The 72,089-nt window shown below is 33.8% G+C and overlaps 2 protein-coding genes and 1 non-coding gene across 3 annotated transcripts; all 3 read right to left on the bottom strand.

Annotated features, from left to right (window-relative positions):
- Positions 1-36,529: 36,529 nt before the first annotated feature.
- LOC127138795 (importin beta-like SAD2 homolog) lies at positions 36,530-45,594 on the bottom strand. Its single transcript, XM_051065327.1, has 21 exons — positions 45,337-45,594; positions 45,081-45,256; positions 44,795-44,962; positions 44,357-44,467; positions 44,194-44,271; positions 43,265-43,461; positions 43,105-43,165; positions 42,745-42,819; positions 42,529-42,606; positions 42,376-42,438; positions 42,221-42,304; positions 41,966-42,138; positions 41,351-41,390; positions 41,119-41,262; positions 40,852-40,971; positions 40,549-40,764; positions 39,182-39,364; positions 38,145-38,829; positions 37,573-37,781; positions 37,282-37,417; positions 36,530-36,978 (listed from the first exon to the last, which is right to left on the bottom strand). Exons 1-21 carry the CDS (start codon positions 45,476-45,478, stop codon positions 36,824-36,826), a joined length of 3,294 nt encoding a protein of 1,097 aa, XP_050921284.1. The 5' UTR covers positions 45,479-45,594; the 3' UTR covers positions 36,530-36,823.
- Positions 45,595-45,810: 216 nt separating this feature from the next.
- Positions 45,811-45,883, bottom strand: TRNAA-UGC (transfer RNA alanine (anticodon UGC)). The gene has a single exon. It is a non-coding gene; the product is annotated as a tRNA-Ala (tRNA).
- Positions 45,884-68,399: 22,516 nt separating this feature from the next.
- Positions 68,400-69,997, bottom strand: LOC127138794 (uncharacterized). The gene is made up of 2 exons (XM_051065325.1): positions 68,931-69,997; positions 68,400-68,790 (listed from the first exon to the last, which is right to left on the bottom strand). Exons 1-2 carry the CDS (start codon positions 69,712-69,714, stop codon positions 68,684-68,686), a joined length of 891 nt encoding a protein of 296 aa, XP_050921282.1. The 5' UTR covers positions 69,715-69,997; the 3' UTR covers positions 68,400-68,683.
- Between the last annotated feature and the right edge of the window lie 2,092 nt (positions 69,998-72,089).

Genomic DNA, 72,089 nt, shown 5'->3' with positions numbered 1-72,089 from the left:
TGTTCTCCACAAAAGTAGGTGTCTGAGGCAAGTGCAAAATAAACCACTTGTACAGAAGAGGAATGCAACAGACAATCGTTCCACCACCCTTAGAATTTCTTAGATTTAAAGAGAAGTACATGTCACCCAACAAAGTAGGCACAAGATTCCCAATCAAGAATATTCTAATGACGTTAACATCAACAAAATCGTCAATGTTAGGGAACAAAGCTAATCCATAGATGAGCAACACAAAGATAGCTTCAAACGCATTCATACTACCGGCTTGAGCAAAGGGAGTAGCTTCCTTGATGAGGAAATCAGATGGCAACCCAAACAATCCTTCTTTCTTCGCCCAATGAGCCTTTATCTCAGACTTCTTCAGGTGAAGAGCTTCAGCGATAAGATGAGATCTGGGAATATCTTCCAATCCACTAAATGGTACTCTACTATAAATAGGTATCCCCAAGAGATGAGCATACTCCTACAACATAGGCACAAGCTGATAATCAGGAAAATTGAAGCAACAGTAGAGAGGATCATATAACTGCACTAACACACTCAAAAGTCCTTCAACCACATCAGCAGACAAGATAGACAGAAGCTTCCCATGACGTTGTTTGAAGTCCCAGGGATCTAATACAAAAGATGCTAGCTTCCTTAACTCTTTCAAGTCGGGACATCTGAAATTGTACTTCTTAGTGTTCCTTCATCCACAATTCATGGTATGAAAATATTTGCAAATAACATCTCAGTTCCTTGAAATTTTCGTGTGATGAATGTTATGATGCGCATGAATGCATGAATGCAACAATCTCAAAGAAGGGATCGCACACAAGGCAAACAAAGGTCAAGGGATGAATTAAGTCATTGTCAAGATCAATCATCCATTTTGGTGGATTATGGCTTACACCTTGTCAACACCCAAATTCCATTGATATTGACAAGAATTGATTGGATCAACCAAGAATCAAGAGTTTGTTGTGAATCACGGGCATAGAGTCTGGGTAAGAACTATCCCAAAGGAGTGAACTAAGGATAAAAACCTGTAGATCATGTTCTAAAAAGTTCCCAAAGTCTTAATTCCATCTATCAAATATTACAGGTTAAGATGACTGACTCATCGACCCATAATATTCTCAAGAGAAACTCGTCTGAATGTAGTATCGTGTAACAACTGTTATCAAGTCCACACTTGAACAGTCTCCACACTACGTCCTAAATAGGCCAAGAGGGGGTAAATGTTCTACGGTCCTCAGCTTCTCGGACCCCAAATCAGAAATAGTAATGCCTAACCATAAATACTTGTGTGACATTTCCAAATCCAAAAGGGTCTCCACTGAGCATATGGATCTCAAGCCAACTTGTTAAGGACTACTTCACACAAGTCGGACATGACTATACCATCCTCCAATCTTAATTGCACTCAAGTTCGGGTTAGAACTTATCTCACCACTCAGAGATCACCAAGCACAACAAGCAGATTATATCATATAAACAAATATACATATATCAAATACACAATTATATACACACAAAAAAGTAGGCTAAACCCACTAGAGACTACTCCCCAACAGAGTCGCCACTTAATTTCTGTAGCAGTAAATTCATGACCATCAAGCTATTGATAAGCTAGACGTCAATAAAACCAGAGTCGCCACTGCTCTTTTATTGTTTCCAAGGGAAAAGGGAAAAGTACGAATAAAACCCCAAAATAAGAAGTTTTCAAATCAAAACTAATAAAATGCCAAAGATTACAAGTAAGGGGGTTGGTTACACAGAGGGAAGGTGTTAGCATCCAAAGTGTCATAGGTACTCCTAGGGAGCCCTTTTTTATGTGCATATGTATTTTGTACAAAGTGATGTTTACAAACAAATAGAATGGGGGATAAGAAAAGAATTCATTAATTATATTTTTGTGTTTGACAAGACCTTCGGACATGTGCCTACGTACAAACATAAAATGAGGGATCAAAACCACGTAGTTTGTGGTATAAATTTCAAAGTGGATGCATTAATTTTAACAAAAATTAAATTTAAAAGGCACCAAGGCCTAAAAATGATTTGAATGAGTTAGTTCATTTTGGCTTTTAAAAAGTTTTAAGTTAAGTATAATTAAGCTTATTTACCAATTTGATCAAGAAAAGAGTTTCAAAATGCAATGGCATAAGGCCAAAGTCTCTAGTTTGGGAAATGGTCTAAGTTTAGAAAACAAGCACAAACAAAGAAGTTTTTTTTAAAAGGAGGGAGGGATTTGAAATTAAAGAAGTGGGGAGGAGATGAAGAGACTAATCCTAAACATAAATTTAAAAGTTAAGAGTTGAAACGATCTGACCAATCAGCTGCAAGTCAATAGACAAGAATGTCATATAGAAACCCAAATTCCCTTGGACATTAGAATCAAGCCACAAACAATGCACAATATATCAAGTTGAAGAGCAAGGCATCAAATAAAGATAGCCACATCCAAGCTTAGCAACTCCATGTTCTTCTTCAAATTTGCCTATGTAACAGATGAATTCCACAAGTCACATGTTCAAAATAACAACTTCACAATGATCATGTTGCAGATGAACTCAAAGGGATCTTCAATGATGTATCAGATGAAGTTTCAAATTGCAAGCACGTGGTTTCAAAAAAGTTGGCATTGGCCAAGTCCTTTGCATAGGGAATGTTGCCTAAATTCTAAGTCCAATTGTCTCATATCAAACCAACAGTCCACACAAGATATTTTTTAGGGTTTTTGTTCTTATTATGTACATTAATGGTCAAAGACCACACAAGCAAACAAAATATACACAAACAAGATATATCACACAATATGGTCCAAGTGGACAAAGTGAAAATGGCATTAACATAAACAATTAGAATGGAATAATGGCAAATGAATAAAGCTTGAAATTAAATTGCCTTAAGGTAAATGACTTGAAATTAAATGTTAGTTGTTAATGAGTTAGAAGTTAGTATTGCTTTTGCTTTTTATTTTTAAGTCATTCTTTGGAGAACACTCAACCTACTTATCACAAGCATGGATCCTTGAACCAAGACATCTTCCAAAGGAAGGAAAAAGGTCAAGTTTCCACACAATACCATGAAAGAGGTGAGACTTACAATCTCACTAACTAGAATGCTATGCCTTTTGTGTCAAAAATTTAGCGCTATGTTAAGCAATCGTAATTGGACTTATGTAGAAGTCACAACTATTTGAGGTCGGGCAATATAATTTTGGTGTTAATGCATGTTAGAGACATAGTATAATGGACTGTGCTCATGAAACATACCACACACAAAAATAATATGCAAAAAGAGGTGGCCTAATCTCATTCATACTTATGTTGATTTTGCAATCAACTAGCCTTAGGATATAGAGATATCATAGGTCAAATGAAATGGATGCATAAAGAAAGGGAATTAGATGAAGAGGGAGGGGAATAGATCAAAACTCAAATTGGACAAGGGAGGACTTTTACCAAATTAAGATCATTCATTCATTTTGGGAGATGGAATGTACATTCCATCAATCCCTTAAATCCAATGATCTTAACTTAACAAAGTCAAATCAACCTTGACAAAGGCCCAACAACACAAGTCAAACTTATACAAGTAACCAAAATGGCTCAACACAATTATTTGGCATTTATTCAATTTAAAAATACTAAAAATAATGCATTAAATTAAATATGGTTTGTCAAATTCCTAAAACCTCATCAAAACACCAATGAAATGGACATGAGATTTATCATAGGTCAAACAAGGTCAAAGGACCTTGGAGAAAAAATTTCAGAATTTTTGGAAACTTAAAAGTATTTTTAAACAATTAAAAATATTCACAAAATCAATTAAATCATGAAAAATATTAATAATGATCCAAAAAATAATTTTAATTCAAAATATGAAAGAGGATTTTATTTAATTTTTTTTGGTGAAACTCTCATATTTTTTGGATCAATATTAAAATTAATATGAATTAATAAAAATCAAAGAAATAAAAATAAATTCAGAAAATACAAAAAAAACGTGGACCACTTGATCTCCCTCATTAATTGAGGTGGCAGATCAAGTGGTCATCAGTGCGCTTTCCACCATAGTCACGAGTCAACTTGCAACATAAATGGTAATTACAAGCAACACGTGAGATTAAAATATTTTGAACAAGATCAATGACTCTAAACCTATCCAGCACAACATCGGCGCTGAAACTCCGGTCACCTTCTCAGGCGAGCCTCACCAGACTGGTTCAGTCATCACCATCACATAAATGAAAAAGGAGGATATGATCTGAAAGAAAAAATAGCGTAGAGCACGAATCTGACCTCAATTTTAACTAACTCCAAATATATAGAAAGATATGAGGAGTTGAATTTTGAGGTGTGTCAACTGAGTTGCTTCGATTTGACCTCAAAGCAACTCAATCTTCTTGCCTACATTGGTAGGAATTCAGACAACTAAAGATCTAAGAGAATTAATGAGAATTAAGTGAGAATCGAAGAGAAGAAAATTTATGGAAAATACCTTCAATGTTGTGCAGAACTTGATCTTGCTTGCTTTAATCCTTGCTTGATCACACTCAGGAAGCTTGCAAAAATGGATTGGGAATGGAAAAAAGCTTTGGATCATGCAGTTTTTGAATCTCCAAACAGTGAGATTCAAACTCAATTTTCAATTGAAAATTCTCAGGTTTTCCTTTGAATTATGAGGGTTTGAAGAGAGGGGGCAAAGTTGGCGCACAAATGTCCTTTCAAATGAGCTCAGAGAGCTTGTATTTATAACAATTGGGAGTGATATTTGCACACTTGAATTTGCTTCCAAATTTGGCAATGTCATGCACAAGCTTGCATAGGCGTGTACATGCCCATGAAGCAATCCATTTAGGTCCAAATGCATCTGAAATAAGTTTGAAATGAAGCTTGAATGGCAAGGCAATGCAATGTGATGTTTTAAACATTTGATCTTTCCACTTGATGCATACCTGTTAAGACCATGTGCAACCCTAGCAAACCTTGTCCAAATGGATGAAATATGACTATTTGGAAATCTTAGATCAATGGGAACAACTCTTATGTTGGACACTTTTCCATTTGGAACTTTGATCATGGTGAATTTTGAGGTGGAAGTTTGGAAATTTCAACATGTTGAAAATTTTTCTAAGTGTTAAATCTCATACCTCAACATTCCACCTTACTTAACTTTTCATGTGAGCTCCAAATGAGAAAAGTGTATTCATCAAAGTTGTAGCTCTTTCAAGGACCTTCAAAATGGTCACCAATTTAATGTCATTTGGATTTAGAATGATAGAGGTATGCATTTTTGAAGTTGAGGAAAATCACTTGTTCGATGGTATAGGTCAAAAATAACCTATAATGTATCCTCATATCACATGCTCATAAAAGTTGATTTATCTTTCACTCCAAACATCAAAGTTGAAGTAGAAATCTTGAATTTGATTGTGCAACTTGGAAATATTTCATATCATAAAAATTGAGCAAGTTATGGCCTTGGGAAGTTGACTTTCAAATTAGGATTTAGACAAAATGACCTATAATGTTTCAACATAGAAAATGACTTTCCAAGCAAAATTATCTATAGAATTAAACATGAAAGTTGTTTGTAGTATGATTTAGAGTAACTGTTCTCTTGGAATCATTTTCATATGGTGAAAATTGTAGGAGATAAGGTCTAGGGAGACCCAGTTTTGATAAGATGAATTCGTCTGGCCAACCACCATCAATCAACTTGCTAACTTCCAATTCTCTTGACTTTTTAGGCTCATGGCATATCATACAAGCATGAGATGATGAATTTTGAAGTGTCCCTTGAGATATTTGATCAATTGGTGAAGTAGCTTATTGAAGAAGTTACTCAAGATACCCAGACAAACTAGGGTTTCCAAGGCAAACCAACTCCAAACTCTTGAAGAAATATTGATCAAAATAATATGAAAAGATCATTGGGACTCATATATGATGCTTAGAGACATTGTGGATCATTCCTTGGTTGTGCTCTTAGCCATGAGGGTCTTAAACCCTAGATGTGAACTTGATAGATCAGTGGGGATCATGCCCTACCTACAAAAGAGTTAGGCAAATACAAAGACATATTTTTGGTATTTGGTTAGTAAAATGATAATATTCAAGTATGATACAGTTACATGGTGCTTGGTGATCTCTCCCAAAACAAACCCAATGAAAAAAGGGTAAGGAGGATGCCAAAGTGTGATCCCAATGCTAATGCATATGATGAAATTGCATGAGGGATCTTAGGGTCAAAATTGGGGTCTTACAGTATTTCAACACTGCATGATATATTAAAACAACCAATTTTGAACCAATTAGATATGCTCAAAAATTTTCTAGAGTCAATACTAGTGTTGTTAATTTTTTTAGGTGGTGGTATAATTCACCTAATTTTCATTCAAAAATTTACTAGCATAGTAAATTACATGGAAAGGAATAACGTAGCATTGACCAAGAACTGCACATATCGTGTAATCGCTTGCATCACACATCATTTCAATGGGCATTCCCCAATTTGGTGCAACAATTACGGGTGCAGTTACAAGCTTTTCTTTAATAACAGAGAAGGATTTCAGAGACACATCATCAAAAATAAAATCATTTTCCTTGACTAGCAAATTGCAAAGAGGTTTTGCAAAATCTTGGAGAAGTCCTTTATAAATCTTCGGTAAAAATTGGCATGTCCAATGAAACCTCTCACTCCTTTTACATATATAGGAAGGGTAATTTTTCAACCACCTCAATTTTTGCTTGATCCACCTCTATTCTTTTCACTGATATTTTATACCCTGGAACGATACATTCATTTACCACATAATGGCATTTTTTCCAATTTAAACAAGGTTCCTTTTGGTGCCTCTCAATAACAACATTGAGGTGGACAAGACAATTATCAAAATTATTATCAAAAACAAAAATAAAATCCATAAATACCTCAATAGATGATTCGTTCATATCTAAAAATATAAAAAAAACATGACCTTTAAAAGGTAGTGGGAGTGTTGCATAATCCAAATGGCATCTTACGGTAAGCAAATAACCAAAAGGGCATGTGAAAGTGGGTTTTTCCTGATCTGTGGGATCTACAACAATTTGATTGTATCCCAAGTATTTATCTAAGAAAAAACAATAAGCATGACCTACTAATCTATCTAACATTTGATCCATAAAAGGTAATGGAAAATTATCTTTTCTTGTTGCTTGGTTCAACCTCATATAATCAATACACATTTGCCATCCGATAATAGTTTGAATGGGAATTAACTCATTCTTTTCATTTTTAATGACAGTCATACCTCCCTTCTTAGGGATTACATGCGTAAGACTCACACAAGAACTATAAAAAAACAGATAAATCATACATGCTTCAAGAAATTTTAAGACTTCTTTTCGAACCACTTCTTTGATGATAGGATTCAATCTCCTATGTGGTTGAACTACATGAATGAATTATTCTTCCAATTTAATCTTATGCATGCAATAAACTAGGATGGCTCCTTTCAGATCACTCACACTCCAACTGAATGCTTTTTTGTTATCTTTTAGCACTCTCAACAACTTTTCTTCTTCTAATTCTGATAAAAAGTTGTTGTTGATCGCAGGTTGTAATGGATTCTCTCCTAAAAATACATATTTCAAGTTATTTGGGAGTTCCTTCAATTTGGGATCCTTTTGGACTACTAATTGAATCTTTTTTCCATACCCACCTAATTTCCCAATCTCTCTTGTTACATCTTCAACCTATGTTGTTTGGAGTTAAAGTAAGCATTCAACCACTTCCATATCAGATTCATCTTCAACCTGTTCAACTGAATTAAGAATGACTCGACCCATTGGTGATGCCATTTCATCTGCCGAATTTACCTCCTTAACAACCTCATCCATCAAGTCTACATGATAACATTGCTGGATTTCCTTCTGATGCTTCATTGCCTCAAACATGTTAAAGACAACTTTTTCGTTGTTAAACCTCAAAGTTAACCCACCAAATCAACATTAATGAGAGCTTTATCGGATGCCAAAATGGTCTTTTTAGAAGTAGAGGTGTCTCGAAATATTTTGGCATGTCTAAAATCATGAAGTCCACAGGTAACATTAAGCCATCGACTCTGATAAGAGTATCTTTGAGAACTCCATATGGGTATGTGATTTATCGATCTGCAAGTGTGAGAGTCATTTTTGTTGGTTTTGGCTCACCATAATTCAACTTTAGCATCATGGATAGAAACATCAAATTGATGTTAGCCCCTAAATCACATAAACATGACCAATTGTTAGTGAACCAATGGAGTAGGGAATAGTAAATCTACCTAGATCAGTGAGTTTGGATGGAAGCTTCTTCTAGATGATTGCATTGCACTCTTCTTCCAAAGTGATGTTTTCATCATGTTTCAACTTACGCTTTCCCGATAAGATCTCTTTCATGATTTTATGATAAGCATGCATATATTCAAGAGTTTCACAAAATGGAATGTTGATTTGTATTTTGTTCAACATTTCCATGAACTTTTTAAACTGACCTACTTCCTTTTCCTTCTTAAGTTCTTCTTCATAATCGGGTAAGGTAGTTTGATGTAATTGGGTAGCTCGGGATTAGGTCCGGTTAAGATTTTTTTCTTGGTTCTCCTGAAGGGGGAATTCTTATCAATGAATTTGTCAATGGTGTAGCCTCTCATTTCTCCATCATTATTGTTCTCACTTTTTTTCCTCAGAATTTGTCTCAACTTCCATTTCGACTACCACTTCTTTTTCACTATTTTTCTCAGTTTCGCTTGACTATTTATTTTCTTAACTCATTTTTTGTCCAGAAGGAACCACTATATTTCTTAACTCAATGGCCTTACATATTTCATTTTTCAGGCTATCCACGGCGTTACCTATAAATCCCTTACCTTAACTAGCTTGAGCTGCCATTTGTCGAGATAATTGATCGATTTTCATCTCTAAGTTCTTTATTGACGCTTCAATGTTCTTGTTCATGGTGATCTAATTTTGTACAATTTCCTTCTAAGTCTTATACATGTCTTCTTGAGTTGTATTAACCTGCTCAAAACTAGATTGAGTTTATTTCATGAAGTTAGCTAAAGCTTCGTCTAAAGGTGATGGTTTGCGTTGAGGCTCTTGCAGAACATGTTGAACTCCTTGATTTGCACTCAAAGTTTTATTGTTTCTCCATTTGAAGTTTGGATGATCTTTCCAACCCGGATTGTAGGTGTTGGAATATGGATTACTCTTCTGAAAGTTAGCATATTAAACTTCGACACTCTCAACCTCTAGTGTATAATTACTGTTTGATTGACCCTCTCCATAAAAATCACAACGAAGCATCTGAACTTGGCTAACATTTGCTTGGGCTAGTTATGCTGTAACTAACTATTTAGAAAGTGCTTCTATTTGAGCTGCAAGCGATATGTTCTAATCAACTGCATGAATACCCTTTTGTTTCATCGCTTACTCACTTGAGCGATAACCACTCTGAGACATATTCTCAATTAGCATCTTCAATTCTTCATTCGTCTTTACTCTCAATGTACCTCCTCTAGCTGAGGCATCAAGATGCATTCTTGTTTGTGTTCTCAACCCATCAATGAAATGTGTCATCTATTCTAAATCCCTCATATTATGATTATGACACTTATGGAGTAACAACTTGAATCTTTATATAAAAAATGCATGCAATTACGAGAACATTGTTTCAAGATGAAATTCCAAATTTGATTTCTCGTTCCTAGTAAAATTTTGTATCTTCAGCCAGTGGTTCATAAATACCATGTGGTTCATTAACATCATGTGGTTCATCAACATCATATGGTTCTTCTTCTGCATGTAGATCATCAACACCATGTGGTTCTTCATCTACATCAACACCATGTGGTTGGTCTTCTGCATGTGGCTCATTAGCATCCAAATCAACCACAAGTGAATCACTCGTTTGATGGATCAATTTAGCCTTTACTTCATGTTTGAAAGAAGAACTGCAAAAACAAAAATAGTAACATGCAAAATCGAAAAATGGTTTACTTTAACTTCTGAAAATCTTACACGCAACATCAACATGCGTGTCATGAAGCTATTTACAACCATAATAAGAAATATAAATGACAAACCTGCTGTCAGACTTGAGCGGAATATGGAACCGTTTTGACCGCATATTATTGAGTGAAATTATGGAAGATAATCAGTTGGAACAAATGAGAAACCCTAAACCTATATCCACTTTATATAGAAGACAAAACGTGAGTCAGACGGGCCTAGTTTGCAATTCCAACACCCCGACCCACTTCAATTACAAAAAGAATAAATTAACTTAATTTTTTCCAATTCCCAAGGGAATACTTAACAAAAATTCTATATTTTTTTAAATATCAAAATGTTAAAAAGTTACTAAAATAAATTAAAGGAAAATATGAAATAAAAAAAATAATTTAATTAATTTATGATAAAAAATTGTTTTAAATTTTTCATATTTTTACTATAACGATTTTGAAAACTAATTACTAATTATTAAAAATTGTCTTATAACACTCATAAGAAAACCTCATCTCCTATTAGAATATTCATCTTAGATCATAATCTTATACTCCCATCTTATAATAGTTATCTAAGATCCTCATCTCATACTCTCATCTTAGAATACTCATCTACAAGCCTCATCTCATGTTAAAATACTCATATGATATCCTCATCTCATAATCGCATCTTATAATCCTCATCTAAGATCCTCATCTCATATTAGAATACTAATATGTGATCCAAATCTCATACTCTCGTCATAGAATACTCATTTGAGATCCTCATCTCATACTATCATCGTATAATACTCATTTGAGATCCTCATCTCATGTTAGAATATTCATATGAGATCATCATTTCATACTCTTGTCTTAAAATGATCATATGAGATCCCCATCTCATGTTACAATACTAATATGAGATTATCATCTCATACTCTCATCTTAAAATACACATCTAAGATCCTTATCTCATGTTAGAATACTCATCTTATATCCTAATCTCATGTTAGAATACTAATCTGAGATCCTCATCTCATACTCTAATCTTTGAATACTCATCTGAGATCCTCATCTCATACTCTCAATGTATAATACTCGTCTGAGATCCTATTCTCATGTTACATACTCATCTAAGATCCTTATCGCATACTCGTATGTTTGAATACTCATTTGAGATCCTCATCTCATGTTACAATACTCATCTGAGATCATAATCTCATACTCTCATCTTAGAATACACATCTGAGATCCTCATCTCATATTAGAATACTCATCTTAGATCCTAATCGCATGTTATAATACTCATATGAGACCCTCATCTCATACTCTCATCTCTAAATACTCATCTGGTATCCTCGTCTCATACTCTCATCGTATAATACTCGTCTGATGTCCTCATCTCATGTTAGACGCTCATTTGAGATCCTTATCTCATGCTCTTGTGTTTGAATACTCATCTGAGATCCTCAACTCATACTCTCATCTTATAATACTCATCTGAGATCCTCATCTCATGTCAGAATACTCATCTGATATTCTTATCTCATAATCTCATCTTATGATACTCATTTGAGATCCCCGTCTCATGTTAGAATACTTATTTGCGATTCTCATCACATACTCCCATCTTAGAATACTCATCTAAGATCCTATTCTCATACTCTCATAATATAATACCTACCTTAGATCCCCATCTCATGTTAAAATACTCATCTGGGATCCTCATCTCGTACTTTAATCTTAGAATACTCATCTAATATCCTCATCTCATACTCTCATCTTATAATACTCATCTGAGATCCTCATCCCATACTATCATCGTATAATACTCATATCAGATCCTCGTCTCATGTTAGAATGCTCATCTGAGACTCTTATCTCTCTCATGTTAGAATACTCATCTGAGAACCTCATCTCATACTCTCATCTTATAATACTCATATGAGATCCTCATCTCAAGTTAGAATACTCATATAAGATCCTCATCTCATACTATAATCTTAGAATACTCATATGAGATCCTTATCTCATCTTAGAATACTCATCTGAGATCCTCATCTCATGTTAGAATACTCATCGAAGATCCTCGTCTCATACTCGCATCTTAGAATACTAATCTGAGATCCTCATCTCATGATAGAATACTTATTTGAGATCCATACTCTCATGTTAGAATACTCATATGAGATCCTCAACTCATACTCCCATCCTATAATTCTCATCTAAGATCCTCATCTCATGTAGGAATATTCATCTGAGATCCTCGTCTCATACTCTCATCTTAGAATTCTCGTCTGAAATCCCCATCTCATACTTTCATCTTATAATACTCATCTAAGATCATGATCTCGTGTTAGAATACTCATCTGAGATCATCATCTCATACTCTCATCTTAGAATACTCATCTTAGATCCCCGTCTTTTGTTAGAATACTCACCTGAAATCCCTATCACATGTTAGAATACTCATATCATACAATGTTAAAATACTCATCTGTGATCCTCATCTAATGTTAGAATATTCATTTGATATCCTCATCTCATACTCTAATCTTAGAATACTAATCTGAGATCCTGATCTAATACTTTCATCATTAAATATTCATCTAAGATACTCATCTCATGATAGAATACTCATTTGAGATCCTCATATCATACTCTCATCTTATAAAATTTATATGAGATTCTCATCTCATGTGAGAATACTCATCTGAGATCCTTATCTCATACTCTCATCTAATAATACTCATTTGAGATCTTCATCTCATGGTAGAATACTCACTTGATATCCTCATCTCAGGTTAGAATACTCACCTGAGATCCTCATCTCACACTCTCATCTAAGAATACTAATCTGAGATCCTAATCTAATACTTTTATCATAAAAGTTTCACCTGATATACTTATCTCATACTAGAATACTCATCTGAGATCCTCATCTCATATTCTAAAGTTAGAATACTCATTTGAGATCTTCATATCATACTATCATCTTATAATACTCATCTGAGATCCTCATCTCATGTTAGAATACTCATCTGACATCCTTATCTCATACTCTCTTCGTAGAATACTCATCTGAGATCCGCATCTCATACTCTCGTGTAAGAATGCTCATCTGAGATCTTTAACTCATGTTAGAATACTCATCTGAGATCCTATTCTCATACTATCATGTTAGAATATCCATCTGATATCCTTATCTCATACTCTCATCTTATAATACTCATCTTAGATCCTCATCAAATGTTAGAATACTCATATGAGATCCTAATCCCATACTCTCATCTTATAATACTTATATGAGATCCAAATATAAAGTTAGACTACTCACATGAGATCCTCATCTCATACTCTCATGTTAGAATACTCATTTGAGATCTTCATCTTATAATACTTATCTCAGATCCTTATTTCATGTTATAATACTCATCTAAGATCCTTATCTCATACTTTCATATTATTTTACTCATTTAAGATCCTTATATCATACTCTCATCTTATAATATTAATCTGAGATTCTCATCTCATGTTACAATACTCATCTAAGATCCTCATCTCATACACTCATCTTATAATATTCATTAGGGATCCTCGTCTCATGTTAAAATACTCACCTGAGATCTTCATCTCATGTTAGAATACTTATACAATATCCTCATCTCATTCTCTCATCTTAAAATACTCATTTGAGATCCTCATCTCATACTCTCATCTTATAATAATCATTTGAGATCCTTATCGCATACTCTCATCTTAGAATACTATTGTAAGATCCTGATCTAATACTTTCATTATAAAATTCTCATATGAGATACTCATCTCATGTTACAATACTCATTTGAGATCCTCATCTCATATTCTCAAGTTAGAATACTAATATGAAATCTTCATATCATACTATCATCTTATAATACTTATACTATCATCTTATAATCCTTATCTAAGATCCTTATCTCATGGTAGAATACTCACCTGAGATCCCCATCTCATGTTAGAATACTTATATGAGATCCTCATCTTATACTCTCATCTTAGAATACTCATTTGAGATCCTCATCTCATACTCTCATCTTATAATACTCATCTGATATCCTCATCTCATACTCTCATCTTAGAATACTAATTTGGGATCCTGATCTAATACTTTCATCATAAAATTCTCATATGAGATACTCATCTCATAGTAGAATACTCATCATAGATCATGATCTCAAATTCTCAAGTTAGAGTACTCATCTAAGATCTTCATATCATACTATCATCTTATAATACTCGTCTGAGATCCTCATCTCATGTTAGAATACTCATCTGAAATCCTCATCTAATACTCTCATCTTAAAATACTCATATGAGATCCTTATCTCATACACTCATATAAGAATACTCATCTGAGATTTTTAACTTTTGTTATAATAATCATCTGAGATCCTAATATCATGCTCTCATGTTAGAATTCTCATATGATATCCTCATCTCATGCTCTTATATTATAATACTCATCTGAGATCCTCATATCATGTTAGAATACTCATCTGAGTTCCTCATCTCATACTCTAATCTTATAATAATTAGCTGAGATCATAATCTAATGTTATAATACTCATTTGAGATCCTCATCTCATACTCTCATGTTATAAGACTCATTTGAGATCCTCATATTATAATACTTATCTGAGATCCTTATGTCATGTTAGAATATTTATCTGAGATCCTCATCTCATTGTTTCATCTTATAATTCTCATCTGAGATCCTCATATCATACTCTCATATTATAATATTTATTTGAGATTCTCATTTAATGTTAGAATACTCATCTGAGATCCTCATCTCATACTCTCATCTTATAATACTCATTTGATATCCTTACCTCATGGTAGAATAATCATCTGAGATCCTCATCTCATGTTGGAATACTAATATGAGACCTTGATCTAATACTTTCATCATAAAATTCTCATCTGAGATCCTCATCTCATGATAGAATACTCATTTGAGATCATCATCTTACATTCTCAAGTTAGAATAATCATTTGAGATCACCATATCATAATATCATATTATAATACCCATACTCTCATCTTATAGTACTCATCTGAGATCCTCATCTCATGGTAGAATACTCACCTGAGATCCTCATCTCATGTTAGAATACTCATATGAGATCATCATTTCATACTCTCATCCTAGAATACTCATTTGAGATCCTCATCTCATGCTCTCATCTTATAATACTCATCTAATATCCTCATCTCATACTCTTATCTTAGAATACTAAACCGAGATCCTGATATAATACTTTCATCATAAAATCCTCATCTGATATACTCATCTCATTTTAGAATACTCATTTGAGATCCACATCTCATATTCTCAAGTTAAAATACTCATCTAAGATCTTTATATCATACTATTATCTTATAATACTCATCTGAGATCCTCATCTCGTGTTAGAATACTCATCTGACATCGTCATCTCATACTCTCATCTTAGAATACTCAACTTAGATCCACATCTCATACTCTCATATAAGAACACTCATATGGGATCTTTAACTCATGTTATAATACTCATCTGAGATCCTAATCTCATACTCTCATGTTAGAATACTCATCTGATATCCTCATCTCATACTCTCGTCTTAAAATACTCATCTGAGATCCTCATCTAATGTTAGAATACTCATCTAAGATCTTCTTCTCATACTCTTATCTTATAATACTTATTTAAGATCCTAATCTAATGTTAGAATACTCATCCGGATATCCTCATCTCATACTCTCATTTTATAATACTCAAGGATCAAACCAACAACCCTTGAAAGAACGTTCTATTTTTCAAATAGATTTGATTTCTGAAATTGTTGATGATACTTGTAGTGATTTGTTTGCATCTGATTTCCCATCATTGTCTGGTTTTGATGATGTTTATTCTTGTGAAGAAAATGTAGAATATATCTCTTTGGGAAAGGCTGCTTACGTGATCACCTATCCTCCTTGACTACTCGGGTGTGTTCTTTCCTCTCTCTTCTCCCTCTTATTTTATGTTTGTTTCTTTCATTGAGGACAATGCATATTTTAAGTGTGCGGGAGGGAATACTTTATTTTCTTTGTTTTTGTTCTTTGTTTTGTTTTGTTTTTGTTTTCTTTCTAAAAAAAAATTGCATTTAGTTGAAAGTTTTAGGCTATAGAATAATTTGAGATTAGTTTACGGAGACTTGGGAAAATTTCACAAGATCGGTATCGTCTTAACACCGTAAGTCTCCTGCATATGGAAATTGATTCGAATTCTTATTATGTTTTAGCCTTAAATTCTCATTCTCTGACAGCTCTTGAGTAATTTATTTCAGCAGTCAGCACCATCTCACACACACTCTACGCAGGGAAGCCGATGAATATAAGTGAGTGTTCCGAAAAAGAAAAAAAGGAGAAAGAAAAGGGAATGCACCTTCTAAGTTTGGTGACCCTCACCCGGTCACTTAACCCAACGAATGTAGAACCTTCAAAAAAAGTTGGAAATAAGACTCCTTTGTAGTTGGTTCAGCGGTTTCTGGTGCTGAACTTGGTAGGGCGGATTATGGTCCGATCCCCCGCAACTACAATTGAGTAAGCAAAGGGTTATGCCACTTAAGTACCAGAACCCCGTGCAGAAAAGGATCAGAGTCACTAACCGGTCACCTTGCTATAAAGTGTGGAGATAACGGGCTTAATGTGATTGCGCCTGAATGAAAAAGAGCCAAAGAAGGATGAGTAAGTTAGGCTTTAACATAATAACATGATTCGAGTTGATTTGTGTATTCAGGAGGTTTATGACTGCACAATTGTGGATTAGTGTTCCTACGATATTCTTAGTGTGCAAGATTAGTACCTATCGATGCAAACTTAACCGAAGAATACTTGTAGCCTAGAATGAGTAACCGTTGATGTGTCTGTGTTTTGTTTTGTTTTTCATTTTGCTCGGAGTGCAGAAGTTCAAGTGTGGGGGAATTTGATCAGTGCATTTTGATGCACGTTCTTCCATGTTTGTACTTAAGCATTTCTTCGATTTCCTTTGATTATTTTTATATTTTAATGTGTTTTCATAATTTATGTTATTTTTGCACTTATTTAATTTTCGTATTTAATTTTCAGCATTAGCAGCTTTCGTGATAAAAATCATATCTTGAGCTAGGAGTATCAGATTGAGACGTGCTACAAGTCGATGAAAAGCTAAGAAAAAGATCTACAACTTTTGTTCAGAAGTCGAGAGCTGAATAAGATTGTAGCAGGGCCAGAAAAGTCGTTGAAGTTGCAGCATTAGTTTTATTTAAGTTTTGGGTCATTAGTTTTGGGTTTGGGTTATGTTTTCGATCCAGTTGGGTTGTAAACCAAACTCCTTGTTTTCCATATACCTAGAAGCCGCATAATATAAGGATTATCACTATTCATGAAATACTTGAAAGCTTTGGAAGAATTCTCATGAAGAACTAATCGATCCAAATAATTTGCTGTATTCGGGTTCCGATACCTTGAGATTTTAGTAATTTTTATTCAGGTTTTTTATTCCTTTCAATATTAACATATGTATTTTTTTGCTTTATCCGATTTACATATGCTATATTGATTTAATTCGATTGATTGTGTGATCCTAACTATAGTCACGATTTTGTTTGCTTAATTCGTTATCGAGTCCGTTTAATTCATGTTTGCTTAATTCATGAAACTTAATCCCATTTGCTTAATTCGGATAATAGGAATATACAACTTATACTATCAATTGCGCTTGTCAGTTGATATTATAATCGAATAGGAATAGTTAATTTGCGGTTGGAATTAGGATAGTCGATGATAGGCAAAGACCGAATCAGTAAATTGTTGCTACAACTTATTTCAATAATCACTTATTTTAATCTATTTTTTTAATTAAATCCTAAACCAACCAAAACCCCATTAATCGTTACTATCATTGGTTAATTCATTCAAGAATCCTTGTGAGAACGATAATCCGAGTCAATTTGTCGCTAAACTACATTTTTGAAAAACTACTCGTTTTGTTCCGCGCGCGACAGCGGATCAAATTGGCGCCGTTGCCGGAGATTCTTGATTATATTAATCGTCTTTATAGTCATAGGTGTTGGTTTTTTTTTAGCATTTTTTGCCTTAACTTCCTTGCATTCGGGTCTTTTTGCGGTTTAGGGAAAAAAATCTGTTTTTAAACAAATTGTCTCAGATTATTCCGATTTTTTGTCGATTCATTAGGAAAAAATCAGTAATCAAAAGCCTCTATTTATGGAATAAATAGTGGATGTCACCCTAAAAAACCGAAATTCCTTCATTGTGTTTGTTTTTTACTATGGCTGACCAAAGAACTTTAAGGCAGTTAGCTGTCCCTGATGTGAATTATAATGGCATGTGTATTGTATATCATGAAGCCGACACTCCTTTTGAATTGAAATCTGGTTTAATACACTTGTTTCTAAGATTTAGTGGTCTTGCAGGTGAGGATCCGCATGAGCATCTGAAGGAATTTGAGGTTGTGTGCTCTGCACCTTCTAGACCTTCACTAGAAGATATTGTCAAACAAATGACTGCAAATAATCTCCAGTTTCAACAACAAGTAGATTCTACTTTAAAGACTTTGCAAACACAGATTGGGCAGCTTGCCACTTTGGTGAATGTCGTGCAGCAAGCTCAAGGATCAAACCAACAACCCTTGAAAGAACATTCTGTTTTTCAAATAGATTTGATTTCTGAAATTGTTGATGATACTTTTAGTGATTTGTTTGCATCTGATTTTCCATCATTGTCTGGTTTTGATGATGTTTATTCTTGTGATATTTGTACTGAAACTAAAATTTGCTCTGTTTGTGCTGAAATTGAGGTTGCCTTGCAAGTTGATATTCTTACTGCAGATGAGGTTGCAAATAAAGTTGTTCATGTAGATAAAGCTCTTTACATCCCGGCTGCCCCAAACACTCCCTCTATTGAGCAGACACCTTCCCTCGAGCTGAAGCAACTTCCTAAAAATATGAAATATGCTTATTTAGAGATGAATGAAAAACTGTCGGCTATAATTTCTTCTAACCTTGATTTCGATCAAGAAAATAAGTTTTTGCAGGTTTTAAGGAAGCATAAAAAGGCATTTGGGTGGACATTGGCTGACATTCCAGATCAGATCACCTTCACGTGTCTATTTGACACTTTTACTTTTAGAAGATTCTTTGATCCTAGAATAAGAGGCGAAGATACTAATAAAAATTTCAAGTTCAATGGACATTACCCAAAGCTATTCCATGACAGCCCCACTTTGGAAGAAGAAAATGTAGAATATATCTCTTTGGGAAAGGCTGCTTACGTGATCACCTATCCTCCTTGACTACTCGGGTGTGTTCTTTCCTCTCTCTTCTCCCTCTTATTTTATGTTTGTTTCTTTAATTGAGGATAATGCATATTTTAAGTGTGCGGGAGGGAATACTTTATTTTCTTTGTTTTTGTTCTTTGTTTTGTTTTGTTTTTGTTTTCTTTCTAAAAAAAATTGCATTTTTGTTGAAAGTTTTAGGCTATAGAATAATTTGAGATTAGTTTGCGGAGACTTAGGAAAAATTCACAAGATCGGTATCGTCTTAACACCGTAAGTCTCCTGCATATGGAAATTGATTCGAATTCTTGTTATGTTTTAGCCTTAAATTCTCATTCTCTGATAGCTCTTGAGTAGTTTATTTCAGCAGTCAGCACCATCTCACACACACTCTACGCAGGGAAGCCGATGAATATAAGTGAGTGTTCCGAAAAAGAAAAAAAAAGAAAGAAAAGGGAATGCACCTTCTAAGTTTGGTGACCCTCACCCGGTCACTTAACCCAACGGATGTAGAACCTTCAAAAAAAGTTGGAAATAAGACTCTTTTGTAATTGGTTCAGCGGTTTCTGGTGCTGAACTTGGTAGGGCGGATTATGGTCCGATCCCCCGCAACTACAATTGAGTAAGTAAAGGGTTATGCCACTTAAGTACCAGAGCCCCGTGCAGAAAAGGATCAGAGTCACTAACCGGTCGCCTTGCTATAAAGTGTGGAGATAACAGGCTTAATGTGATTGCGCCTAAATGAAAAAGAGCCAAAGAAGGATGAGTAAGTTGGGCTTTAACACAATAACATGATTCAAGTTGATTTGTGTATTCAGGAGGTTTATGACTGCACAATTATGGATTAATGTTCCTACGATATCCTTAGTGTGCAAGATTAGTACCTACCGATGCAAACTTAACCGAAGAAGACTTGTAGCCTAGAATGAGTAACCGTTGATGTGTCTGTGTTTTGTTTTGTTTTTCATTTTGCTCGGAGTGCAAAAGTTCAAGTGTGGGGGAATTTGATCAGTGCATTTTGATACACGTTCTTCCATGTTTGTACTTAAGCATTTCTTCGGTTTCCTTTGATTATTTTTATGTTTTTATGTGTTTTCATAATTTATATTATTTTTGCACTTATTTAATTTTCGTATTTAATTTTCAGCATTAGCAGCTTTCGTGAGAAAAATCATATCTTAAGCTAGGAGTATCGGATTGAGACGTGCTACTAGTCGATGGAAATCTAAGAAAAAGATCTACAACTTTTGTTCAGAAGTCGAGAGCTGAATAAGATTGTAGCAGGGCCAGAAAAGTCGTTGAAGTTGCAGCATTAGTTTTATTTAAGTTTTGGGTCATTAGTTTTGGGTTTGGGTTATGTTTTCGATCCAGTTGGGTTGTAAACCAAACTCCTTGTTTTCCATATACCTAGCAGCCGCATAACATAAGGATTATCACTATTCATGAAATACTTGAAAGCTTTGGAAGAATTCTCATGAAGAACTAATCGATCCAAACAATTTGCTGTATTCGGGTTCCGATACCTTGAGATTTTAGTAATTCTTATTCAGGTTTTTTATTCCTTTCAATATTAACATATGTATTTTTTTGCTTTATCCGATTTACATATGCTATATTGATTTAATTCGATTGATTGTGTGATCCTAACTATAGTCACGATTTCATTTGCTTAATTCGTTATCGAGTCCGTTTAATTCATGTTTGCTTAATTCATGAAACTTAATCCCGTTTGCTTAATTCGGATAATAGGAACATACAACTTATACTATCAATTGCGCTTGTCAGTTGATATTATAATCGAATAGGAATAGTTAATTTGCGGTTGGAATTAGGATAGTCGATGATAGGCAAAGACCGAATCAGTAAATTGTTGCTACAACTTATTTCAATAATCACTTATTTTAATCTATTTTTTAATTGAATCCTAAACCAACCAAAACCCCATTAATCGTTACTATCATTGGTTAATTCATTCAAGAATCCTTGTGAGAACGATAATCCGAGTCAATTTGTCGCTAAACTACATTTTTGAAAAACTACTCGTTTTGATCCGCTGTCGCGCGCGGCTCAAGATCCTAATTTGATGGTAGAATACTCACTTGAGATCCTCATCTCATGTTATAATACTCCTATGAGATCCTCATCTCATACTCTCATCTTAGAATACTCATTCGAGATCCTCATCTCGTACTCTCATCTTATAATAATCATCTGAGATCCTCATCACATACTCTCATCGTATAATACTCATATGAGATCCTCATCTCATGTTAGAATACTCATGTGAGATCCTTATCTCATGTTAGAATACTCATCCGAGGTCCTTATCTCATACTCTCATCTTATAATACTCTTCTGATATTAGAATACTCATCTGAGATCCCCATCTCATACTTTCATCTTAGAATACTAATTTGAGATTCTCTTCTTATGTTAGAATATTCATATGAGATCCATATCTCATGTTAGAATACTCATCTGAGATCCATATCTCATACTCGCATCTTACAATACTCATCTGAGATCATCGTCTCGTTTTAGAATACTCATTTGAGATCCTCATCTCATGTTAAAATACTCATCTGAGATCTTTATCACATACTATCATGTTATAATACTCATCTGAGATCTTTATCACATACTATCATGTTATAATACTCATCTGAGATCCTCATCTCATATTTTCATTTTATAATACTCATATAATATCCTCATCTCATGTTAGAATACCATTTGAGATCCTCGTATCATACTCTCATCTTACAATACTCACTTGAGATCATCATCTTATACTCTCACCTTATAATACTCATCTGAGATTCTCATCACATGTCAGAATACTCATTTGAGATCCTTATCTCATACTCTCATCTTAGAATACTCATCTAAGATCCTCGTCTCATGTTAGAATACTCATATGATATACTAACTTCATACTCTCATGTTATAATACTCATCTGAGATCCTCATCTCGTGTTAGAATATTCATCTTAGATCCTCATCTCATACTTTCATCCTATAATACTCACCTGAGATCTTCATCTCATACTCTCATTGTAAAATACTCATACGAGATCCCCATCTCATGTTAGAATACTCATCTTAGATCCTAATCTCAAACTCTAATGTTGGAATACTAATACGAGATCCTCTCTCATGCTAGAATACTCATTTGAAATCCTCATCTCATGTTAGAATACTCATCTGAGACCATCATTTCATACTTTCATCTTATAATACTCATATGAGATCCTCATCTCATACTCTCATATGATAATCTCATCAAAGATCCTCATCTCATGTTAGAATACTCATCGGAGATCCTCATCTCATGTTAGAATACTCTTCTAAGACCCTCATCTCATACTCTTATCTTAGAATACTCGCCAGAGATCCTCGTCTCATGTTAAAATACTCATCCGAGATCCTCATCTCATGTTAGAATAATCATCTGAGATCTTCATCTCTTGTTAGAATACTCATCTGAAATCCTCATCTCATACTCTCATGTTAGAATACTCATATGAGATCCCTATCTCATATTCTCATCTTATAGTACTCATCTGAGATCCTCATCTCATGTCAGAATACTCATCTGAGATCCACATCTCATACTCTGATTTTATAATACTCATTTGAGATCTTCATTTAATGTTAGAATACTCATCTGAGATCCTCGTCTCATACTCTCTTAGAATACTCATCTGAGATCCTTTCCACATAATTACATGATTATTTTTAAAATATATTTTTAAAAAACACATAATTATTTTAAAAGCACATTATATTTTTTTAAATCACATTACTTATTTTAAAACCACATAATTATTTTTAAATTATATTTTAAAAAATAATTTTATTAAGTTATATTTTAAAAAATGTTAGTGTAAAAAGATGAAAAATTTAAAACAATAATTTATCAAAAATTATTTTAATTAAATTTTCATTTAATATTTTCCTTTATTGTCTATAACTTGAAATTCTTAAAACATTATTTTATCAAAAAATATTTTAATTGACTTTTTATTTCCCTTATTTCCCTTTCCTATCATTGTTTTTAAGAAAATAATTATATATGTTAGTTTTAATGATAAAACTAATATCATTTACTAGAATACTCTTACTCCCTTTGTCTCATAAAAAATATTTTATTTACACTTTTTTTATGTCTTAAAATAAATATCTTTTTTGAATACGAATACAACATTTATAATTTTTTTCCACTAATATACTTCTATTTGTTAATTTTCACTTTTCTCAACTACTTTATCAACTATAATAAATAATGGTATTTTAGTAAATGATATTAATTTTATTATTAAAATTAATTGATCTAAATATTTTCTTAAGAATCGTGTAGAACTCAAATAAGACACTTATTATAAGACACATAGAGTATTAATTATTATTAGAAGAGTAGTTGAATAAAGTGAAATTTAATAAATATGAGTATGATAATAAAAAAAAATATTGTATTAGTTTTGTAAGAAGACAATTATTATGAAAAAAAATATAAATTAAATATTTTGTATGAGATGGAGGGAATAAGAATTTATATGTTTTAAATCTTCTTATGATTGAAAAAGCACTGAAACGCGCAGGTGCAATGCAATCCTTACAACTTTAATCCCTATAAATTTTGAAAAGGCATAAGCATGCGTAGCCTAGCTAGTTGATGGGAGAGTTTTATTGTTAGTCACGTTGTCATGCGTACGTGGCCTAGCTGTTTGGTGGGAGTGTTTTAAAGTCAGTGCAAGTATATCATATCCAACGGTTGATATTCATTTGAGAAGAAAAGAAGCGAAAGGTCTCTCACATGACAGACCTATTCATGTTGCGCATAGGAGCCTGAACCTACTAACGGCCTCTTTTTAAGATTCAAACACAAAATAAACAATACTAATATAAATTCTAAATGTGGGATGTAATTCATTTAGAATAAATGAATGTTTTAAAATAAGTCATTTATTTTAATTTTTGATAATACATTTTTTTTTTAATTTTACCATTTAATTAATATATTTTTATTATTTTTAATATATGATAAATATTGTCCCTGCAACGTTAAGTCATTTCTTATGATTGAAAAAGCACTGAAACACGCAGGTGCAATGCAATCCCTGCAACGTTAATCCTTGCAAATTTTGAAATAGCATAAGCATGCGTAGCCTAGCTACTTGATGAGAGTGTTTTATCGTTAGTCATGTTGCAGTGCGTGCGTGGCCTAGCTGTTTGGTGGGAGTGTTTTAAAGTCAGTGCAAGTATATCATATCCAACGGTTGATATTCATTTTGAGAAGAAAAAAAGTGAAAGGTCTCTCACTTGATAGACCTATTCATGTTGCGCATAGGAGCCTGAGGCTACTAACTGCCTCTTTTTAAGATTCAAACACAAAATAAACAATACTAATATTAATTGTAAACGCGGGATGTGATTCATTTAGAATAAAAGAATGTTTTAAAATAAGTCATTTATTTTAATTTTTGATAATACGTTTTTTTTAGTTTTACCATTTAATTAATATATTTTTAATATATGATAAATATATGATAAATATTTTTAATATATTTTGATAATACGCAAATTACAAAATTTCTCGATTTTTGTAACGGAGATTTAAAATTTCCGGTATTAATGGAAACATTTTAACCGAAAATTTTAGAATTTCCGATAGTTATAAAAACTTTGTTTTTTATCATAATTTTTAGAATTTCCGGTAGTTATAAAAACTTTGTTTTTGACCGAAAATTTCATAATTTTCTATATTTAATATTTTTTCATTTTTTCCTTCTTTTGTAGTAAAATATAGAGGCAGAGACGACACTATTGCACACAGAGCGACAAACCAGGCTAGGGCTGCTGAGGTTGAATCTTCTGAGATACGAGTTGGACAAGTGGTTCCAATCGGTTCACACCGGACACCTGTGCCAATTGATTTTATCAATGAGTGGTTCCAAGCATGTACTCTCTTTGTGGACAAGTCAGGTGTTTATATTGACGTCTGTTACGTGTGCCCGTTTAGTAGCCTTGACGTTACCAATTGGGCTTGGGGTATGTTGCGTTGACCATTATGTATACAACACTTGGATTGGCGACAATGTTTGCGATCAGACAGCTTGATGGTTATTTGAGTTTGTTATAAGTATATTTGAAATTATTAATTATTGTTGATTTCTTATTTAAATGTTACGACTAACATTTCTTAATTATTATTTGTTATGTATATGTTTTGATATCAGTGTTGGATGTATGAGAATTTGTCCACCATCTGTGACGGGAGGGTGCACAGTTCCCCAATTGGGTTCCCACAGGCGAGAAGATGGAGGCTCAGGCAGTCATATCATGGTGGTGGAGTCGAGTACAAGAGGATGCTTAATGTGCTGACTGTAGATGGTGTGATTTGGACATCATACATTGATCATAGAGTCAACTGTGAGTTCGATGAGTCTTTATTATATTGAGGTTATATGTGGTGGGTGACCATGGTTGCTAGACACTTTTCTGAGAGGTGTCTGCGACAATATGGTTATGTTCACAGCATCCCACTACCAATTCCAAATATACCATATATGAGCGTTGATTTGTAGTTTCAGAGTAACTTAATCAGCTCTAGTAGTGTCATTGGAGATCAAGCAGTTACGGTTCAGCACCCCTTGTAACACCCCATTTTTTAATTAGATGTTTTATTATATTTTAATTGTTTGAATTATAAATTTTGATGATTTATTTTATGGATGAGTGTTGGAGGAGTATGTATCCTTGAGTTAAGGGTATAAAGGGATGATAGAAGTAAGTAGAATAATTTAGAATTGTTTTGATAATTAAAAATAATATTTTATTTATTTTTATTATATTATTTAGTGAAGATAGAATAATTGGGCCAAATATGAGACTTTGAGAAAGTTAGTGGGAGGAAGGAATATGAAATAATTAAGTTTAGACCAAGTTGATAATTTGAAAAAGTTTACCCTAAAAATAAGAAGTTAAGAGAAACCTAGATTTAGGGAGATTTTCACAGTACATGGCATTTGAGAAAAAGGAGCAAAGAGGCAATAGGAAAAGTGATCAAGGAAAGAGAGTGAAGGTTTCAATTCAGAATTTTTGCAAGGAATTCAGGTAAGGGTGAGAACTTGTTTCAATAGTAATGGGTATGGTAGAAGGGTAAAATGGAGGAACCTTTAACCTCATTAGGGTTGTGTGTTTTGATTCATAATTTTGAATTTGGATGCTATGATGGTTGTTATATGATGATTATATGATGCATTTTGTGTCCCTTATGTGCGTGTATTTTTTTATTTTTATAATTGAATATATATCCACCATTGTTGCAATTTCGAAGGTTTTAAGCATAATCTTAAAATTGTGATTAAATGATTTAATTATGTTAAAACTGTAAATTAACTTTAGATAATAGAGTATTGTATGAGTTGTAATTTTATGAGCGTTTGGCTTTTTACGGAATCGAAATCGGAGGTCCAGAAAACCTCCAACGATGAAAAACATAGAAAATTCTGCATTCTACCCGTCACGATCGCGCTCAGCGCGAGAACCTTTTTTTGTGTTTTTCGGTCGATATCGTTTTGGCCATAACTTTTGATTCGTCAGTCCAAACCGAGTGTTGTTTGAAGTATTGGATATACGAAATAGAGGGCTATAACTTTGTTTCAGGGATAAAATAATTTTGGTGATTATTTCATGGATGTTTTGGGGGTTGAAGAAGATGAAAATTGTATTGGAAATTTTAGAAAACAATAACTTTTTAGTAATACCTTCGTGCACGGTTTTGATCATAACTTTCAACTTGTGAATCATTTTAGGTTAGAGTTTGAAGCATTAGAAAGCTGATTCTAAGATATATAATGTGATGGTGATAAGTTAATTGATTGAATATTATTCTTATGCCTATTGTGTTGGTGAAGGTTTGTTCATATATTCGGTTAATAAATTGTTGACACATCCTGACGATTTTGGTCATAACTTTCATTTCGTAAGTCCGATTTTGATGGCGTTTGAAGCGTTAGAAAGCTAACACTCAGACCTATAACATGGTAGTGATTATTGAGATGTTTTAATAATATTCACATGCCTACTGTGTTAATAAATGTATTGGTTTATACGTTTGGTTGATGAATCGTTGTATTGTTGTAATATCATTGTGTGATAATTATGTTGTTATTCGATGATGTCAAGATGTTGACGAGTTGCTATTGTTTGTTGATATTATTCATATGGTAACATGAATTGGTTGTTGCATGATGACTGATATGATGAATAAATGATGAGATGTGTGTGAGGATCCTTTAGGTGAACCATGTTGTGTTAATGCATGTTATTTGAGAGTCATGCATCTTGGTGTATGGACTTCGGTCCAATTTTGATGAGCCTCGATTCTATGGTGATGGATCAAGTGCGATTAGATAATTTCTATTATGGGGGATTATTGAAGTGTTACTTATGTTGATGGTAACGAGTTTTGGTGAGCCTCGATCCCATTATGATGGATCGGGTGCGAGTAGCTAATTCCTATTATAGGAGATTAGTGAATCGTTACATATGGTGATGGTAGCAATTTTGATGTGCTCTGGTTCCAAGAGGGAGTCGATCCTACTGTGGGAATTACGGAGTGAGATGAACCTGGGTGTTTATATTTGGTACCACATGCATGTCGAGTCGGTGTTGAGTACATTGCATCAGTGTTGCATTTGTATTGGTTGTTGTGTGTGTGTTGTTGGATGAGATGTTGTTGCATATGATGTTAATGATAATTGAGATATGGTTTTGTATGATGTTGATGATAATTGAGATGTTTTCGTGTATGATGTTGATTATGATTTGGATGTAAGAATGTGATATATTGTTGTGCATGATTGTGTAGATGTTGTACTGTATTCTTCATTCTATATCGTTATTATTGAAATGAATTCTCACCTCTTCTGTTTGAATGTTGCCTTTACATGGGAATCGTGAAGATACTCAAAAGTAGTATTGTTAAAGTAAGTGGAAGGTAGCTCTTAGATTACTACTTTATTTTGTCGCTTTTACTAGTGGTACCTTGCTCTGATCATGTAACATCGGGTTGGGTTAAACGCTTACTTTATTCCTTATGTCTGATTATGTTGAAGTCATAAGACTAATTTTGTTGTTGAGAATTCTTAAGATGTTGAGTTGATTGATTAGAACTCTCGTATTTTATTATTACAATTGAAGTTGAGACTAGATGTCATTACTTGCTTTATCTTCCATAATTGTGATGATAATTCAGTTGCGATGATACTTTAAAATGGAAGTGAGCATGCCGTGACAAGTTATGAATGTCTTATTTTATGAATATATAATATCGATCAGATGAGAAGGATGTCGTGTAAACATCCCAGGCATGATTCAGATAAGTGGGATGTCGTGTAAACATCCTTATTACAAATGTGTGTATTGAAATTTACTGTCGAAATCCGTGTTACGGAGCAGGTCAAGTGTGTTATGAATGTGTGACACCCTATGTGTTTTTATTTTATATTTAATTTATGTGATAAATTATGTGAGGGGTTTAGGGTGTTACATTAGTGGTATCAAAGCAGGTCGGTCCATCCCGCCATGTTGTTTAATTATGTTTATTCCCTAGTATGCGACATGTGTGTGAGAACACTGTCGATGCTTATTTTGTTTTTCATTTATAGGTTGGGAATGAAACAAGTGAGGGAGAAGCGTCTGCTTCTCTTGGATGTTCGAATTATATAGAGTTTGGACATCATGTTGCTACATGCAAGAGTGCAATGTTGGCTAGTTAACCTGCCTTGAGAATGTTGTGCTTTTCCTGAACCCAAAGAGAGGTCGGATTCGAGGGTGGTGTCGGTTAGCAAAATGGTGTGATCCTTGAGGGAATACGGTCAGGTGTTCTTATTGGTCGCTTCCTTGTGAGGGGGAAAGCGGTGTTTTGGCCAGAGATGATCCAGTGGTGTGTTAAGTATCGTGACGTGTTCCTTAAGGATGTGTATGGTTTGTATTTTGTTGGAACAAGTTGACGTTATTCTTAGAATGAATTGGTTTGAGTTAAACCAAGTGTTTACCAATTGTTTTGTTAAGTTGGTGCAGTGTGTCGTTGATTGCAAGAGCTCAGGCAATGTTAAAGTTGTGTTGTTCCTAACACTGAAGATGATGTGGATTCGAGATTCCTATCTACCGGTCAAGTTGGGAAGTTTTTAGGGAAAATGACCAGGTATTATTAGTGTTGTTTCTCTGAGAGTATAGAGAAGTGTGACGACTAGTGTTATACCAGTGGTGTGTGATTCTTGATATTTTTCTAAAGATATCTGCGACTTGCCTCTAAAGCGTGAATCTGAATTTGATTGAGGTGAAGAGTTGACATTTGTATTAGCTAAGCAAGTGAGAGAATCCATGAAGGATATGGCACAAGTGTTTGTGATGTTAGCTTCGCTGGAAGCTAGAGGACAGAGAGTTGTTCGTGATCTTCCTAGAGTGTGTGAATTTCCTGAAGTGTTTCCTAAAGACATCAGTGATTTACCTCTAGAGCACAAAGTAGATTTTTATATAGACTTAGTACCTGGTACTAGTCTAGTGTCGATGACTCCTTATAGGGTGCCTATTTCAGAGTTGGGGAATTGAAGAAGCAACTAGAAGATTTGCTTGAGAAGAAGTTTGTTTAACCAAGTGTTTCTCTGTGGGGTGTGTCGGTGTTATTAGTGAAAGAAGAGGGACAGCAGTATGAAGCTATGAGTGATCTGAGAATTGTATTGTAGGCATTAAAAGAGAACCATTTGTGCGCAAAGTTTTTCCAAATGCGAGTTATGGTTAAAGAAAGTGAGTTTCCTTGGTCATGTGATTCTAGTAGTAGTATAGTTGTGAATCTATCGAAGATAGATGTCGTGTTACAATGGAAGACTCTAAAGTATGCCACTGAGATTAGAAGTTTTTCTTGGATTGACTGGTTACTACAGGAAGTGCATTAAAGGTTTTTCAAATTCAGCATTGTCGTTAATTCAGTTGACTCGAAAGGGTCATGCCTAGGTTGGGATGTGCATTGTGAAAAGAGTTTCCAAGAACTAAAGAAGAAGTTGATGTCTGCTCCAATTTTGATTTCGATGAATCCAAGTGAGTTCTTTGTTGTATATTGTGATGCTTTGAAGATGGGTCTAGGAGGTGTGTTGATACAAAATGGTTAGGTTGTGGCTTATGCTTAGAGACAGTTGATATTTCATGAAAGGAATTACCCTATGCATGATCTTGAGTTGACAACAATGGTATTTGTGTGGAAGATTTGGAGGCACTACCTATTTGGCTCCAAATTCGAAGTGTTCAGTGATCACAAGTGTTTGAAATATTTATTTGATGAGAAGAGTCGAATATGAGGCATAGGAGATGACTTGAACTTTTGAAGGGTTATAATTTTAATTTGAGTTACCATTCGGGTAAAGCTAATATTGTAGCTGATGCAATGAGTAAGAAGTTTTTACACAGGTCGATGCTTATGGCTCGAGAGTTAGAACTGATTGAGCACTTCAAAGATATGAGTTAATGGGTGGAGAAACTCCTAACAAGGTGAAGTGGGGTATGTTGAAGTTGACGAGTGGTATCCTTGAAGAGATCGGAGAAGTCAGAGATCTGATTTGAGTTTGATAGATCGTCTCACATTAATCAACCAAGGTAATGGATGTGATTTTCGAGTTGATATAAATGGTGTGATGATGTTCAGAGATAGAGTTTGTGTTTCTGATGTACTCGAATTTAATAGGAGTATTCTTAAGGAGGGTCACAGAAGTGGATTGAGTATTCACCCTGATGCTACGAATATGTATCAAGATTTGAAGAAGATGTTTTGATGGCCAATAATGAAGAAAGAGGATGCCAAATTTGTGTATGCTTGTTTGACCTGTCAAAAGTTAAAGATTAAACATCAGAAGCCTTTGGGTCTGATGCAACCATTGAATATTCGATAGTGGAAATTGGATAGTATTTTCCATAGATTTTGTAACAGATTTACCGAAGACTTCAAATGAATGCGATTAAATTTGGGTGATTATGGATAGATTGACCAAATTGGCTAATTTGTATCGATGAGGATCAATTATCCTTTGCAGAAGCTGGATGAATTGTATATTGATGAGATTATGAAGCTTCATGGTAATCCTTCAAGTATTGTGTCAGATAGAGATACGAGATTTACATCGAGGTTCTGGGAGAGTTTGCATGCTACTTTGGGTACTAATATGAAGTTGAGTTCTTCTTATCTTACGTAGACGGACGCTCAAATAGATAGGACTATACAGTCTTTGAAGGACTTGTTGAGGGTTTGTGTGCTAGAACAAGGAGGTATTTGGGATAACTACTTGTCGTCTATTGAGTTTACCTACAACAACAGTTTCTATTCTAGTATCAGAATGGATCATATGAGGCGTTATACGGTATGAGGTGTAGAACTTATTTGTATTGGTATGAGTCAGGAGAGAGTGTTGTGCTCGGACCTAAGATTGTTCACTAGATGATTGAAAAGATCAAGATGATCCAAGGAAAGATGAGAGCATCACAGAGTCGTCAGAAAAGTTACCATGACAATAGGAGGAAAGAACTTGAGTTCCAGGAGGGAGATCATGTGTTTTTGAGAGTTATGTTTGTAACTGGTGTTGGTCGAGCTTTGAAGTCTCAAAATCTCACGTCGCACTTTGTTGGTCCGTACCAGATTTTACAGAGGATAGGAGAGGTGGTCTATCAGATTGCTTTGCCACTGTCGCTTGCTAATCTTCATGATGTGTCTCATGTGTCTCAGTTGAGGAGATATATTTTCGATTCATCTCATGTGATCCAGGTGGATGATGTGCAGGTGAGAGATAATCTAACTGTTGATGTATCACCCGTGCGAATAGAGGATCGGGAAATGAAGCATATGCAAGGTAAAAAGATTACCTTAGTGAAGGTAGTTTGGGGTGGACCAGCTGGTGGGAGCATGACTTGGGAGTGTGACAAGCAGCAGAGGGAGTCGTATCCGACTCTATTTTCCTCACGTAATTTTCGATGGCGGAAATTTCTTAAGTGAGGGAGAGTTGTAACACCCTGTTTTTTATTAGATACTTTATTATATTTTAATTGTTTGAATTATGGATTTTGATGATTTATTTTATGGATGAGTGTTAGCGGAGTATGTATCCTTGAGTTAGGGGTATAGAGGGATGATAGAAATAAGTAGAATAATTCAGAATTGTTTTGATAATTAAAAATAATACTTTATTTATTTTTATTATATTAATTAGTGAAGATAGAATAATTGGGCCAAATATGAGACTTTGAGAAAGTTAGTGGGAGGAAGGAATATGAAATAATTAAGTTTGGACTAATTTGGTGATTTGGAAAAGTTTACCCTAAAAATAAGAAGTTAAGAGAAACCTAGGTTTAAGGAGATTTTAACGGTACGTGACATTTGAGAAAAAGGAGCAAAGAGGCAATAGGAAAGGTGATCAAGGAAAGAGAGTGAAGGTTTCAATTCAGAATTTTTGCAAGGAATTCAGGTAAGGGTGGGAACTTGTTTCAATAGTAATGAGTATGGTAGAAGGGTAGAATGGAGGAACATTTAACCTCATTGGGGCTTGGTGTTTTGATTCATAATTTTGAATTTAGATGCTATGATGGTTGTTATATGATAATTATATGATGCATTTTGTGTCCCTTATATGCGCGTATTTTTTTTTATGATTGAACATATATCCACCATTGTTGCAATTTCTAAGGTTTTATGCATAATCTTAAAATTGTGATTAAATGATTTAATTGTGTTAAAACTGTAAATTAACTTTAGATAATTAGAGTATTGTATGAGTTGTAATTTTATGAGCGTTTAGCTTTTTACGGAATCGAAATTGGAGGTCCGGAAAACCTCCAACGATGAAAAAAGTAGAAAATTATGCATTCTATCTATCACAGTCGCGCTTAGCGCGAGAGCCTTTTTTTGTGTTTTTTGGTCGAAATCGTTTTGGCCATAACGTTTGATCCGTAAGTCTAAATCGAGTGTCGTTTAAAGCGTTGGATATACAAAACAGAGGGATATAGCTTTGTTTCAGGGATTAAATAATTTTGGTGATTATTTCAGTTTTTGGGGTTGAAGAAGATGAAAATTGTGTTGGAAATTTTAGAAAACAATAACTTTTTAGTAATACCTTCGTGCACGGTTTTGATCATAACGTTCAACTCGTGAATCATTTTGGGTTGGAGTTTGAAGCATTAGAAAGATGACTCTAAGAGATATAATATGATGGTGATAAGTGAATTAATTGAGTATTATTCTTATGCCTACTGTGTTGGTGAAGTTTTATTCATACGTTCGGTTAATGAATTGTGGACACGTCCTGACGATTTTTGTCATAACTTTCATTTCTTAAGTCCAATTTTGATGGCGTTTGAAGCGTTAGAAAGCTAACACTCAGACCTATAACATGGTAGTGATTGTTGAGATGTTTTAATAATATTCACATGCCTATTGTGTTAATAAATGTATTGGTTTATACGTTTGGTTGATGAATCGTTGCATTGTTGTAATATTATTGTGTGATAATTATGTTGTTATGTCGATGATGTTAAGATGTTGACGAGTTGTTGTTGTTTGTTGATATTATTCATGTGGTAACATGAATTGGTTGTTGCATGATGAATGATGTGATGCATAAATGATGAGATGTGTGTGGGGATCTTTTAGGTGAACTTTGTTGTGTTAATGCATATTATTTGAGAATCATGCATCTTAGTGTACGGGCTTCGATCCAATTTTGGTGAGCCTCGATTCTATGGTAATGAATCAGTTGCGAGTAACTAATTTCTATTATGGGGGATTATTGAAGCGTTACTTATGTTGATGGTAACTAGTTTTTGTGAGCCTCGATCCCATTATGATGGATCGGGTGCGAGTAGTTAATTCCTATTATGGGGGATTAGTGAAGTGTTACCTATGATGATGGTAGCGATTTTGTTGTGCTCCGATTCCAAGAGGGAGTCGATCCTATGGTGGAGATCATGGAGTGAGATGAACCTGAGTGTTCATATTTGGTACCACATGCATGTCGAGTCGGTGTTGAGTACATTGCATAAGTGTTGCATTTGTATTGGTTGTTGTTATGTGTTGTTGGATGATATGTTGTTGCATATGATGTTAATGATAATTGAGATATGATTTTGTATGATGTTGATGATAATTGAGATGTTGTCGTGTATGATGTTGATTATGATTTGGATGTAAGAATGTGATATATTGTTGTGCATGATCGTGTAGATGTTGTATTGTATTCTTCATTCTATATCGTTATTATTGAAATGAATTCTCACCCCTTCTGTTTGAATGTTGCCTTTACATGAGCATCGTGCAGATACTCAAGAGTAGTATTTCTGAAGTAAGTGGAAGGTAGCTCTTGCATTACTTCTTTATTTTGTCGCTTTTATTAGTGGTACCTTGCTCTGATCCTATAACATCGGGTTGGGTTAAACGCTTATTTTATTCCTTATGTCTGATTATGTTGAAGTCATAAGACTAATTTTATTGTTGAGAATTCTTAAGATGTTGAGTTGATTTATTAGAACTCTCTTATTTTGTTATTACAATTAAAGTTGAGACTAGATGTTATTACTTTATCTTTCATAATTGTGATGATAATTCTGCTGTGATGATACTTTAAAATGGAAGTGAGCATGCAATAACAAGTTATGAATGTCTTATTTTGTGAATATATAATATCGATCATATGAGAAGGATGTTGTGTGAACATCTCAGGTATGATTCAGATAAGTGGGATATCGTGTAAACATCCTTATAACAAATGTGTGTATTGAAATTTACTGTTGAAATCCGTGTTACGGAGCGGTCACGTGTGTTATGAATATGTGACACCCTATGTGATTTTATTTTATATTTAATTTACGTAGTAAATTTTGTGCGGGGTTTAGGGTGTTACACCCCCTCACAATGTGAGAATGGTTACTTATAGTGGTACCTCATTGAGCATACTGATGATGTTGAGTCTTCTAATGTTGGGGTACCTGTCGATGACGTGTCACTGCCGCCTCCTACAATTGATGTTGATGACCAACAACGCCTCCAGATGATTGCAGTTATTATGGATAACTTCATGGGTTTGACAAATCCAAATGACGAGGTTTATACTGGATTATCTCAGGTTGCACACATAGCTCGTGGAGAGCCTATTTGGATATATTTTATATATTATGTATTATTTATATATTACTCAAACATCTTCATCAAAAAATATTATTAGATAATATATTTGATCTCCTATTGATACAACATCAACATAAATTAACATTTGACAACGAATTACATAACTTAAGCATAATTTCAAAAATGATAATAAATAAGAAAATCTAGACACTACCAGATGATTTTGGATGTTTCATCATCTTTATTATGTCGGCAGCGAACCTTGAAATCTTAGCATCTAACTCGAACGACCCATTTATTAATCTTCAGCAAAATGATCTTCACATATCATTCACATCTTCATAGGTCTTCAACTCAATAAGATTGTATTTCACCCTCCTAATCCAATCTTCACAAACTCAATTTTTCTCACCTTTCTATTTTCGATATCAGGCAACCATTCATTCAACTTAGACAAAACGGTAAGAGATGTAGTGTCATCCAAAAGCCGGAATTCTACTAAAGATGAAGCTCCTTTGAAATAAACTTTTGCCTTAATCAAAAATTAAGGAAAAACATTTTTTTAAATCATACAACTTTGCATTTACTCTTAACCATACAAAAAATATCAATGCAATCACAATCATCCAAAACTATCAACAAAATCTTAAGCATTTAAAATTTCTAACAAATAAATTTTCACTTAGGTTGAAATTTCCAATATAAAAAGGCAAAATTTGAAATTTTCAATATCATTTACAATTTCTCAAAAATTCAAAATTTTTTATAACCGGAAATTTACAATATATTATTGAAAATTTAATTTGTCACAAAAATTTTGTTTTTGCCAACATAAATCTTTGAATGAAAATTTCATTCCATTTTTAGTCCGGAAACATTTTGACAATTTGAAACTATAAAGGGTGTCAAATATAAACGGAGATATAAGGAGATATAAACGGAGATGACTAGTTAAATCCTCGCAAAGATAGACTTGCAAAAACAAAATTTACAAGGTAGAGGCCGTGGAGGTAACTCAAATTATGACAATCCCCGCAGAAAATCTTTAACTCATCTGAAAAAGTGTTGTACAATGCATTGGCTCAACTCTCAAAGCTAGAATCTCAACATTCATAACACCCTTCTCTACTCCACAATTAAATAAATAAATAAATATACAAATCAATGAGAATTGCAACTGACCAATACACACTCCCCCCAAAACTCATAACAAAAATAACAATACCTGCTTCTTTGTACAAGCATTTCTAAACCCTGATTTTTGAGAGGGAATAATTTACACACAACACCGAGATACAGAACGTAAAACAAACTTCATTTTTGCTGGAAATACAAACCATGCTCAGGGAAGGCATTCAGAAAACTCGTGATGAGCTGCGATGGCAAACCTTGTCCTTGTATAAGCACGTGATGGTATTTGTCTATCAAGGACAACACAATTTTTTGTTCATCAACATCAAGTAATTGACCTGTATGCATATCAATGATAACAATAGATTGGATTAAATGACACTTTTCCATTTATGATCAAATTGTCAATAAGCAACCCTAAACTAAACCCGAGAGACGTTGATAGCAAGTAAAGCAGGGACCGAAAATCCAAACATACTAAATCATTTTGTCAACGTCATTAATTTCTGAAAATGATAATAAAAATAAACTATTTGGTCTGACTGTTGGGATTCAACAGCCTTGGAATTATTTAACACTATGCAAGATACAACTAATAAAGATGATGCAAGTACCAAATAACAAAATAGGAGAAGGCTTACCCAATTCCATATCTAGTTCTTCATCTTCAACATCCCCCTCTTCAACAACTGAATCATCTTCCAGTGCCACGGCAGCTTTAGCATACCTTTCAAGAAATTCTTCTTGTGTTTCTTCATATTCTTCAACCTCTGAGTCCTAATTTAAACAAACCCACACGATTAACTACTGTTAAATATTGATAAATTGAAGGAGTAAGAGAACATGTTATTAATCATGGCACCTTGTAAACAAAAGGAGAGATAAGTTTATGAAAACATAAAGATAAACATGAAAAAACTGCAAAGATCAACCTCATCATAATCTTCAGAGTCATCATCGTCACTATCCTCTTCCTCAGCCTCATCATCTTCTTCAACTTCTTCTTCATCTCCTTTCTCATCCTGTAATTCTTTCAACTGAATGGATACCTCCATTAGAGAAGTTAAGTAGTTGTGAAATGAATCACGACACGGCTTTCCTTGTTTCAGAAGTTGCTCAATCAACCGCGCCAGTGTCAACACTAAAACTCACACCCAAAAAATAAAAGGGTTTGTTAAAAATGGTTTAAACTGTCTGATTGTGTTCACTGGTAAAGAATAAAAGAACGTGGTATACTACCAGAGTACCACCAAACTTTTAGAACTTTAAATGAAACACCCTTCAAACAATAGTGTTAAAAACTCAATTATGTGCAAAGAACATAAATTCAAATAGGGCCCCCTATCGAAACACAATTATGTGCAAAGAACAAAAGTTGGAGCAGGTAGAAGGGCAATTAAAGGAAGCATATAATCAAGATATTTATAATTAAGCTAGCCATTATTCAGAAAAAGATAATTAAATATTTCTGTAATTAAATTAACAGTTAAAAGCAAATATTTACCAATTAACTTCATCTCTGACTCTGTTGTCAGACCAGCAGCCTCAAAGGAGCTACTGGATACATGACACAATGCAGATGCCCAAATTGTGATGCCTCCCGCTTCACTTTTTTCAATAATACCTTCTACAATTTCAGGATAACACAGATAGCATGAAGATATAGCAAGCAATAGAGGCTTCCAGAGGGAATTGGGCGTACTTCGAACTTCAACAAAACGAGAGAAGGCTGCCCGACTAAAAACAATTGCCAATGACTGTTTTACACCTTCAGTTTCAATTGAGTAGGTTGGACAATGTAGTAATGTATGGACACACAAGCAAGCTCTATATGTGGCAGAAGGATATTGCTTAATGGCCTCACTAACAAAAGTGCCAATTCCTTCTACAATTGATCGTTCAGGCACAGGTGGAGCTGGAGGGGGAGGAACCTCTTTTACAAGAAAGTTTTTCAGCCTATATGAACGATCTAAATTCACGATTTCCTTAATCACATCAAAAATTGACAAGTCTTCTGATTCTTCCCATGCGTGCCACTCTGCAATCATTTCAGCCCAAACTGGCAGCAGCTCTGACACTTTCAGCTCTTGAATCAAGTGGCTTGAATCAATAGAGAGCATGACAGATCGTAGCAAAGTTGACAAATCTTCTATGCATGATGAAGTCAGAGAATTCTGGTCTTGTTGATCCTTATCAAATTCAGAAAACACTTCAAATAAACTAACATTGAAAACATTTAATATGAATATAATGTATGATTAAATTAAAGGCAAGCAGCTAATATCTGAAAGAAAAAGACTAATCAGCACAGCCAGTCTGATTGTACATCAAATAGGATCTAAATTAGAAGTGCATGCAGTCGGGACATTTTATTGTCACAGCAACTGTAAAACATTTGAGGAATTTCAAATAGAATGAGTTCCACCTCATAAGTGAAATCATCACAGGTATTGTTTCAAGAAACCCATTCAAACTCTCTAATTGACTTTTCCTCCAGAATAATACTCCTAAAATCAATTTTAGCCAGGTCATCAAACTAACCTGTGTGGACAAAGGTGCTAGCCAAACCTGCTGCAACAGTGCAGCAAAAGCTCTGCCAATTGCCGCCTGATCTGCAGCCCATTTTTCTTGCAAATCATTTGATTCAGAATCAGATACTTCAGGCCTAGAGTCTTCCCATGTCTGACCCATAACTGCCAGAGTAGCTATTCCTCGCTCAACCACCTATTGCAAATACAAACTCAGATCAAAAGTAGTAATTGTGCTACCTCAACATGATGTGCTAATCATGTGCTAGTGACAAATTCAGCATTTGAAAATAAGTAAGAAATATGTAATCACATCACTGGAGACACCAAAAACTATGGGCTCAAATTGAACCATTGAGGCACATCTTTAAAGTATGGGTACTTCTAAAATTGTGAAGACATGTGCCGGGTACAGGTACTGTACTTTTGGTACTTTACCTTTTCTTATTATTCCGTTTCGAGTGAAATCAGTGGTTTTTGTATATATTAATATAATATATTATGTATTTTAGTTTCTTTGTTATTATAACTCAACACAATTTTTACTTTTTAAACTTTTAATATCATGTTTTGTTTTGGATTGAACAATTTAGTTATCTAGTGATATATTTTATTGAGAAACTCTAATGTTTTATTGTCATGCCCGTACCGGGTACCATATCCGTACCTATGCATCATAGATGCACATAGAGGTGTAAAGAAAAGAAAAAAGGAAAATTTAATGTTATTCAAATTGAGCCATTATGGCACGTGGAGGTGTAAGCAAGAAAATAAAATTTAATGCTGTTCAAATTGTTAAAAGTTTAAAATAATAAAAACTGCTTAGATGACTTGGGTATTATGAGGTGCTTAAGTCCCACACCAAGTAATATGAGATGCCCAATGGAGTATGTAAAAGGCTTAACTCTTTTCCCTGGATAGCCTGTTTATAAAGGAAGGTTTCCCGAGTGCTTGGATGCTTAGCATATATTACCAGAGCTGGTTGTCACTCGCCATTGTCTAGTGAAGTGGTGTGGAGAAGCTGAGTCGTAAAAGGTTTAGTAAGGTGTCTTAGAGTGCAGTTGTCATGATGTTGGCTGTCTGGGATGGTGTTATAATAGGGGCTTTAGTATTATTGAGTGTCTAAATCTCACATCAAGTAGTATGAGATATTTGGTGGAGTATTTGAACAACTTAGTTGTTTCCCTTTGACAGATAGCTTTTAAAGGAAAGTTCTCCAAGTGTTCAAATGCTTATCAACATATTTCGACAAAACCTTGATACAAAGTTATACATATTCAACTTAATCATTTTTATATGTTATTAAGTGATTGGAATATTTATGCATCATCCAATATAAACTATTACTAACCTATAAAAGAAAACAAGATCAAAACATACCTGAGGCCAAGGCTCCAAATTGGAAGTTAACCATTTTGAGACTGAACCCACGAGAGATGGGATGATGTGTGGGATATGAACTGAAATTTTCTCCTCACCAACTTCCATGATAGAACTGAGAAGCTGAAATAAGATGGAGCTATCAGTCTCATCATTTCCAATGTTGCTAACTATTACTTGCAAAAGGGGTAGAAAATCAGGGGGCATATAGTCATTCTGAAAAGAGAACCAGAACCAGGTCAGTGAAAAAGAAAAATAAATAACAATGTTCTTTTGACAAAAATCAGGGAACTAAAAGCTCACATCAAGTAGTGTAGTTATTGCCCCAGCAGCAGAAACCCGCACAGGATAGCAAGAAGTATCCTGCTTATCCGGCATAACCAATGCCATAAGCAATTGAGAATATACATCAGCACTCATCTCCTGGAATGACACACAAGGTTAGAAACCAAGATTGAATCACCTCAGAATGTTTTCGCGACTATATCACATCAGATACATGAATTCATATTGTAACTTCATATGAAACAGAATTTGCTTGAGTTGTGATAGCTAGATTAAGTGTCTTACCTCTGGTAAACAGGAGCCTAATTCTCCAAGTACCCAGTTTGCACTTGCAATGAGGTGTGGTACAGAAATAGCTATGGTATACAGTGGCAAAATCCGTGTCCGGATGAGAATTGTCAAAAAGCCAGACTCTTGATCTCTCAAAAACTGTAAAAGAAATGAGGTTTGAAAACTTCCTTTTGAAAATTTAACTTCGAAAAACTGTCTTTTTCAACAAAAAAATAAACATCCTCACTTCTTGAAGACCGCCATATGCCAGCAGTACGCCAAAGTAACTGCCATAGATGATGATGTAACAAGAATAAGGTGCAACAAATATGTTAATAAGAATATCAATTAAACAAATTTATACGGGAATAATTCACTGCTCATAACATGATACTGACATTAGGTACAAAAGGAAACATTAAAGAAAAGCAAAAGTGAAAAGGAAATAAGTTCTACAGAGAGTAAATGAAACATATATGGAAAAAACTTGCCCCCTTCAATCAGGAATACTTTTTTAGAAACACAAACAATAGACATGATGTCCACATGATATGTATGGGCATCAAATGGGTATAAATTCAGAGATTATAAATTCATTAGACTAAATTCGGCTAAAAATCCCTTAAAAGTTGATTCAAAAAAATATCGGCCAAATTATTCAGTATTTTACATTTACATTGCTGCTTGGCAAATAGGCTGCAAGGAACACACCAACAAATGAACAAAGTAATTGTTGCCGATGACATAGGATGTGCAATACATCTTAAAAATAAGTTCATAAAAATATTTACAATAAATTTTGCACTTAATTGATCAGGCAGGCAGGCATACACATGTGAAAGTATACAAAAAAAAAACTCACTCATTCAGGACTTTTTTTTTAGACAAGTTGGAGTCAGAAGGAATGGGAAACTTAGACAAAAAAGGAAGCACCAATAACTCCCCCATTGAACGGCGCTGATTGCTTCTTTTGTTCTTTTGACCCTTTTTGCGCTTGGCTGATAAACTGTCTGTGGAAGCCTCCATTGGTGGCCCCTGCAAAAATTAATGGCCGCATGAACTATGGTAATAAATAAATTACCAAGGGGTATAGCTTAGGAAATTTCTATGAAGTAACCTTTGACATTGATATAACACCAAGTAAATTTACTGCACTTTTTCTGGCAGTGAATAAATCCTCCCTCCATCCACTAATTTCGTCCTGAATATAAAGTACCGGTCAGAAATCACTACAATTTATGTAAAACAATAACAAAAAATCAGTATTCATACAATATCTGATGGAAGATTTTTCCGTATATACTCATCAGCATCTTCTTCCCACTCTGACATGTCCTACGCATTGCATTTCCAAAAAACATTAATGAGAAAAAGGTGTCTTAAGAAAAAGTCCATCCCGGTTACTTTCTTGAAATAAAAACTTACTTTCTCATTCATTATCAATGCTGGAAAGATTGCAGATTCCAATAGAGTTGTAAAATGTGGGGAAACTAACCGCCATCCCTGTGTCAATTGAAATATAAAATCTTTAAAGACATTTATAATATTTTGAAGAATATGTCAATTACAAAATTGAGCATCCTAACAATTGAAGCTGAATTTAAAAATAAATGACAGGTAAATAAAATTTAAATAACCTACAGGGCCAGTCTCCAGCACATTCGAAATTACATCAAAACCTAGGGAGAGAATTCTTTCTAAAAGGAAAGGAAGTATCTGCAAAAGGAATACGACAGTTCAGATTTTGAAATGTCAAAAATAAGAAATATATTTATAAAATAAATGTTACACAAGTCTAGTATCAAGTTATAGATAACAGAAGATGTGGAAGCCCTGTAGAAATGGATACAGGTGGTTATTTAAAAAAAATGGTGCGCCAACACCAGTTAAAAGAAGTATATTCATAAGTATATTTGTAGTGAGTATAGGAAACAAGCATAAACATTATCAATCCAACTACTAATCAGTTATTAAGAACAAAGACTAAGTATATCATCTTACGCTGGTATTTTTGCTAAATTTGACTATGCTTAGAGCATTATTTATAATATCTGGCATTAACCTGAAAATGAAGGAGATGTATTTTATTATACAATACCAAAAAAAGCTTATATCCAAAAAAAAAATATATATATATATATATATATAGAAACTATATTACTTGTCAGAATGTTTCCTGTGCCGGGTGACAAGGGACGAGAAAATAAGCAGACTTCTTTTCCCAGACTTCCATCTTGTCAAATATACATCTTCTTGAGTGACTGTACAGTCAAAGCTCAGAGAACTCAAAATGCTCATTAGGTCCCTACTAAATGAGTTCAGAAGAGGAGCTAGAGTCAATGGCATGTAGGACTTTACCTGTAAGTAGAAGTGTCAGATTAAAGATACACAAAAAAAATGTCAGTAATAGTGGTAGAAAAAATAATTTAGCATAAAAGACCATAAATTCAGAGGGAGGGAAGGGAATATGCATACACTCTTGAATCAAATACCAAAAGAGAAAAGGTTACAACAGTTTCTTTTTCACGAGAATAATCAACTTCTCACCTACAATTTACAATAGGCTTAAATAGGAAGAACTCTTGAAATGGGCAAAGCTTTGCATGCCAAAAGGGAATTAGTTAAGTGAATAGTAAATACTAAATAGTTTATCATGTGTTCTTGAGACGGGCTCTCTTCTATACACTTTACTTTTGATCCAGAAAGACATAACCACAGTACTGCTTCTCTTTTCGTAGTCCAAAATACTTCTTTCAAAAGCAACTCTTCAATATTGACAATGACATGTGTGCAAAAAATCAAAAACAATGGGAAGAATTTGCATTGAGACTTCAAAAAATACCAATTGAAGCTGATGAGCAAAAAACTATCAATGCTGAGTTATTTGACATTGATAACAAAGTATACCACAAGTGGATAAACATCACCAAAAAACATCCAGAACATAAATGAATACTGTTGTTTGGATGAGATGCTTTAACTTATAGGCTTTAAAGCCATAACATAATTGAATATCTTCATATCAATGCCAACAATTAGTAAATATAGATTTATGCACATCAACTATAGACCTCTCAAACCGTTACTTACTGTAAAATGTAGGCATTTGCATATAGTGAGGATGGCTTTCTCAGTTTCTATGTCTGCATTGTCATGGTTTGCTATAGCCTGACCCATGCATCATAAAATCAATCAGAAGTGAAGTTCACGAGAAATAGTGAGTACAGTACAGCAAAAAGGTAAAACACAATACCTTTCCAACAAATTGATGGAATACAGCAAGCAAAGGCACGAGAATTTCTTTGGCTATGAGCTCTAATTGAGGTGGTACGGGCTCCTTTGCAATTTTGGGATTCAAAAAATACTGCAGAAAAGAGTGCATTTCAGTTATAAGGCAAAGCAGGTAAAGTGCCCCAGTATCATCTCTAATAATACATTAATAATACAACAACATGAATTTTCACCAGCTTTTTTTTCCATCACAAACAGAGTATTATAAAATGTAAAAAAGGGTACAACAATCCAATAGTAGCCATCCATCTGTACATCTGAATCAGTATAGAAACATTTTACACAAATTGTTTAATTGAATACAACAAGCATTCATTTAATACAAAAAGCACATCATGACAAATTGCATTGAACAAAAAAAATCTAAATCATCAAAACCATCAACTGGGATTTAGAATACCTGAAAAGGTCTAATAAGTGCATGAAGAACAATAAGTGCATTGATCGTATTCCACTTGGAGTTTGAACCGTTGATAAGATGGCTATTCTGAATAGCAGACTGCAGATTAGGCACAAGATCCGGCCACAGACTATGTTTAACAAAATCTGCCGCAGCAACAACCCGGAACTGCCACATCGGAAAAAAAAATCTCAGATTCATATAAACAACTCTTAGTAAACGACGTATCAGACCACAGATCAAACACAAAACACAAAATTAGAAACGATGAGTAAACAAAACGAACCACTTCAACTAAGATCTTGAGTACAGGAAATTCAACTTGAAGCAAAGCTTGCATCAGCAGGTCCTTGAACTCCTTGCTGACATTAGAAGGTGTGGCGCCGCTGCTATCAACATTCCGGCGCGTGTGGTTTTTAAGATAAGTGGCAGCAGCAATTTTCTGACCTTGATTTTCTCCTCCTGTTGAGAATAGCGTCGACTGGGTGATAGTTGCTATAGAAAAACGAGATGGAATTGGAGAGTGGAGAATTGGGAATTACCAGTGGAAATTGAGAGGAGATGGAAAGGGAAGTGAGGAGTGGGAGATAGGCGATCGAGTTCATCGGTGGCGGCACGAACGGCGGCGGCGTCTGGGCTGAGTGTTTGGTTGAGAAGATGAGCGATGAGAGCAACCTCTGCCATGGCAATCACAGTCACTTAGAGCTATTCCTCACAATCTGCAAACCCTAGTTTCAGTCTAACGTATTGGCGGGAAGGGAACATTTTTCAGTATATATATATCATTTGTTTTTTTATTTTCTTATTTTTTTTTGGTGGGAAGAATATTAGTACATGGTTTTTTTAGAGAGAAAAAGAAAAGTATATATATTATGATACGACAGACCGGAAAGAACAAAAGATTTCGATTTTTATTTTATTTTTTCAAATTATGCAGTAATAATACATCAACAGGACAATAAACTTTTTAATATTCAAGAAGAAACGAAAACAAATATTTTAGGCAAAAAAGGTATTGGAGATGCGGGGGATCGAACCCCGTGCCTCTCGCATGCAAAGCGAGCGCTCTACCATTTGAGCTACATCCCCATTTTGAAACTGATTAATAGCATTTCGTATATGTTTTTGTTGTTTTTATTCTTAGGTTTCATCATGTGAAAATGTACTTTTTGAGGATTTGTAACTAGCTAATATCACGGAATCTGAGCCACAATAATGAATAAGACTCTTAATAGTTTACACTCAAATACGTTAACAATTTGTATTGATTTTTTAAAATCTACTCTTCATATTATTTATTGTTTACCTTCCACGCCAAAATTGGCATTGATGCTACTATTGTTTTTACAATTATATTTGCTATCTAATTACAAAGACGTGTATTAGGATATTTAGGCATAAAAATAATTACAAATTGAAATGAAATTTTAAGCAACTCTTAATAAAAGAACTAACAAATTCTGAAAATAGTTATATATTTATGAGCGAAGTGAACATTAGTAGAAACTCAAATATGACTTAATATATTCACTATGTTAAGATTTTCCTTAGAAATGTTTTAGTCTTTTCATGGTCTCCTATTATTAGCTTGTTGATGCTTAAGTGGTCTCTGAACTCTCCAATAATACTAATGACATGCATACCAACAACTATGATAGCACTAATATATTCATTTAAAGTTGGTAACATAAATATGAAATAATTAAATGGTTTCACAAACTAATATAATATTCAAACATAGTCTAGAAGAAAAATGGAAGCATAAACAAATAACAACTAAAATACAATTATAACATAGAATTGAGTATTTAAAACTCTATAATTTTGTTGTACTATTCTCCTTTTATAATATTAATACAATCTGTAATTTATATATATATATATATATATATATATATATATATATATATATATATATATATATATATATATATATATTAATTAACAAATATGCACTAATAAATAATATTTTATCAATAAATTCTATAAATATCGCCCTTAAATTGATGTCGATAAGTCTAGAAACATCAATTTGTTGTTTAGGAAATTATGATGTTGATGTGTTCTGGATTTTGTAAGTATGTAAGCAAGTTAAACAGATGTAAAGACATGAGACAAAGTGATAATTTTACGGTCATAAGCTTCTCAAATTGAATGATAATTGACTTTATGTGCTTCGTTATTTCATTGTGTATAGGATTTATTGCAATTTGTATGGCAATAAGCTTCTCAAATTGAATGATAATTGACTTTATGTGCTTCGTTATTTCATTGTGTATATGATTTATTGCAATTTGTATGGCAATTATGTTATCAACGTGCAACAAAGTTGGTTGTATTTGTGAATGACATGTACTAATATTCGGCTCAGTATAAGATTTTGAAATTGATTCTTATTTCTTGCATTTTCAAGAGATGAGACATCTCCTAAAAACATACACCAATGTACACTTCGTCGTGTCTAGACATCCAGCCTAATCAGCATCATTGCATGCTTAAAATTGTATTGTTGCACATGTAGGAAATAAAAGACTTTATCTATAAATGGCTAGTAGATATATAATGATTTGTTGTACTGCAAAAAGATGCAATTGTCTAGGATTTTGTATGCATTATTAACTTTGTTGACAATAAATGAGATATCAAGTCTTGTGATAATAAGGTAGATAAGACTTTCAATCAACTTTCAGTAAAAAAAAGTTAGGTCTTGTAGGAGTTCCCCTTCATCCCTATGTAGCTTTACATTAACCTCCATGGAAGTGTCATGTGGAATCACATAATCAAGACTGACTAGTTGGATAAGATCTTGAGTATATTTGTGTTGAGTAACATAGATGTTTTTTTTAGATTGTATTTATGATCCCAATAGATAAGTAAGCTATTCAAGATCTTTCATGTTGAAAGTTGTATGTAACAATTGTTTGACTATAGTGACACCCTTTTGAATTTAGTCGGTAATGACAATGCCGTCCACATAAACAAGAAGTGTCACAATTTCTTTTAGTCCACTACAAATTTGAAGAAAGGAAAGGTCAAGTAGTGTTATAATGAAGTTTTCAAACCACACATTTGGTGACTATTTTAATCCATACAAATAACGCTAGTTTGCAAACAGTATTAAGCAACGGGGGCATACCAATAGAAAATTTGATCTAAACTTCTTCTTTGAGGTCACCATAAAGGATGGAATTTTTCAGGGTCGTCACAAATATTTTGGAGACTCTATTCTATTTTTAAATTAGGTCCTTAAAAGATGAAAACATAATAAATTAAAAATTATATTATATTTCATTTAAATTATAAATAAAATTAAATATATAAACAAAAATGATATAGAAATATTTTGTAGAAATTTGATCATCGAAGTTTAATTTTCGCATTTTTTTTCCTCTTATAACCTTCGTTTTATGGAAAATTGCATACTATTTAAGGAAAGGGATTTATTCTTTGAACAAATTCCACAATATTAATAATGAAGTGTTTTATTTAATAAATAACCAACAATGTGAAATTATAAAATTTCTAGGTCTCACAACTAGTATGCCAAATTTATTAATGTGTCCATTCACAACAGGGTCGACCTTGTGCATGTGCTGCAGCACAGGCCCCAAATATTAGAGGACCCAAATTTTTGAAAGTTTCAAAAAAAATTATAAATAAAATGTTATTAAAAAAACTCAATAATCGAAATAAATATTATGATAAAAAATCAATACATACAAAAATCAAGATTGATCAAAACTCAAAATAATTATAATTAAATTTATTTTTAATTTATATATAAATATATTTTTTATATATATTTTTTAATTATTATAATTATGTTTTAAAAAAATTGAGCCCATTTTTTTAATTAGAAGGGACCAACCCTGATTCACAATGATAACAAAGTATAATATTTCTAAATTTACACATTAAATTTTTTTATAAATCTATAAAACTCTTAAAATTTTAAGAAATTGTATTATGGATTTGATTGCATTTGTAAGAGAAAGACTATGATACTTACTCACATGTATAAATATATAGTGATATAGTAAAGTGGATATCTAAATTAGTAGAAAAATTTGTAAAAAAAAACTAATTTAAAAAAGGATATATCTATATATATATAAAGGAAAACGATTGCCACAAATAATATTATACAATATTTTATCATAAAAAATTAATAACAAATAAAATGATTGTATAATAAAATTTTAATTATTTAATTATAATGCTTGTTAAAGTGTTACTATTTAAAATAAATTTTGAAAATATTAAATAAAATTAAAATTAAAATATTTTTAAGTTATAGACCGGTGGTGATTTACTTCAATAATCATATTCATACTATCCAAAATATGTTTGAGTTGTAATAAAGGAAAAAACTTTTTTTCAAAACTAATTTTTCACGTGGAGGGAATCAAACTCACGCCTTACTATCCAAAACATCCAATTATCACTCAGCTATAATACAACATGTTATTATTTTTGTAATCTATTCTATATATTATTTATTGTATCATTTATATTAAACACATCTATCAAATTTGAGGCCCTTTAAAGTTTGAGATCATGTACAGTGGCACTCCTTGCACATTCACAAGACCAGTTCTAGAATTTGCCACGATTCAGATGCAATAATGGCAAGAATAGTTCTCACAATAATCATTTCGGTCACAGATACAAATGTCTCTTCATAGTTTAAACCAAATTCTTGCTTATTACCAAGATCAATAACTATTGATCCATCTGAAAGATGAAGCTTTATATATAACACAAATTTACTATTGAAAGGCTTCATATATTAAGGACATTGCACAATGTCCCATGTTTTATTTTCCTATGGTATCAAAAGTTCAACTTTTAAAGCATTCTGCCAATATTTATGTTCAATAGCTTGTTTATATGAAGAAAGAATAAGGATGGATGCTAAATTTCTATCAAAGACAAAGGACCATAAAAACCATATTTCTCTAGTGGCTTACGAATGTGAGTATTGCGATGTAAGGAAGCTAATTCTAGATGAAATGTCATATTAGCAACTAGAGAATGATCGGGAAGGAGTTATGTTACAATTGGACATCTTTGATACAACAGAATATGTTAATGTGTTTGTTCTCCTACAAAAATGTTAGAAAATAATGGAAAAACATATTTGCTTTTAAAAGAATGAGTGTCTTGGTTTGTAAAAATATATCTATTTTCTTAAAAGATGGCATTTATAGAAACTCAAATATTGTGGAGATTAGGATCATAGCATAAAAGTTGTTTTCATGGGCTAAGTAGCAAAGAAAAATACATTTAATTGATTGAGTTATGAGTTTCATGCGTTCTTGTAATGAAATATATCATAATCAAAAGCGCGAAGAGTTAAATAATTATGTGGCTTACCAAATAACCACAAGAAAAGAGATTCGTTGTTTAAAAATTAAGAAGACCAACTGTTAATAAGGTGGATAACTTTAACTATGATATGCAACATAAGAGGGGAGGTTGTCCAGATTTTTTTGATTTTGCGCTATGATATTAATTATATTTGGATATGATAAAGATATGTTATTGACAATAAAAAGTGCAGAAATTTAAAGTGTTAGAAAATAAATGAACATGAGGAATTATCCTAGTTCCCCTTATCAACCAATGGATACATCTAATTTATTCACACCTTGAAAGATTTTTCACTATGTAAAATCTTTGTAAAAGTATCACACTTATACCTCTCTTACAATCTTATAACATAAGAAAGAAAGCACACCACTTTCTTTTTTACAACACTTAGAGAAAACACATTATTTACTTCTACAATTGCTTGTCACCACACCTTGGTGAACAAATTACAACAATATGATAAAAAGATACTTAGAGTAGCGATGATTTTGGACATTTTCCCAAATTCATAAATTCGATCTTCCCTTTTCAATGAACAATTCACAATTACATAGAACTTAAGTGCTCAAAGGTTTGTATAATATATGAAAATTATGCACACAAAAAAAAACTTTCCATGAAGTTTGTGATTAAACACTTGAAATGTGATTGAATTGTTTGAAAATTTTGAATGAAAGAGATAAGTTTGACATCTGATGTATTTTGGTTCAAATACATCCTATGATACCTCTAGGATTTGATAAAATGGTTTATGGAAGATCCATAGCTTGTTTATATGAAGAAGGAATAAGAATATATGTTAAATTTATATCAAAGATAAAGGATTAGAAAAACCATATTTCTCTATTACAAATATTTATGTTTAATGACTTGTTTATATGAAGAAGGAATAAGAATGAATGTTATATTTCTATCAAAGATAAAGGATCAGAAAAAAACATATTTCCCTAGTGGCTTATGAATGTGAGTATTGGAATGTAAAGAGGCTAGTTATGGCTGAAATGTCAGATCAATAAGTAGAGAATGATCGGGAAGGGACGATGTTATAGTTGGACGACTTTAGTACATTAGGATATGTTAATGTGTTTGTTCTCTTACAAAAATGTTAAAAAATAATGGAAATAGATCCTTTCCTGCTCACATGTTTTGCCATCCCTTATGTTCCAAATCCAATGGTTGAAAAGGCATGAAAAACAAATACATAATTTTTTTTTTGAAGAAAGAGAAAAAATACAAATGAATGATTGCGATTACAGCAGGATAGGCAGCAAAAGATGATGCACATGAGAGGATCTAAATCCAAAAATAATGGTAAAATATATTTGTTTTTAAAAGAATAAATGTCTTGGTTAGTAACAAAAAATATATATTTTTTCTTAAAAGATGACATTTATAAAAGCTCGTATATTACGAAGATTCAGATTATAGCATAAAAACCATTTTGATGGACTGAGTAGCCAAGAAAAACACATTTAACTAATTGAGTTGTGAGTTCCGTGCGCTCTTATAGCTGAATATGAACATAACAAACACAACCAAAAGTGTTAATAGTGAAATAATTAGGTGGCTTACCAAATAATTGCAAGAAACGAGATTCATTATTTTAAACTTGAGAAGGCATGCAATTAATAAGGTGGATAGTTGTAAATATGAGATGCGATCTAAGAACGGTGGAATTAAGGTTGTCCTATTTTATTTTATTTTGCATTATGATCTTAATTATTTTTGGATGTGATAAATATATGTTTTTAGCAATAAAAAGTGCATAAATTTAAAGTGTTGGAAAATAAATGAACACAAAGAATTATTTTAGTTCCTCTTATCAATCAATGGATACATCTAGTTCGTTCACATCTTAAAGGATTTTTTATTGTGTTAGATTTTTATACAACTCTCACGTCAAAATCTCTATTACAATCTTCTAACACAAGCAAGAAAGCATACTACTTTCTTTTTTACAACACTTGGATAAAACACACCACTTTCTTTTATAATTGATTGTCAACACACATTGGTGGACAAATTACAATAATACGATAAAGAGATACTTAGAGTAACAATTGTTAATCAGGAAATAATCAAACACATTTATTGTAAATAATTTACATTCATAGAATAGAAAATTAGTAATTAAGAGCTGTAATTATTAGATTTAATTATTAGATTTAATTCATATTTAAGTTTGTTAGATATTAGATTTAAATATTAGATTTGATTCATATTTAAGTTTGTTAGATATTAGATTTAAATATTAGATTTGATTCATATTTAAGTTTGTTAGAGGCTTATAAATAGGGTGTCAATCATTGTAACTTTTAATCATGTTTTGTAGCCGTCATTCTTAATAGAATATTCATCTTTTATTCTACCTTTGCACCAACAATTGGTATCTAGAGCTCCGGTTCGGATTCATTGGGAAACACGGGAAACACGAGTGAACGTGAGGTCTTGTGTGTTTGGTTTTGATTCTTAGATTCGTGTTGAATCTTGAACAAAATCTGATCAGAATTTTAATTCTGTGGGTTGGGAAACACTGTGTGAGAAATCTAAGTGTACTGTGCAAGGTAGAAAGATGAACGGAAACGGCAACATGAACACCAAACTTCCAGTATTTGACGGTAAAAACTGGAATCGTTGGATGATCCAAATGCGTGTACTGTTCGGTGCTCAAGATGTTCTAGATCTTGTCACTGATGGTTATGTTCCGGTAGCAGCAGATGCGACGGATGAACAGAAAAACGCGCAGAAGGAAGTAAGGAAGAAGGATCAGAAAGCATTGTTCTTCATTCATCAATGTGTTGATGTAAATGTGTTTGAGAAGATTGCAGATTCAACGACAGCAAAGGCTGCGTGGGACACACTGGTTAGATGTTATGGTGGTGACGCATCAGTGAAGAAGGTGAAGCTTCAGTCCTTGAGAAAGCAATATGAGAATCTCAACATGAAGAATAATGAGAAAGTTTCTGAATACATCTCCAGAGTGATTCTGATCACTAATGAGATGAAAGCGTGTGGAGAAACTCTTTCTGAAGAAACAATCATGGAGAAGGTATTGAGATCCCTTACCTGTCAATTTGATTACATTGTGGTAGCAATAGAACATTCCAAAGATCTGAGCACCATGAGAATTGAAGAGCTGCAGAGCAGTCTAGAAGCGCAAGAGTTGCGTTTGACTGAGAGAACTTCTGAAAGGGAAGTAGAGCAGCAGGCTCTAAAAGCAACTTCTGATAGGAGGTATCAGAAGCAATCAGAAGCCAGGAGAAGATCTGATGGTGGTCAGAAGTCAGAAAGCTCAACCTCTGATAGACAAAAGAATGCTCAGAAGGGAAAAGAGAAGTATGACAAGAAGAAGATCCAATGTTACTGTTGTAAGAAGTTTGGTCACTTTGCTAGAGACTGTTGGTCAAACAAGGAGAGAAAATCAGAAGAAGCAAATATAGCCAGAAGTTCTGATGACGAATCTGTGTTATTGATGGCCTCTGAATCTGATGATATGGATCTGATAGACTGGTGGTATATGGACACTGGCTGTTCAAATCATCTTACTGGAAACAAGAAATGGCTGGTTGACTTTGACTCTGAAAAGAGGACAAAGATCAGATGTGCTGATGACAAATATCTTAATGCAGAAGGTATGGGAAATGTCAGAGTGATTCTGAACAATGGGAAAACAGCATTGATTCAGAACGTGTGGTATGTACCTGGCATCAGAAGCAATCTGATGAGTGTGGGACAATTAATTGAGAAAGGTTTTTCAGTTACCATGAAAGACAATCTTCTGAAGTTGTATGACTGCAATCAAAAGTTGATTATGGAGTCAGAACAGGGAAGGAATAGAACATTCAAGGTGAATGTCAGAACTGCAGACTCAGAATGTCTTAGTGCAACAAGTGCTGAGAAGGAGAGTGAGCTGTGGCACAGAAGATTTGGTCATTTGAATTTCAGAAGCTTAAAACATCTGAATTCAAAGAAGTTGGTACATGGAATTCCTGCAATTAAGAAGCCTGAAAAGTCATGCAAAGTTTGCATGGAAGGAAAACAACCACGATTGCCATTTGCGTCAGAAACTGCTCCAAGAGCAAAACATGCCTTGGGAGTTGTACATTCTGATGTGTGTGGTCCATTTCCAGTAGCATCGATTGGAGGGAATAAATACTTTGTGTTATTTGTTGATGAATTCACAAGAATGACATGGGTATCCCTTATTAAGTTTAAACACGAGGTGTTTGATGAATTCAAGAAGTTCAGAATGAAGGCTGAGAATCAGAGTGGTCAGAAGTTGAAGATTCTTAGAACTGACGGTGGAGGTGAGTATAACTCCAAAGAGTTCCAGAAGTTCTGTGAGGAGAATGGAATTGAGCATGAGGTTACTGCTCCTTATACCCCTCAACACAATGGTCTTGCTGAAAGAAGAAACCGCACTTTGCTTGATATGGTGAGAAGCATGCTAAAGGAGAAGAAGCTTCCTCAGAAGCTCTGGGGAGAAGCTGTTGCCACTGCAACGTATGTACTCAACCGATGTCCTACGAAGAAGTTGAAGGAAATAGTTCCAATACAGAAGTGGACTGGAGATAAGCAAAGTGTTAGTCATCTGAAGGTGTTTGGTTCTGTTTGCTATAAACATGTTCCAGAAGCCAGAAGACAGAAGTTGGATGATAGAAGCAAAGTGATGATTCTGATAGGGTACCACAGTACAGGTGCATACAAGCTCTATTGTCCAGAAACCAATAAAATTGAATTCAGCAGAGATGTGATTGTGAAGGAATCAGAAGTTTGGAATTGGGAAAAGTCTCAATCTGATTCTGATGTTAGAACTTCTGAAGAAAGGTCAGAGTTCAGAATTTCTGAGGTTGGAGTAAACTCTGACGTTGATTCTGACTCTGATAGTGTTCCAGACTCTGATGTTCCAGACTCTGATGTTTCAGACTCTGATGATCCAGACTCTGATGACCCAGACTCTGATGGTAATCCAGATTCTAGTGGCAATTCAGACTCTGGAAATATGCCAGCCCCTGAAGATGGTCAAAGCTCTGGAGGAAGTCAACCATCTGAAGGTAGAAACTCTGAAGTTGAAGACTCTAAACAAGTTCAGAGACCACAAAGAGTCAGAAACATCCCCAGAAGATATGCAGAATTTGACATGCTGCAAGACACTGAAGTAGACTCTGAAGGAGAAGTTATTCAGTGTGCCATGTTAGTAGACTCTAAACTCATAAGTACAGAAGAGGCTCTTAAGCAGAAGCTCTGGCTGAAGGCCATGAAAGAAGAACTTGATGCTATAGAGAGGAACAAGACTTGGAAGCTGACAGAACTTCCAAAAGACAAGAAAGTCATCAGCGTCAGATGGGTTTTCAAGCAGAAGTTAAAGCCAGATGGTTCAATTGGCAAACATAAAGCAAGGTTGGTAGCCAGAGGATTTCTACAGAAACCTGGGCTAGATTACTCTGAAGTGTTTGCACCTGTAGCAAGACATGAAACAATCAGAATGGTGATTGCAATAGCTGCTAACAGGAATTGGCCTCTGATGCATTTAGATGTAAAATCTGCATTTCTGAACGGTCCATTAGAAGAAGAAGTTTACGTGTCACAACCTCCTGGATTTGTGAAAAAGAATCAGGAAGGGATGGTGTACAGATTATACAAAGCTCTATATGGATTGAAACAAGCGCCCAGAGCTTGGAATAAGAAGATTGATTCATTTTTCAAGAAGCAAGGCTTTCAGAAATGTGAGATGGAGTACGGTGTCTATGTTCAGCATACTTCTGAAGGAAATATGACTCTGGTATGTTTATATGTTGATGATATACTGCTGACTGGAAGTTCTGAACAGGAGATAGCCAAGTTCAAGAAAGTTCTGATGAATGAATTCGAAATGACTGATCTAGGCAAAATGACATACTTTATAGGGATGGAATTCAGATACTCTGAGAAAGGTATTATTTTGCATCAGCTCAAGTATGAATTAGAACTTCTGAAGAGATTTGATCTGAAGAATTGTAAGATTGCTGTTACTGCATGCCAAGCTGTGTGGATTCTGAATCTATTGCAGGATCTGAAGATTAAAGTAAACAAACCTCTGAAGCTGATGATTGACAACAAGTCTGCAAACAATCTTGCCAGAAACCCAGTGTTGCATGGGAGAAGCAAGCACATTGAGACCAAGTATCATTTTCTGAGACATCAAGTTCAGAGGGGAGTGTTAGAAGTTGTACACTGCAGCACTCAGAAGCAGTTGGCAGATGTTCTGACGAAAGCTATCAAGACTGATCAATTTCTCAGATTAAGGGATGGAATTGGTGTTACAAGTTTTGATGGAATATGAATTAAGGGATGGTATTAGATTTAATTATTAGATTTAATTCATATTTAAGTTTGTTAGATATTAGATTTAAATATTAGATTTGATTCATATTTAAGTTTGTTAGATATTAGATTTAAATATTAGATTTGATTCATATTTAAGTTTGTTAGAGGCTTATAAATAGGGTGTCAATCATTGTAACTTTTAATCATGTTTTGTAGCCGTCATTCTTAATAGAATATTCATCTTTTATTCTACCTTTGCACCAACAGTAATTAGTTATGATTATTCATTATAAGTTGTAATTACCGACACTATTATATATAGTATCAAATACAATGAGAAAGGCATCAAGCCAGAATTTATAACATGCTATCAGAAGGTTCGATCAAACCAAACCTTTGAAATTGTGTTATCTTGGGCTTGTCCGGCGACACCCACTGTGTCGTTCTCGAAATTGTCTCTTCCATTCCGGTTCATTGTCGGATTCGTTCTGTTGTTTGCGGTTTTGTGCCGTATCTTGATTTTGTCTCGGTGATTCTCGATTTGAAGGATTGAGATCGTGATTCTCGATATTGTTCTGGATTGTCGTTACTTGTGTGTGACTCTGAGTTTTGCTGCCGTCTCTTGATTCTCGGTGTTGTTTAGGATTGACGTTGTTTAGGTTCAAGATTGACGGTTTTGCTTTGACATCGTTATTTCGTATTTGCGATCGATTTTGATCGGTGACTTCTCACGATTTTGATTCATTGCTGTCATTTACGACTCTGCAATCGCAACAACTGTTTCCTTTGTTACGGTATTGGGTATTTAGGTTTCTAAGGTTATTTTGTATTCCTTTCCCTTTTTTTTCTTTTTCTGTAATTTCAAGCGGTGGGTGCAGAATTAAAAAAAAAAAAAAGAAGAAGAATAATAATAATTAATTCTGCTGCACGTGTTTTACTTTAAAAAAAGTATTGTATTATGAATTCAGAAAAAGAAAAAGATAATTTTTGTGTTCGTTTTACCGGTAAAAATTATCCGGCTTGGGAATTTCAGTTTCGAATGTATGTCAAAGGGAAGGGATTATGGAATCACTTGGATGATATCTCTATGGCGCCATTAGAGACAACTGATTTAGATGCTTGGGAAATCAAAGATGCTCAAATTATCACTTGGATTCTCGGTACTATTGATCCTCAAATGATTAATAATTTGCGATCTTTTTCCACTGCTCAAGAAATGTGGAACTATTTAAAGCGTATTTACAATCAGGACAATGCGGCCAAACGTTTCCAATTGGAGCTCGAGATAGCCAATTACAAACAAGGTAATATGTCAGTTCAAAAATATTATTCTGGTTTTTTGAATTTGTGGACAGAACACTTTGCGATTATACATGTGGATGTTCCCAAAATAGTTCTCTTGCGGATGTCCAGGAGGTCTACAACACTAGTCGACGAGATCAATTTCTTATGAAACTTCGTCCAGAATTTGAAGTTGTCAGAGGTGCTTTGCTGAACAGGAATCCTGTTCCTTCTTTAGACACATGTGTTGGTGAACTTCTTCGAGAGGAACAACGTCTTGCTACTCAAGGAACCATGTCTCATGAAGTTGCTGTTTCTGAGCCTACAGTGGTTGCATTTGCTGCTCAGAGTAGAGGTAAAGGTCGTGATATGAGACAGGTTCAATGTTTCTCCTGTAAACAATTTGGCCATATTTCACGGAGTTGCAATAAAAAGTTCTGCAATTATTGCAAACAGCAAGGTCATATTATATCTGATTGTCCCACACGTCCTCCACGACCAACACAACGTTCAGTGCAGGCATTTCATGCAAATACAAATTCTACCGATGGCCCTTCTGTTACTAATGCATCTAATGATGGTACTCTACAGCCTGAACTAATTCAACAAATGGTACTTTCTGCTCTTTTGGCCTTGGGAATTCAGGGTAAGTCTTCTAATATTTCTCGCCCATGGTTTCTTGATTCTGGTGCATCCAATCACATGACGGGTTCCTCTGAATATTTGCACAATTTATAATCTTATCATGGTAATCAGAAAATTCAAATAGCTGATGGCAATACTTTATCTATCACTAATGTTGGCGATATAAACTCTGACTTTTGGGATGTTCTTGTATCACCCGGACTTGCTTCCAATTTGTTGTCTGTTGGTCAATTGGTAGATAAAAATTATGATGTTAACTTTTCTAGAGATGGTTGTCTTGTGCAGGAGCAGGTGTCGGGAAGGTGATCGCGAAGGGGCCTAAAGTGGGAAGATTGTTTCCAATACAATTTATTTCTAATCATTTATCTCTTGCGTGTAATAACGTTTTGAATTCTTATGAGGATTGGCATAGAAAATTAGGTCATCCGAACTCTTTTGTTTTGTCTCATTTATGTAAAACTGGTTTGTTGGGAAATAAAAATGTTATTTCTAATGCCTCGGTTTCATGTTCTGTTTGCAAATTGGCTAAAAGTAAAACACTTCCTTTTCCGTCTAATGCTCACCGTGCCTCTACTTGTTTTGAGATAATTCATAGTGATGTATGGGGAATGTCTCCCGTAGTTTCTCATGCTCACTATAAATATTTTGTCACATTTATTGATGATTATAGTCGTTTTACTTGGATATATTTTCTACGTTCTAAATCTGAAGTGTTTTCTATGTTTCAGAAATTTTTGACATATGTTGAAACTCAATTTCAAGCAAGTGTTAAAATTTTTCGCTCTGACTCTGGTGGTGAGTACATGTCTCATAAGTTTCAGGAATACCTTCAACAAAAAGGCATCCTGTCTCAACGATCTTGTCCCAATACCCCTCAACAAAATGGTATGGCAGAACGTAAGAATCGTCATTTGCTTGATGTAACACGCACTTTACTTCTCCAAGCTTCTGTACCATCCCGATTTTGGGTGGAGGCTCTTTCCACAGCTGTCTTCTTGATCAATCGTCTTCCTTCTATGGTTATTGATCTTGATTCTCCTTTCTTTCGTCTTTTTAAAATTCATCCTGATTATAGTGCTTTACATACTTTTGGATGTGTGTGTTTTGTTCACTTACCTCCTTTTGAAAGACATAAGCTTGGAGCACAATCCGTTCAATGTGCATTTATGGGATATAGTCACTCTCATAAGGGATTTGTGTGTTATGATGTCACTAACCATCGTTTTCGCATTTCTAGAAATGTGACATTTTTTGATAATCAGTTTATGTTTCCCTGTGTTTCTCCTGCCATTAATGATATTGTTACTCTTCCTAAGTTTTCTATTATGCCTCAATCTATTGAACGTTATAAACCAGGTCATGTATATGTTAGACAAAACAGGCAGCAGGTTCCCACACCCCTTCCCGTCGCTGAACCGCCACCTGATCCTGTATCGGTTGAACCACGACGTTCTGGTAGAATATCTCGCGCACCAGATAGATATTCACCAGACAGTTATGATTCCTCACATACTTCTCTGACTGCCACACTCTCTAGCATATCTCTTCCTACTTGTTACTCACAGGCTGTTAAAGATGTGCGATGGATAAAAGCAATGAATGAAGAGCTTCAAGCTCTTCAAGAGAATTTCACATGGGATATTGTCTCTTGTCCTCCTGATGTCAAACCTATAGGTTGCAAATGGGTGTATTCTGTGAAATTAAATTCTGATGGGTCCCTTAACCGTTACAAGGCTCGTTTGGTTGCTTTAGGAAACAAGCAGGAATATGGAATTGATTATGATGAGACATTTGCACCGGTTGCCAAAATGACAACTGTTCGTACGATCATCTCTATAGCTGCTTCTAGTGGGTGGTCTCTTCATCTAATGGATGTGAAGAATGCTTTTCTTCATGGTGACCTGACAGAAGATATTTATATGATTCCACCTCAAGGCTTATTCTCTTCATCTAAAGGCGTGTGCAAACTCAAACGCTCCTTATATGGTTTGAAACAGGCACCTAGAGCATGGTACGAGAAATTCCGTTCCACTCTACTTGGATTCTCCTTTACTCAGAGTCAGTATGATTCCTCTTTATTTATTCATAATACATCTGCGGGTATAGTTCTGCTTCTTTTGTATGTTGATGATATGGTTATTACTGGTTCTGATCATGCTTCCATTCAGCGACTTAAGCAACAGTTACAGGCCTCATTTCACATGAAAGATTTGGGTAATCTACATTATTTTCTTGGTCTTGAGGTTCATTCTACATCCAAGGGCATCTTTCTCCATCAACAAAAATATGCTACAGATCTGATTTCTATGGCTGGTCTCGAATCGGCTAATCCGGTAGATACTCCTCTTGAGGTTAATGTTAAATATCATCGTGATGATGGTGATCTTTTGCCTGATCCCTTATTGTATCGCCAACTTGTGGGTAGCCTCAACTACTTGACTATTACTCGCCCTGACATATCTTTTGCTGTTCAACAAGTAAGTCAATTCATGCATTCTCCTCGCCATCTTCACTTAGCTGCGGTTCGTCGTATAATTCGCTACTTAAAGGGAACCTCTCACCGCGGATTATTCTTTTCCGTTGGAATTTCTCTTCAATTGAGTGCTTATAGTGATGCTAATTGGGCAGGGTGTCCTGATACTCGTCGATCTGTTACTGGTTGGTGCATGTTTCTTGGTTCTTCATTGATCTCTTGGAAAAGTAAGAAGCAAGCAAGAGTTTCTAAATCTTCCACTGAATAAGAGTATCGTGCCATGTCTGCTGCTTGTTCAGAAATACTTTGGCTTCGTGGTCTTTTGGCTGAACTTGGATTTCCCCAAACAGAGCCAACTTTACTTTATGCTGACAATACAAGTGCCATTCAAATTGTTGCAAATCCTGTTTTTCATGAACGCACCAAACATATCGAAGTTGATTGTCATTCAATACGTGACGCCTACGATGATCGAATAATATCACTTCCTCACGTCAGTACTCAGTTGCAGGTTGCAGATATTCTTACCAAGGCTGTTCCACGCCCACGACATCAATTTCTTGTTAGCAAATTGATGCTCCTTGACCAGCCGCATCAATTTGAGGGGGGATGTTAATAAGGAAATAATCAAACACATTTATTGTAAATAATTTACATTCATAGAATAGAAAATTAGTAATTAAGAGCTGTAATTAGTTATGATTATTCATTATGAGTTGTAATTACCGACACTATTATATATAGTATCAAATACAATGAGAAAGGCATCAAGCCAGAATTTATAACAACAATGATTTGGAACACTTTCCAAAACTAAAAAATTTGATCTTCTATTTCCAATAAACAATTCACTATTATATAAAATTTAAATGCTCAAAGGTTTGTATAATATATGAAAATTATGCAACAAAAAAAAACTTTCCATTAAGTTTGTGATTGAACACTTGAAATATGATTGAATTGTTTGTAAATTTGAACGAAAGAGATAAGTTTAAAATCTGATGTATTTTGGCTTAAATACATCTTATGATGCCTCTGGGATTTGATACAATGATTTGGGGAAGACCCATGAACAGTTACAATGAATTGAAATCATAATGGTTCGGATTTTTCACCATTTCTAACCGGTGTAATTGGTTACACCTTTAGTGTAATTGATTATACCCCTTACAAAGTTCAAATTTTGTTTGGTAGAGATATCATGTAACTGATTACTTGAATAATATAATCGATTACACTATTGAAATTGTGAATTTCGGCCTTTGAAAAGTTATGGCTAGATAGTGGATGATCCATGGATGCTTGGGAAACCTTTAGAGAATATGAGATGAAGTTTTTTGAGCATCTGAAATTTTATACAAATTAATTGATATTGTATACCTTACTTCATGATCAATTCCCTTTAAATTCCAAAATATCCATAAGCTTATACATTCTTGATTCTTGATTTCAAACTTTTTCTTCTTTGATATTTCTACTAAATAAAATTGTATCTTCATTAAAACTAAACTAAGATAATGATGAACATCTTTTTCACAATCTCCCAATTTTTATGACACTACTACATAAAATACATATTATGACGATTGCGAAACACATATAATGACGGTTTTAAGTCCGTTGTTAGGTAGCATGTGATTGTATGTATGATGGTTTCCACAACGAGCGTGTGACAGTGGTTATAAGATAGATAGCGGGCTATCTATCACAATAGTTATATTAAATAACCATTGTGATATATATTAAGGTCATGTGTTTGAACCCCAGTAGCATCAACAATTTATTTGGAATATAATCACCATTTCACCACAATTACAGAAGGTAGCCGTTAAGAAAAGTACATTGAGTTGTTATAAAATATGTGAATTATTTTCTTTTACACCTCACTAAACATATACAGCTAGATGTAGAAGATAATTATTTGAAAAACTAAATTCTTCTTGAAAAACAACTTAAATGAACCACTATTTTTAAAATTGCATTCATACCGTAATTAATCTCTTACTTCTTAACACGTAATATTTGATTCAATTCCCCAAATTCTTCAAAACAACCGTTCATTCCTAGTTTATTTTGCAAAGCATCAATATGTTGATTATTTCTGAATCATCATCGTCATCGTTATCATTATTTTAATCAACAATGACGATTATTATGATTACAACGATGGAGATGATTTAATTTCTCAATATATTTAATGTTTTGAAATATAAATTAATAGAGAATGAACAGTTGTTTTGAATAATTTGGGGCAATAAGCCAAGTTGTATGTGTTAAAGAGCCATATTGATGAATTACAAAATGGATGCAATTCGAAAAACATGTTTGATCTAAGTTGTATTTCAAATATAACTTATTTTTCAAAGTATTATTTTCTAAATCATTTTAAATGAATGCATGTTCAATGAATTGTTAGTGAAACAAATATTTTTCATACATTATAATAAACTCAACAACAACATACATCAATAAAACAGGAACACCATATCTTTTATTGAAAAGATTTGTGGAATGATCTAAAGTTGATCTACTTTTTAATTTTACCATATCATATGATCTTCTTATATTTTGAACAACCAATCTTAATTTTATAATTTTAGCACATGGTCTCCAAGCATACATACAATAAACAATCAATATTACTTTATGGGTGTACCCAATATTCTTTGGGTCTTTTAGAATTAATTTTTTTCCTTACCCACACATACTCACCATTAGAAATGCCAATATTTTTTATATAACAAGCATTAGGAGTGTGGTCTTTGTATTGTAATAAAAACATGTAGGCTTAAAGAAATTCTTATTTTTTAAATATAAGAAATATTTTTAACATATGCCTTCTTATGATGAACATTTTTTTTATTCCTCATTGTTGAATTTATTGTTAGTCTTAACAAATATAATTTGACTTGTACTTGGTTTATCAAATTTAGAGTATCGAAGCTCATATTTATCATTTGACTATCTTTATTGGTTTAGCACGTTTTCTAAACCAAGTTTTCCTTTCTCATATTTCTTTAAGACTTAGTTCAATTCAACAATTTTTTATTCAAGAGTTTCACATTTATTATGTGCTGAATTTTGACTTGCTCTAATTCTACTTTTATGTTATTAGCCTTACTTTCTAGAGATAATTTTTTATTTTGTTTTGGCATGTTCTAGAGAGTGTCGAACATTCTGCATGCAATTCAACAAAAGCATTATGTAATTCATCATAAGATGGTTAAAGATCACTAACCTCGTTTTCTTCATCATCAGAATAGTGTGAAGCCATTAATGTCTTATTTGTTTATTCTTCATTTAAAAATGAACTTACTTCATTGTCTTGCCATGCCACATATGCTCTTTTCGATTTCCTATTCTTTTTGTTGTTAATTTTGATATTTTTTTGAAGAGTATGACACTCACTTTTGACATGACCTCTTCTTCCACATTCAAAACAAGTAAATTTATTTCTTGAAGTTGATGCTTCCCTTTGACCATTTTCATTTGGCTTTTCCTTTATTAAGAGTTTTTCAAATTTTTTGATTAGTGCATCATCTTTGAATTTGGATTCTTCTTCTTGATCAATATCATGTTTAAATTTCAAAACAAGGGATTTTACTTTAACTTTAAGCCACCTATGCCTCTCTAATTTTTTATGATTGAATTCATGTATTTTCAATCAATCAAGTTCCAGTTCATATTCTTGAAGTTTGCCAAATAATACTGCCAATGGCATTTTAGAAAGACTCTTCTTCTCGGATATTACTAACACTTTTGGTTACAATGCTCTAGACAATTATATAAGAACTTTGATATTTAAATTATCATTTGTGAATATTTTCCAAGAGTCATAAAATAGTTTGTCAAGCATGGGAATCTCTTTTGCAAATCAAAAATATTTTCATGGGGGTAGCATTCTGAACAATTCATATTTTGGAGATAAGGTGTTCGATTTTGATTTTTTTTTTCTTCCTCCATGCCTTCATGTCTTAATTCCAATGTATCATAATTTTTTTTGGTTGTTTTGCAATTTGATACTCAGGAAAAAAATTGTCCATTTCCAAGGCAGATACAAATATGTTATTTGCCTTCGTGTCAAACAACACTTTTTTCTTCCCGTCACCATTCTAAGAGCCTTTCACCTTTGGTAGTTCTATATTTTTTGTGAAATTTGTAGAAAGATAGGTTTCATTGTTGACAACATCCAATATTTAATCTCCTTGTACTTCTAAGTACATTTGCATATAAATTTTCCATAAGTCATAATTTCTCTAATGAAATATGGTGGTTTGTTGTTGTTGTCACCATCGGCTAGGAACGGTTTTACGGAAGCCAATTCTACCTAGACCGAGGAGCAAGTTATCTTAATCTGTTTTAATGTCAATTTTAACTATGAGATGTAACCTGAAATAGGGAGTGAATAAAGGTTGCCCAATTGTTGTCAACTCCGTGCTATGATATTGATTATCTTTGGATATGATAAAAATATGTACTTAGCAATAAAAAATAGATATTTAAAATGGTGGAAGATAAATGAACACAAAGAACTATCTTAGTTCCCCTTATCAACCAATGGTACACATAGTCCATTCACACCTTAAAGGGCTTCCCACTATGTTAGATCTTTTTACGAGCCTTACATCAAGACTTCTCTTACAATATTCTAACATAAGCAAGAAAACACACAACTTCTTTTTTACAACACTTAGAGAAAACACATCACTTTCTTCTACAAATGCTTATCACCACACCTTGGTGAACAAGTTACAATAGTATGATAAAAAGATACTTTGAGTAACAATGATTTTGGACGCTTTCCAAAATTCAAATATTTAATTTTCCTTTTCCAATAAATAATTCACAATTATATAGAACTTAAGTGCTCAAAGGTTTGAAGAAACTTTTCTATAATATATGAAAATTATATATAAAAAGTTTTCGTGAAGTTTGTGATTGAACATTTGGAATGTGATTGAATTGTTTAAAAAATTGAATAAAAGAGGTCAGTTTAAAGTCTGGTGTATTTTATCTTGAATACATCCTATGATTCCTTTAGGATTCAATACAATTTTTTTTGGAAGATCCATGAATAATTGCAATGAATTGGAATCACAATGGTTCTGTCTTTTCATAATTTCTCGCAGGTGTAATCGATTACGCCTTTAGTGTAATCGATTACACCATTTACAATGTTCAAATTTTGGCTGGCATAAATATCATGTAATCGATTACATGAATAGTAGAATCGACTACACTATTGAAAAGTTTGAATTTTGGCCTTTGAAAAGTTATGGTATGATAATGTATGATGTATGGATATTTGGGAAATCTTTAGAGAAGATGAGATGAAGGTTTTTGAGCACCTAAAATTTTATACAAATGAATTGATATTGTATACTTTACTCCATGATCAATTCCTTTTGAATTCCAAAATATTCATAAACTTATGCATTCTTGAATCTTGATTCCAAACTTTTTTTTTGTTGATATTTATTCTAGATAAGTTTTGTCTTCATCAAAACTAAAGTAAGATAAATGATAAATATATTCTTCACAATAACGGTGGATAATGCTTCACACCAAAATCAGGGGGCATAAAGGAGTTCAACATTAAGGTGTGAACCACATCAAAGAAATGACGATTATTTATTTTCACTATCCAGTTTTGTTGGGGTGTGGAAGGATATGACCCTTGTGATAATATGTCATTTTCTTGCAAGAATTATTGAGATGAATGAGATGTATATTCCCCCTTTATGATAACATTGTTGATAACTTGATTAGATGTTCTGGAGTCAAAATACCAAGGAGAAGTAGATGAAAAAGCTCTATTTGAAAGTTCAAGTGCAGAAAATGCATAAACAATTATTTGTTGAACCATTTCAAGTGTTAAAGTTAGCACAAACTTAACAAAGATTATGATCTCGGGGAACAACTGAAGTAGAGTGGGCAAATGCAGTGAATGTTGTAACATTTCTCTTTGGTGGCCTAGTCGGACATTCCTTAACGATGTGACATTCTTTTTTGCAGTACTTGCAGAATTTTTTAGAACAATGGAAAACAAAATGTCCAAGACCTTTGTAGTAGAAGCATTGGACATTACTCATGTCACACCATAAAGGTTTGCCTTATTCGACATACGCCATAGGATGGAATCACAATTTCTTTTGTTCCATGGTTGTTTGAGTTGGGAGACATTATTCTCAAAGCAATTCATTTTGACATTCATATAAATAAGGGACAATATCTCTACTCACGAGGTCCATCCAAATACCCTCAAATTCATATCTCAATTTCATAAGAAATTGGTCTCATTTTGTGGTCTTATGGATTAGTTGGACTATAGTTTGTCCCTCTGTTGACAAATTTGATGGGTCATCATGAAAGAGAAGCATTTGCATTGGGTCCAACACTCACCTAAAGATAAAAGGCTCACCATAACAAGTGAAAGAGAGACCACATATTCACCTAAAACCTTAAGACAATGGGTGTACGAGTCATCTCACTTATAAAGTGATCAACCTCCACTATTTCAAGCAATGCGAGACTTAGTCAACTCACACTTGTTTCGCAAAATCTCCCCCCTAAAGTGTGAGTTTATCCATTATACTCTCTCTCAAGTCGAAGCTCTTTCATCTACATACTTGTCTCACCATTGACAGACACACATATCTCATCACAAGAACTTCAAAGGAACACGTCACTTGATCACTACCATGTCAAGAAGACTTTCATACAAGGAGTCAATTTCTTACTCGAATCATTTTCTCTAATACCACTCACCTAAAGGTCAAAGATTCATCTAAATAAGTGAGAGAGACACCATATATTCATCCAAAATTTTAAGGCAATGGATGTTAGAGTCCTCTCACTTATAAAATATTTAACCTCCATTTTTTCAAGTAACATGAGACTTACACAACTCACACTTGTTTCTCAATAACTTTTTTAAAACAATGTCAGTATATCCAACCCAAAGATTCATGAAATGAGAATAAAATTCATAAAGGAAGGTTTTTTCTTGCTAAAAACTAGAAATTTCATATTCAAGTTGGAACTTGCGAACACTATGTTACTATAAATTTTCTTTTGATATTCCCGCATCCTAGTTGTTGTGGTAAAATATCGGAGATTGTGGACAATAATAGATAAACAGAGCCTACGATCTATGTCATAACTTGTGCATCTTTGACCTCCCATCTCACATATGCCTCCTTGTTGATTGTTTTGCTAGAAATCAAGTTGGTATCATCAACATGACCTAGAGCTTTAATACCATGTTAAACTTAGAATTTAGTATCTAAAAATGTGTACTCTTGTTGTACTATTCTCCTTTTTATACTCTTAATATAATTTATAACTTCTATAAAACTATTTAATCAATACATAATTACAAAATAATGGTTTAAATACCAATAAATCTGCACTAATAAATAATATTTGTACATTCAATCCTATTGACAATTAAAACTGTAATGTAAAATGCATCATAAACTACTTTCTTAGCAACATACACTCTAATTAAGTGTTAGATAAGTAACAGGCAGTGAAATTAAAAGTCTGTTATATAAATAAAGTGGAACAATTGGCTTGGATGGCAATATATCAAGATAATTAGACATTACATTAATAGGTCCAATTAGCATGCTCATTGTGAACATGTAAAACTAAGAAGATGTGCCTTTCCTGTTTTGGAAAACTATTCACTTTGCATCACTAGAGAGGTAGAGAAAGTGGCCAATAATCTCAATTCTCAAAGAAGCATACAACTAGACTACACTATCAGAAGGAGTGGATTTGGAACACAACTAAACTTAAAACTGATCTCAAAGTAGCCCCATCATATTGTGAAGCAAAACTACAAGAAGCAAAACCAACAGGGGCTTTGTCCAAGGAGCATTGTTCAATCCTTCTGATATCATACTTCCACCAGCTGAGATATAAAACAGAAACATAAACTATCGGTTAGGACACTTATAGGATAAGTGTTTATTTATAACACATTTCTATACTAAGCATTATACAAACATATTCATATTAACCAACACCATAGTAGAAATCAAAGGATCTTACCACATTCTCTTGTTGAATTAGTGAAACTTGAGCAGAGACAAAGAAGACCTTCAGTATCAGTATCAAACCCACAAGTCCCACCAGATTGCTTACAACTTTCACATCCAACATCCGGCAAACTAAAAGAAAGTTTAATCCCATAAACCCAATCCAAAGGACCAACACCTTTCAATTTATCACTATTAAACACACTAGTATAATGTGTACAATCCAAAATATTCATACTCATAAACTTCACAGTATTATAGCTAGTAAAACAGCAAGGTGGAGAACTATTCGTCAACAAATGAAACACCCTAAAAGCATTACAACCACCATAAAGCTCGTCGCAAGTGTGTCCTTCAAAGTTGAAGCAAAGATATTTGTAATGGTTGAGGATAGGTGAGTCTATGGAGCAGTTTAGCAGAACGAAAACTGTGTCTTGTGATGGAGGGATTATAGCAGATTGAATATCCGTCATGATGAAGTCGTGATGTGGTTGAAGAATGGAGCAGGTTGACATTGATGGGTCGTAGAGGGTCATTGTTTGTTTGTTGTAGTCAATGGTTTGAACTTTGTATGAGCCGGAAGGTGTTTGGAAGAATAGCTCAGTGGTCGTGCAGTTGAACATGTGTCGGAATTGGGGTGAGCCGCAACCGTCTTCTAAGGCGAATGGGTAGTTTATGGGAATGGTGCCACATGAGGTTTTGCAGGGGGAGAGAGTGAGAATGGGTTGTAGTTGGAGATGGAGTGTTAGTAGAACGAGTTTGAGGATGGTGAATGGTGGTCGAAGATGAAGATGCATGGTTCATAAGTTAGAAGTTTTAACAGAAAAAACAAGGTTTGAGTGAAAGTAAAAAGGAGAGAGACTTTGGGATACTGGTTTTTCTTTTTGGTTTGAAAAAGTGGCCGTAAATTACTCGGGCATGGGATTGAAGTTTGAATAGCTTTTTGTTTTGAAGGTTGGATACAGGCTGGTGCATTTCATGGGTGGGGTTCACGTGTTGAAAAATTGAAGGAAAGTGAATACAGTTATCGATGTTTTTATTGGAATGTGTTGCTATGCAGGAGCTAGTTCCACTAGCCACTCAGAAAAATTGATAAAATGTACTACAATGCTGAATTTGGCAGTAACAGATCTGAACACTGTTTCCTTTTGACAATTTTTATTACAGCATCTCCATTGATGATCTCTATCTAAAAGCATTCATATCCATAACAATCATTTGAGTTTTTTAAATGAATCCTATTAATAATTTTTTATATTACTGTATTATATACTTTTCAATTATTTAAACAATTTATCTATATTTTTTTAAATATTCATACAACTAATCCAATACTCTAAAATAAGACTCATTAAATACCACAATATACCTTAAATTTAATTATGTATAATTTTTAATTGTAAAGAAATGCTAAAAAAACACTCTCATGCAGAACAATGTTGTGAAATTAAAGAACGGTCAAATTTTCCAAACATCCATCAATTTCTCACAAAATGGTTTTGGTTTCTGTGAAGAAACAATGATATGGCACCGATGTTTATGCTCTAATGGTTCCTTGTGGGTCCCATTCATTTCAAAATAACTTATTAAATTTTTGTCTTTAATGGTGCAATTTTGAAAATCTCATACTGGGCCCGCAACAATTGAACAAATAAACTACTATCAAACAAAAATAATATACTAGTATTTAATTATAAAGTATTTATAAACTATCAATTTTTATTATTATTTTATTTAAGTAATCTTATTGTTATATTGGCCAGCCTGACCAACTCCAATCACTCTGTTTGCCACGTTGGAGCATCACGAGAAAAATCCACCGTTTGGCTGCTCTTAGATTTTATGAGACATTCTCGATTCTTAATAGAATTAGAGTTCTGTATTTCACAGTCAATAATTATAAGGAGTTGTTTTTCTCGTGTTCCGGTCTATAGTGATAGGAATTGTTAGAAATTTCAGAATCGTGAACGCAACACTTTCCTTATAGTATTTCAAGCACTCTCGATTGTCTTAGAGTTCTGATGCAGGAATACCCAAGATAATTCAGCCTTATCGAGTTTGCGCAAGACCGGCGAAAACCCGAATGCAGCGAAGAGCGTCTGGAATTATTTAGAGGATTTTCGGATTTTGTGTGTTATATTCTGAATCCGGATTTATGCTTTTATAGGCCATGTTGATATTGTTTCACAAGATAGCGACCCTTGGTGAAGCAATGTCCTTTTCCAATAATCATAATGGTTGGTCTGCAACATGTTTCACTAACAGTTGCATGGTTTCGCCTTTGCAACATCTCATGAAGAGTTACAATCTCCGAATTCAAAATTCAAAATTCAAATTCATGAAGAGTTATCTCATGCATTTATTAGCATTAACTCACTTCCACCATTTGTCATTTTTGGAACACACTTGTATTTAATAAATTACAACAATCCCCCACTTGTTCTAATAATGAAAAATCCAATTCCAGAATATAGAAAGCAAAAGTGTTAATACAGTTAGGTATCTTTCGATTTGAACTTAACCTTAGTAAAGACAACGCAAAGCCTAATCGGAACGTTAGGTAGCTATGCTTTGAACCATTATCCCATGTGATCAGACCGGCGTTGCTATACACACACTTTTAGAGGTTCTTCGCCTACATATCTCGCCTAACACTATTTATGGCCATGTGTTTTTCCTGTTTTCATGAATTTTTTCATGAGAGAAACTCCAACTCTCACCTTAAGACGGCACCATCTTGAAGTTCATATAGGTGAAGTTCAATTCGTATCTATCTCTTGAGATACGTATCCTCCTTGATATAGAACTTCATTAAGAGTTTCTTTGAAAACTCAACCCTCAGTTTGTAATCGTCAACATTATCGCATAATGTTGCATAACCTTCCGAATCAACGACTTGTTGTTACCCATTGAATCTTAGGTTAAGACATGTTAACTTCAGATTGGGTTGCTATCATTGTCGGAACCCTTATTCAAGGAGTTTTAATCCCATACCTTTCGAGGTAGTCTTTACTAAATCTCTGTCCAGTGGTTTAGTAAATGGATCAGCCAAATTATAGCTTGTGTGTATATATGTTAGTGAAATGATCTCATCCTTTATCATTTTTCTCACGAGAGAGTGTCTAAGACCTGTGTGTCTAGACTTTCCATTGTACACTTCACTGAACGCTCT

This window comes from Lathyrus oleraceus, chromosome 4 (assembly GCF_024323335.1).
Source record: "Lathyrus oleraceus cultivar Zhongwan6 chromosome 4, CAAS_Psat_ZW6_1.0, whole genome shotgun sequence".
In the NCBI taxonomy this organism is placed as follows: domain Eukaryota; kingdom Viridiplantae; phylum Streptophyta; class Magnoliopsida; order Fabales; family Fabaceae; genus Lathyrus; species Lathyrus oleraceus.
This window is presented reverse-complemented; position numbering and strand designations above follow the sequence as displayed.

What these genes read in the sequence shown, in the direction of transcription:
- LOC127138795 (XM_051065327.1), bottom strand. Translation starts at nt 45,478, where the DNA reads ATGGCAGAGGTTGCTCTCATCGCTCATCTTCTCAACCAAACACTCAGC. An exon ending in AATTTAGCAAAAATACCAGC is followed by an intron (nt 42,820 to 43,104) that starts GTAAGATGATAT and finishes TTCCTTTTGCAG; the next exon opens with ATACTTCCTTTCCTTTTAGA. An exon ending in ATTTGGAGCCTTGGCCTCAG is followed by an intron (nt 39,365 to 40,548) that starts GTATGTTTTGAT and finishes TATTTGCAATAG; the next exon opens with GTGGTTGAGCGAGGAATAGC.
- LOC127138794 (XM_051065325.1), bottom strand. Translation starts at nt 69,714, where the DNA reads ATGCATCTTCATCTTCGACCACCATTCACCATCCTCAAACTCGTTCTA. An exon ending in TAATTCAACAAGAGAATGTG is followed by an intron (nt 68,791 to 68,930) that starts GTAAGATCCTTT and finishes TTTATATCTCAG; the next exon opens with CTGGTGGAAGTATGATATCA.